Below are 72,089 nucleotides of genomic sequence, written 5' to 3'. Positions count from 1 at the left end.
TCCATTCAGGACTTACCCCTCCGGGTGGAATCCGGCAAACTTTCCCCCCGTTTCATTGGCCCTTTCCCCATTTCTAGAGTTCCCAGTCCCACTGCTGTCTGCCTACTGTTGCGCCATACCCTCAGTGTTCAGCCTACTTTTCATGTTCTCAGGATTAAGCCCTTGCCTCACAGTCCTCTGTCTTCTGTTTCTAGGCCCAACCCTCCCCCCTGTCATCGATGGCCAGCCGAGACGCCTCCTGAGGGTTCGACCACGTGGCAGGGGTTTCCAGTACCTGGTTGACTGGGATGGTTATGACCCGGAGGAGAGGTGCTGGTTTCCTACTAAAGACATCCTGGACCCGGCACTCATCGCCGATTTCCACCACCGACACCCCGGTCAACCAGGTATGTTCCCAGGTAGGATGCCACGTGATGTCCCTAGAAGGGGGGGGGGGGGGGTACTGTCACGCACTGATCTTTCACCTGTCCTTGTGATTGTCTCCACCCCCTCCAGGTGTCGCTTATTTTCCCTGGTGTATTTATTCCTGTTTCCTGTCTCTCTGTGCCAGTTTGTCTTGTCTTGTCAAGTCAACCAGTGTGTTTTTCCCGTGCTCATGCTTTTTCTTATCTCTCTTTTTCTAGTCTCCCTGGTATTGAACCTTGCCTGACTCTGTACCCGCCAGCCTGACTATTCTGCCTGCCTTGACCTCAAGCCTGCCAGCCGCTCTGTACCTCCTGGACTCTGACCTTGTTATGATCTTTTTACCTGTCCACGACCATTCTCTTGCCTGCCCCTTGGATATTAATACAAATAAGGTTTTATATATAAGATAGTTAAATAAAGAGGAAAATTATTGATTATTATATTATTTGTGCCCTGGTCCTATAAAAGCATGTTGTCACTTCCCACGAACTGGGTTGTGACAAACTTACACTCATTCTTATATTTAATAAATGTATCGCATAGTGTGTGTGGCAGGCTTACAATGACGGCAGAAACAACATTTGAGAGTGTGCTGAATCTGGTGCTAGAGGAGGTACGCAGCTGGAAGTTGAATGTTTGAAAGGGTTTAAACTTTCAAAAGTTTGGGAACCACTGATCTAGGCTATAGATTAAGGGTTAGGAATAAGGTTAGGGTTAAGTTTAGGAGTTAGGTTAACGGGTTAAGGTTAAAGTTAAAGTTAGGGAGAGGATTAGATTAAAGGGTTAGGGGAAGGGTTAGCTAACCTGCTAAGTAGTTGCAAAGTAGCTAAAAAATTAGTAAGATGTTGAAAAATAGCTAATTAGCTAAAATGCTAAAGTTGTCCCTGATGAGATTGAAACTCACAACCTTTGGGTTGCTAGGCATTCATGTTATATGCCCACTCTACCTGGATTATGTTAGAGTGGCTTCCATTAAAGAACCCCCTGTGTGTTCTGTTAGACAGGTAACTCTCAATCCACGATTTAGCAGGGAATGTAAAGCCATAGCACCTCTGTTTTTCCAGCAGCAGATAATGATCGATAATGTTAAAAGCTGCACTGAAGTCTAACAGCTCCCTCAATCTTCTTATTATAAATTTCTTTCAGCCAATCATCAGTCATTTGTGTAAGTGCTGTACATGTTGAGTGCCCTTCCCTATAAGCATGCTGAAAGTCAGATGTTAATTTGGTTACTGGAAAAGAGTATTGTATCTGGTCAAACACAATTGGTAGCAGGCTGGTTGGTTGACTGTTTGAGCCAGTAAAGGGTGCTTTGCTTTTATTGCATATCGGAATTACTTTTGCTTCTCTCCAGGCCTGAGGACACACTTTGCTGTAGGCTTAGATTGAAGAGATAGAAAATAGGAGTGGAAATCTAGTCATTTTCAGACCCAATAATTTTTTCACATCATCCACATTTGCTTTACATGATAAAAAATTACAATGCTCGTCTTTCATAATTTGGTCAGTTATGAATAGATGTGTAGATTCAGAGTTGTTGTTGTCATGTCTAAGGTTACTAATCTTTCCAATTAAAAAATAATTAACGTTTTTTTTGTGAATCTGATTCAATAAAGCACAGAATTGAGTTTGCCTTTTTGGCCAACAAATCATTTAAGGTGCTACAAAACGTTTTACTATCATTCATTTTGTTTCATAGTGTCACGATCGTCGTTGTAATCATACTCAGACCAAAGCGTAGCGTGGAATCGGTTCGACATCTTTTTATTATAAGAGAGAACCGAACAAAAAAAAACAATAAAGAATAAACGATACGTGAAGCTCAAGCAGTGCTCACAGGCAACTACACAGAAACAACATCCCACAAAACACAGTGGGGAAATGGCTGCCTAAATATGATCCCCAATCAGAGACAACGATAAACAGCTGTCTCTGATTGGGAATCATACCAGGCCAACATAGAAATCAACACACTAGATCACCCACCCTAGTCACACCCCGACCTACCCAAAATAGAGAATAAAAGGCTCTCTATGGTCAGAGCGTGACACGTGGTACAGTTTCTTCTTCTTTTTGTTTTGTTTAGTCACATGATTTCTCAATTTACAGTACGTTTGATGATCCGCTGTGCAGCCAGACTTATTTGCCATTCCTTTTTGACTCGTCCCACTCAACCATAACATTTTTTCAATTCCTCATCAATCCACAGGGATTTAACAGTTTTTACACTCAATTTCTTAATGGGTGAATGCTTATTAGTAACTGGAATAAGCAATTTCATAAATGTGTCAAGTGCAGTGTCTGGTTTGTCCTCATTACACACAACAGACCACCAAATATTCTTTACATCTTCAACATAGGAATCCCTACAAAACCTAATCTATGATCTCTTATGCACCATTTTAGGCCCAGCCTTAGGAACTATGGTTTTCCTAGATATGGCTACTATAGTATGATCACTACATCCGATGGATTTGGATACCGCTTTACAGCAGATTTCTGCAGCATTAGTGAAGATGTGATCAATACATGTGGATGATTTCAATCCTGTGCTGTTTGTAAATACCCTGGTAGGTTGAATGATAACCTGAACCAGATTGGAGGCGCTGGTTATAGTTTTAAGCTTTTTTTTCATGAAAGCCTGTCAATATTTAGGTCAGCCAGAAAATATACCTCTCTGTTGCTATCACATACGTACATTATCAAGCATTTCACAAATATTATCCAAATACTGACTGTTAACACTTGGTGGTCTATAGCAACTTCCCACAAGTATAGGCTTTAGGTGAGGCAGGTGAACCTGTAGCCATATTACTTCAACCGCATTTGACATGAGATCCTCACAAAGCTTACAGGAATATGACTCTAAATATTAACAGCAATACCTCATCTAGTGGCAATTCTGTCTCTTCTGTAGATGTTATAAACATATATTGCTACCACTGTACAGTATCATCAAAATAATTATCTAAGTGATATTCAGAGATAGCCTGTATATGAATGCTTTCTGTTTCTAGCAAGTTATCGATTTCATAAACCTGGTTTCTTAGGCTACATATGTTAATGTGGGCTATTTTTTGCACTTTTCTATTGGGAGGCTTATACGTGACAGTGATATTTATAATTGAGCCGATAGTGCAGGGTGAGTTGTTCACAGTTCACTTCCTACTAGGGCAATCCTTCTCAGTGCTAAAAGTATAATGACTGTACGCTTGTTTACTCCATGTGTAACTCTGTGTTTTTATTTGTGTTGCACTGCTTTGCTTTATCTTGGCCGGGTCACAGTTGTAAATGAGTACTTGTTCTCAACTAGCCTCCCTGGTTAAATAAAGGTGAAAAAAGTAAATAATAATAAAATAACTCAGGTTCATAGACACATGATTACTGAGGACGGTAGGTTAACATAGGCAGTTAGAGGAACATAAATTAGGTTACTTACATTATGACTAAGTACAAATTAAGTACAATTTAGTACAATACATTATAATATAACGCAGTACAATGTATTGTAGTACAATACATTATACAGTACCTACACTGAAATCATGTACGCTGCACTAGCTCCAATGTAAATACATACAGTAGGTATTAGGACATCCTTATGTGAAGTGTGTCCATTATTTATAAAAGCACCTCTTACAAGCAACTAAATGATGAATATAACAATTAAATTAGTGATAGAATAGTCCTACTACACATCAGAGGCAATGTGGAGGAAAACTGATTTGTATGCAGTCAGATGATTTCACCTTTGAGTCATTACTTTGCCAAACACAGAAGTGAAGAAGTGTGTGCGTGTGTGTGTGTGCCCGTGTGCGCGTGTGCATGTGTGTGTGTATATGCCCGTTGCTAGTCAAAAAACACTACAGCCACAAGCAGCTCATCGAATTTAGACATGTCATATCTGACCTCTTCTGGACAGTTGATGGTACTGCCTCCATTTATTCTGTATCATTTTACCACAGAAAGCCCTTGGAAAGGTATTTGCCTGTAAACAAAAATGGTTGGAACAGTCATTTTTACATGTTTAAAGAGTATATGTTTATATGTATGGCACTCTGTGCCATACAAATTGGGCTTTTCACACAATCCAACATGGGGTGTTTAGTGAGCAGGCAGGAGCAGACTGAGAGAGCTTATTGTCTTTGTGTTGTTGTTTGTCATGTTTCCCAACAGGATGACTCAGTAATTCTGCTCTTCAAGGGATCTGCTTTCCGGAGTTAGAACGAGGTAGGAAGGAAAACTAGAACAACAAAGTTGTGTTGTACAGAGGAGCTCACAGCAGGCAGTGTCAGACATTCTCACTCTTGACAGCAACAGAACAAGGCTAAAATCTGATGCAGCATGTCCTAAAGTTTCACGGCAGTTCAAGTTTTCTTTTCACTCGTGTTGGAAAAACAGACTCAGAAAATGTTTTCAACTTTCAATGAGTGAGTAGATTTAATGGTCCCTGTCCTGTGTCCCTGTACTGTGTCCCTGTCCCTGTCCTGTGTCCCTGCTACTTTTCCCTGTCCTCTGTTCCTGCCACCGTCCCTGTCCTGTGTCCTCTGTCCTCTGTCCCTGTCCTCTTTCCATGTCCTCTGTCTCTGTGCTTTTCTTTTCCTCTGCCACTGTCCCTGCTACTGTCCCTGACCCCTGTCTCTGACCCTGTCCTTGTCTCTGTCTCTATCCCTGTCTCCTCCATATCACACAAAACTGACACATCAAGGATCAGTCCCAGTGTGGTGCTGAAGTAGCCTGACCTCCACATCTAAAGAGGGAATTTCAAACCCCATGCAGTGCTATTGTGTCAAATATAGATTAGATAGGAGCTCATTTCCGTCAGGGAAAGACTCCCTTTAATTGATGTTTGCCTACTGAAACGATTCCTCGCCTTCTGGTTTCCATTTCTCTCTCAAAGCCAACATCTCAAGAATGTCACTTGAGTAATTTATTTTCTTCATATGATTCCTCTTTTCAATGCCAAACCCACCTCTGGTGTGTGGCCAAAGAGCTCTATGTTCATGTCATCCAACAAATGTAAATGCCTGGAGTTTGCTAAATGGCATTGGCACCTGGATTGGAACCAGTGCTATGGTCAGACGACATGAAAATAGAGCTCTTTGGCAACGCACACCGGTGGTGGGTTTGATATGGAAAATAGAAATGATATGCAGAAAATAACCCCCATACCTACTATAAAATGCACTACTGGTCAAAGTTTTAGAACACCTACTCATTCAAGGGTTTTTCTTTATTTGTACTATTTTCTACATTGTATAATAATAGTGAAGATATCAAAACTATGAAATAACACATATGGAATCATGTAGTAACCAAAAACGTGTTAAACAAATCAAAATAACAGATGATCTCCGCATGAGTGGTTGCCACCGTGAAGCACGGAGGAGGAGGTGTTATGGTGTGTTGTTTTTTGCTGGTGACACTGCCTGTGATGTATTTACAATTCAAAGCCCACTTAACCAGCATGGCTACCACAGCATTTTGCAGCGATACGCCATCCCATCTGGTTTGGGCTTAGTGGGACCATGATTTGTTTTTCAACAGGACAATGACCCAACAGAAGCACAGTATTTGTATTATTTATTTCATACAGTATTTTATTTATTTATCAAGGGTGCCAATAATTTTTGTTCTTACTGTATATTTTACATGGTAGAGGAATTTAACATATGTGTCACATTATTGAATATGATTGGTTTCCCACATTATCAAAATAGCTGGTAGTCTCTAGGTCACATGTATGCTTCAAGTATCCAGTTTCCAATGTACCCGCTATAATGTAATATACAGTTGAAGTCGGACGTTTACATACACCTTAGCCAAATACATTTAAACTCCGTTTTTCACAATTCCTGACTTTAATCCTAGTAAAAAAATACTTTCTTCCAAACATAACGATGGTAATTATGGCCAAACAGTTATATTTTTGTTTCATCAGACCAAGCAAAGAGGCACTGAGTTTGAAGGTAGGCCTTGAAATACATTCACAGGTACACCTCTAATTAACTCGCTACATATTCGTCGCCAGACCCACTGGCTCCAGGTCATCTACAAGTCCATGCTAGGTAAAGCTCCGCCTTATCTCAGTTCACTGGTCACGATGGCAACACCCATCCGTAGCTCCAGTAGGTGTATCTCATTGATCATCCCTAAAGCCAACACCTCATTCGGCCGCCTTTCATTCCAGTACTCTGCTGCCTGTGACTGGAACGAATTGCAAAAATCGCTGAAGTTGGAGACTTTTATCTCCCTCACCAACTTCAAACATCAGCTATCTGAGCAGCTAACCGATCGCTGCAGCTGTACATAGTCTATTGGTAAATAGCCCACCCATTTTCACCTACCTCATCCCCGTACTGTTTTTATTTATTTACTTTTCGGCTCTTTTGCACACCAATATCTCTACCTGTACATGACCATCTGATCATTTATCACTCCAGTGTTAATCTGCAAAATTGTAATTATTCGCCTACCTCATGCCTTTTGCACACATTGTATATAGACTCCCCCCCCTTTTTTTTTCTTTCTACTGTGTTATTGACTTGTTAATTGTTTACTCCATGTGTAACTCTGTGTTGTCTGTTCACACTGCTATGCTTTATCTTGGCCAGGTCGCAGTTGCAAATGAGAACTTGTTCTCAACTAGCCTACCTGGTTAAATAAAGGTGAAATAAAATATAAAAAATAAAATAAAAAAGCCTATCAGAAGCTTCTAAAGCCAAGCCATCATTTTCTGGAATTTTCCAAGCTGCTTAAAGGCACAGTCAACTTAGTGTATGTAAACTTCTGACCCACTGCAATTGATATAAGTGAAATAATCTGTCTGTAAACAATTGTTGGAACATTTCCTTGTGTCATGCACAAAGTAGATGTCCTAACTGACTTGCCAAAACTATAGTTTGTTTAACAAAAAATGTGTGGAGTGGTTGAAAAACAAGATTTAACGTCTCCAAACTAAGTGTATGTAAACTTCCGACTTCAACTGTATACCTGTACATTGGAACTTTTACTCACCAGAGCTCTCACAATAAAACAGCATTACTTTATCATGTGACTATGAATGAAAATGTGGATGTGAATGCTGGTTCCTTAGCCACTCCAATTAGATCTACCATTACACACCACCCAGTGCAATGCTGCGGAGGGGTTCTGAGAGAAGTGGTTTATGTCTTAAGTTTCCAGAGAGACTTACTAGAGGGACTTACTCTCCAGGGTATTACGGGTGAGCAGCGGCCTTTTCTCTCTCTTGCTCTCTCGCCATTCAGCTCACAGTTCTGTCTAACCATTGACAGGACAGCACCCATGACTCAACTAACCGGGCTAGTACATGGATTTGGACTGTACTGTTTGTTAACACTGCCTCTAATATTTTCACATGGTAAGTGTGTACCGGAAAGTGTGTAGAACGTTTAGAGAGTGTGTGTGTGTGTGAGCAAAAGAGAGAGAGAGAGAGATACAGAAACACAGATAGAAAGACAGACAGAACACTAGCATGTGTCTGTGAGCAACATTGAGAACATAAGACAGGCTGCGTTGATCTTAGTATTGATGTTACAATTTCTTTAAAAGTATGCTCTATGACTGAAAATGAAAAGTCATATTTTATATGTAAATAATGTTATATGTAACAATACCGCTTTTTTTTTGATTGTGAATACAGTATTTACACAGAGCTACATCCTATTTCTAATTTCAACAGTGTTTCTGTTGCTTACCTTTCTCACTGCCATCCTCAGGCTTGTTGAGTTAAAAAACATTCCTCTTAACCTTATTTCTTTCTATAATTTCTAACGTTTTATCCCAGCCTTAATGTTAATGATGAGAAGAAGTGGGAAGCCCAGTCCCGTTTGGAGTCATAAAACATTCAACACAGGAGTGAGGCAACATGAAGTCCATGATTTGGAATATTCTCACTAGGGGATTGATAGTGTTATCCTTGCTGAACTCAGGGTCATTTTCTTGCAGCATGTTATTACAATGTTGTGCTAATGTTCCTTATGTGTTGTGGAAGGCGAGGCGCTCCAGTGCTATGGCTGTAACATCCTCCAGGGCCAGAAGTACGTGGACGTGGGCTGCTCCAGCCCAGAGGTCATCACTTGCTCCCACTCCCACAAAGGCTTCAAGCACCGCTTCTGCATTAGGACTGAGAGCAGTGAGTACACTCCTCCTCACCCTCTCCCCCTTGACCTCTCTCTCACTTATATGGTCTACCCCACGGCCATTCACTATCACGTCTTCATTTAGAATACACCCTACACCCAGACCTGGGTTAAAATAGTAGAAGAATTAGATTCTATAGCTCTCCTCTGTCATGAAATCTTAGTTTTTTAACGTTTTTATTTCACCTTTATTTAACCAGGTAGGCCAGTCGAGAGCAAGTTCTCATTTACAACTGCGACATGGCCAAGATAGAGCAAAGCAGTGCGACACAAACAACACAGAGTTACACATGGGATAAACAAACGTACAGTCAATAACACAATAGAAAAGTCTATATACAGTGTGTGCAGATTAGGGAGGTAAGGCAATAAATAGGCCATAGTGGCAAAATAATTACAATCTGGGTCAAGGAATCGTAATCTGGGTAAAGGAATCTTAATCTGAATCAAGCTGTCTTAATCGGTGTCAAATAATCTTAATCTGGGTCAAGGAATCTTATTCTGGGTCAAGAAATCTTAATCTGGGTCAATGACAATAACATAGACCATGATAACAAGATTGCAGTGACACAGAAATCCCCCATCTGATTGAGATTTTTCCAGGGAGACCTGGGGTCATGGATAAGTAAGGGGCTGTGATATGATAAATCCTGGACTGTGTTAAGCAGGAAGCATTGCTGGAGAGATTAGAGGGGATTGCTCCCTGAGTCCCAGGTCTAATCCTGCACAGTAACTCTCTCATCCCTGTCCTGGCAGCTGCTCTCTCATAATATGTTTATAGCATCCCTCCCATCTCCTTCTACCTATCCACTATCTATCCTCCTCAGTGCCCAGTCCTCAGTTCAGTGTGTCCCCTGCTTGTCTCAAATACCTGTCTTTTTTCAGTTACAGAATCTCTCACTGTCTGTACAACTTTATTATGTGTATGTGTGTGCATGTGCATGCGTGTTATCACTGCAGGTGCCCTGGGCATCGTGCTGACCAGTGGTTGTGCCACGTCTCGACACTGCCAACAACAGGAGCTACCTGGGGTGCTGATCCATTGCTGCGGCTCAGACCTCTGCAACAACACCCCCGACTGGAGCAGAACAACATTACACTGGCTGTGCTCGGGGGCTACACTGCTGCTCATACTCTGGCTGCAATTGTGAGAGAGAGTCGCTGAGCAGAATCACACTGACTAGGGCCCACTTCTGCCCTACTGGTCAATCCTGTGGCTGTGTCCTGGATCAGTGCAGGGGAACTAGGACGCCTGGGGGTACTTGGCTATCCACAGGGTGTACTTGAGAAAACTCATTAGACAGTAGGCCTACTGGTCAAATGTACTTCAGAGGTACTCCAGAGCAGAGCAACATTTGGTTGGTGGTACGGTAACCAAAACGGTTGGAAACCATTGTCCTAGAGAAAAGCCATTGGAGGAGAATGATCAATGAGAGGATGGCCCCTGCACAGATAAATAGTGGATGACGATAGAATGTTGAACGATCGGCAAGCCTGTGAATATTGTTATTCCCCTTACAAGGCTAACATGAGATTATGAAGGTAGCTAGCCAAATAAGGGTTTTTGTGGTGAATAGGTGTCAGTAATGATGTGGATCATATGTTGGGGGGGAGGGGTCATGGGGTAGGGGTGGGGTGGGGTAGACAGAATGGAATGGAGATTGGGAGATGTCTTGGAGAAAAATGTAATGTTGAAAGGGCTAAATATTATGTTTCTCTTGGCAAGAAGTACATGATTCGTTAGATGATGTTGTTAATTTTTATTGTTTAAGACGTTTAAGCCAGTTAGGTATGCTGTGTCTCCACTACTCTGTGTCTCCACTAGAGGGCAGCATCTTCTAATTATTTGACATACACTACATGACCAAAAGTATGTGGACACCTGCTTGTGCAAAATCATAGGCATTACTATGGAGTTTTTGTCCCCCTTTGCTGCCATAACAGCCTCCACTCTTCTGGGAAGGCTTTCCACAAGATGTTGTAACATTGCTGCAGGGAATTGCTTCCATTCAGCCACAAGAGCATTAGTGAGGTAAAGCACTGATGTTGGGCGATTAGGCCTGGCTTGCAGTCGGCATTCTAATTCATCTCTAAGGTGTTTGATGTGGTTGAGGTCAGGGCTTTGTGCAGGCTAGTCAAGTTCTTTCACACCGATCTTCACAACCCATTTCTGTATGGACCTTGCTTTGTGGATAGGGGCATAGTCATGCTGAAACAGGAAACAGGAAATGGCCTTCCACAAACTGTTGCCACAAAGTTGGAAGCACAGAATCGTCTAGAATGTCATTGTATGCTGTAGCGTTAAGAGCCCCAGACCATTATTCCTCCTCCATCAAACTTTACAGTTGGCACTATGCATTCAAGCAGGTAGAGTTCTCCTGGCATCTACCAAACCCAGATTTGTCTGTCGGACTGCCAGATGGTGAAGAGTTATTCATCACTCCAGAGAACGTGTTTCCACTGATCCACTGAGTCCAATGGCGGCAAGCTTTACACCACACCACTCTGATCGTATGCTTGTGTGCGGCTGCTCGGCTATGGAAACCCATTTCACGAAGCTCCCGAAAAACAGTGGGACAGCTTTAAATTATGAAAAGTATTTTGAAAGCCTGAGCTGTACAGTATGTATTAAACATAGTATCAGTTCCTGATATTCCGTAGCAGATGGGATGCATCAGTGAAATTAGGAGGATGCATTGTTGAAATTCTAGGTTAATGCATTGTTTAAAACAAATTGACAACTTAGGTTAACAAGAAGACAACCTCTTGAGTTCCTTGATATGGATTTGATGTTTAAATGTTAAAAAGTTAAATTTTCCTCTTCAGAAAGGTCTTCTAAATGCATACAAATGTCTAAAATGAGCTTGTCTTTGTCTTTTCTCTCTTTTGTTTTAGTTTTTTCTTTTGTCTGGCAAATCAGGTTTCAATGGGAAAAACAGAGAGAGAGAGGGGTGAGTGAGAGAGAGACGTGGGGGGAGGAGAAAAAGGGAGAGAGGTGGGAGAGCCTCTTCTACACAGTATAGGAAAAAGCTTTGCACTCTCATCCATTTCCTCACACGCTGCCTGTCTCATCTTGAATCCATCCATTCTTTCCTGATGCCATCAAAACCATAGGCCAAAAAAATGGAGGAAACAGAGGACTTAACATGCCTTCATTAATAAGGAAAAGTGAAAAAAAAAAAATAATAATATCCCAACTGTACATACTAACCTAATGAGTAGAGTCGTGGCTGGCGGAGAGCAGCTCAATTATGAATGTTGACACATATCACTCTGAGTCAGCTTGTGTGTGGAGTCCCGTTCCTACGTGGTTTCCGCATGAATGATGGTCAGGCAGGTCTGCGAGACGGTGAAGAGATGCAACCCTATTCCCTATACCAGGGTCCCCAATTTCATTGAGCCGTGGGCAGATTTTTCCTTGAGCGCAAGAATAGTGCAAGATTAGAATATATAAGAATAGTATATAAGAATAGTATAGAATAGTATTTGACAAAAACATAATTATTTCAAACCTTGATTCAATTTGGATGCGATCACATAGGCCTATGCCTCTCTATTAATGCATGGGAATAACTTTGAGCTGATTTATTGATGATTTTGGAGTCTTTTATGTCCAACAACAAAATGTGGTAATTTTTTTCTCAGAAAGCTGGGTATTAAATAAAATGGAATTTGGCCCACTGGCCGCATATTAGGAAACCATGCCCTATAGAAGGCACTACCTTCGGGCCCTGGTTAGAAGTAGTGCACTATACTGCATAGGGAACAATGTGCCATTTCAGACGCAGCCAGGCAGGGTGTTCATTCATGGTTTATTTGAGTTACATGAGAGGCATGAAAGAACCGTGTGAGAAGAAGGGAGGTAGTGGCGAGCACAGAGCCAAACCTGTTGGCAGCAGACAGGCAGGCAGGCCCCAGAGCATTCTGGGAGCCCGAGCAGCCATATTATAAATCACAGCAAGATGTGGAAAAGGTATCAATGTGGAGGGTCATAAAAATGATGCAGGTGTGTTATTGTGAACTTCACGTCTCTATTTCCCAGGGATCTGTAACAGGTTTTATGTTGGGCCAGCAGTTCAAGCCCAGGCACTATGTGATTACAGTAATGCCCAAACCCTAATTGTTTTTCTTCCTTTTATTGGAGCCCTATTCCAAGACTGTGGCACCACTCAAATAACTTACAGCTTAATACTGTATCAAGGTTAGGTTGTGTGGGCTGGGAAAGAGTGGACATGAGGTGAGGGGATTATCGTGGGCCTCTTTTACAGGTTTTACCGTAATGCTGTGTAGGACTTGGTAAATGCACTGGATCAACCTCACTGTTGGTAAAGCGGGGGTAGTGCCATTACAGTGTAGTTCAATACTACAGCAATGACAGTCTATCATATGGATGAAAGGTACATTGTATTGTCCTGTGAAGATACAATGAGAACTCAGTGTAATTGTTTTACATTAACCCATATTTACTATAGTTGCAAGTTGTAGGATATTCAAGTCTACCCGATTTTTAGCCTAAATGACAACAAAGGGCTGAATATGAAAAAGCTGATTATGGCAAACTGCACCTTGACAAACACACTGTACTTTCCCCTACTTTGGTCTGTCACGACACACACAAAACAAATGAACTAATCTAGACAAGATCGAATTGACTAGTCAGAAATAACAGTAGAGAGAAAAGGAGGTAGGGATTGGATGGAGCGATTACTGTACCAATCAGGCTATCTAGATGTTGATGTAGATTACAGGAGTGTCTGGTTTCACACTGTTGGGAGGGAGAGGCCTTTCATGTAGCCGGGCTGGGCCTGAGATAATCAAAGCCCCAGGCTTCAGACACATGAGTCAAACAGGCAGGAACCACAGGAGCTGTCACTCCTAATCAAGCTGAAGTCAAGGCTCCGCACACGCATGCACACGCGCCGACACACACGCGTACACACACACACACACACACACACACACACACACACACACACACACACACACACACACACACACACACACACACACACACACACACACACGCTGTTCTGAAGGCAAAATAATTCACAGCTTCAGGAGGGCAGTTTCATAATGTGTGAAACAGTGTCTGAAAAAAGCAATGAGCATAGAAACCCGGAATAATGTCTTGCCTCATGGACGGAGAGGCTTGACCATCTGCAATGACGCTTAGGAACAGGCACAGCTTTTATGTCAACTTAAATAAGGGCACCAACAGGCATGGAGGCCATCACACAAATAAACAAACACAAACTTGGCCAGCATCATATGTATACCTCACCAGGGGTGCAACTTTGTTTTTTATTTATAATTGTTTCTTTTTAAAAATGTAGTCGGATAAACACTCCAAACATCCTACCCGACTGCTCGGGGGCGTCCGCATGGTCCTAAAGCACACCCTTACCTAGTTTTGTATCACATTCCAATGATAACACTGGTGGGACAAAAATGTAATTTCAGAATGTGGTGAGGGGGTCCCTAGTGAAAGTTGCGCCCCTGTACCCCACCACCACTTCTTGTGGTGTGCATGCCTTCCCTTGAGCAACCAATGTACTCTGGAGGCCACTTTTGCCAGCAGCATACCACCCTGCATGCCACTGCTGGCTTACTTCTGAAGCTAAGCAGTGTTGGTCCTGGTCCGTTCCTGGATGGGAGACCAGATGCTGCTGGAAGTGGTGTTGGATGGCCAGTAGGAGACACTCTTTCCTCTGGTCTGACACTGCCCTGTGTAGGGTGCTGTCTTTTGGATGGGACGTTAAACGGGTGTCCTGACTCTCTGAGGTCATTAAAGATCCCATGGCACTTATTGTAAGAGTAGGGGTGTTAACCCCGGTGTCCTGGCTAAATTCCCATCTGGCTCTCAAACCATCATGGTCACCTAATAATCCCCAGTTTACAATTGGCTCATTAATCCCCCTCCTCTCCCCTGTAACCATTCCCCAGGTCGTTGCTGCAAATGAGAACATGTTCTCAGTCAATTTAACTGGTCAAATAATGAATAAATAAAAAATCAATTAATTAATTTGCCAATGTCAATAACGCATTTCTTGCATAAAGGGAACTCTTATATTCTCGGATCCTACCCTTACTTAGCTACATATGACAAGGATTTTGATTTCATTCAGCAGACTAATTGGTACGTACAGTCCATTCATGAAGGATTTGTGGAACAAAGTCCGTTCAGTATTGAACTGCCTGTCACTACAGTAGGGACTGGCGTCCTGATCAGTGGTGGTGACTAGATGGAGTACAGCTACGACCGGAACAAAGTCCACTCAGTATTGAACTGCCTGTCACTACAGTAGGGACTGGCGTCCTGATCAGTGGTGGTGACTAGATGGAGTACAGCTACGACCGGAACAAAGTCCACTCAGTATTGAACTGCCTGTCACTACAGTAGGGATTAGCGTCTTTTTATTTATTTATTTATTTTATTTCACCTTTATTTAACCAGGTAAGCAAGTTGAGAACAAGTTCTCATTTACAATTGCGACCTGGCCAAGATAAAGCAAAGCAGTTCGACACATACAACGACACAGAGTTACACATGGAGTAAAACAAACATACAGTCAATAATACAGTAAAAAAACAAGTCTATATACAATGTGAGCAAATTAGGTGAGAAGGGAGGTAAAGGCAAAAAAGGCCATGGTGGCAAAGTAAATACAATATAGCAAGTAAAACACTGGAATGGTAGTTTTGCAATGGAAGAATGTGCAAAGTAGAAATAAAAATAATGGGGTGCAAAGGAGCAAAATAAATAAATTAATTAAATACAGTTGGGAAAGAGGTAGTTGTTTGGGCTAAATTATAGGTGGGCTATGTACAGGTGCAGTAATCTGTAAGATGCTCTGACAGTTGGTGCTTAAAGCTAGTGAGGGAGATAAGTGTTTCCAATTTAAGAGATTTTTGTAGTTCGTTCCAGTCATTGGCAGCAGAGAACTGGAAGGAGAGGCGGCCAAAGAAAGAATTGGTTTTGGGGGTGACGAGAGAGATATACCTGCTGGAGCGTGTGCTACAGGTGGGAGATGCTATGGTGACCAGCGAGCTGAGATAAGGGGGGACTTTACCTAGCAGGGTCTTGTAGATGACATGGAGCCAGTGGGTTTGGCGACGAGTATGAAGCGATCAGTGGTGGTGACTTGATGGAGTACAGCTACGACCGGAACAAGGTCCACTCAGTATTGAACTGCCTGTCACTACAGTAGGGATTGGCGTCTTGATCAGTGGTGGTGACTAGATGGAGTACAGCTACGACTGGTAGTGACTTTTCGTAGCAGGTTAGGAGAGCATTTTAGCTAACCCTAACCATGACCCTTTTCCAAACCTAATTCTTCTAACCTGCTATGTTAATTCTCCCAACTGGAAGTAAAAAGTCCCTTCTAGTCTTAGCTGTATGTCAGCAGAGTATGATCCCAGCAGGGCTGATTACCTCCGTGATGTAACATATTTATTGAGATAAAAGTACTACACATGCCAATTTAAGTAATTGATTACAGACATGCCACTTTAAGTAATTGATTACAGACATGCCAATTCAAGTCATTGATTACAGACATGCCAATTTAAGTAATTGATTACAGACATGCCAATTCAAGTCATTGATTACAGACATGCCAATTCAAGTCATTGATTACAGACATGCCAATTCAAGTCATTGATTACAGACATGCCAATTCAAGTCATTGATTACAGACATGCCAATTCAAGTCATTGATTACAGACATGCCAATTCAAGTCATTGATTACAGACATGCCAATTTAAGTCATTGATTACAGACATGCCAATTCAAGTCAGTTGATTACAGACATGCCAATTCAAGTCATTGATTACAGACATGCCAATTCAAGTCATTGATTACAGACATGCCAATTTAAGTCATTGATTACAGACATGCCAATTCAAGTCATTGATTACAGACATGCCAATTCAAGTCATTGATTACAGACATGCCAATTCAAGTCATTGATTACAGACATGCCAATTCAAGTCATTAATTACAGACATGCCAATTCAAGTCATTGATTACAGACATGACAATTTAAGTCATTGTTTACGGACATGCCAATTTAAGTCATTGAGTACAGACATGCCAATTTAAGTCATTGATTACAGACATGCCAATTTAAGTCATTGATTACAGACATGCCAATTTAAGTCATTGATTACAGACATGCCAATTCAAGTCATTGATTACAGACATGACAATTTAAGTCATTGTTTACGGACATGCCAATTTAAGTTATTGAGTACAGACAGGCCAATTCAAGTCATTGATTACAGACATGCCAATTCAAGTCATTGATTACAGACATGACAATTTAAGTCATTGTTTACGGACATGCCAATTCAAGTCATTGTTTCATGATGGTTGGCATCAATGGACTTATTTTTCTTGATCTTCTTGTGATTATGGCAGCACCTTAACTCTTGTTGGTTGAGCGCTGTGTACTCCCCTCTTAAATGTAAAAACTTCAACAGTTGACAATGCTTCTCTACTTTTAGCAAAATTATAGTAAAAAAATAAAAGTAATTATGTGTTTAGCATTGATAGTTAGGAAAACTTATGAAAGCAGAAAGCTGCTTGTTAACCCTGCTGGTCACTTACATTTTTCACACTGAGACGATCCGAGCACAATAGTTGTTGTAACCGTGCCAGAACGGATCATGTGAAAACAAATGATCAGAGTCAGCACAACCCTGCTCGGTTAAGCACTGTATTGTGAAAATTGCATTAGTGTGAATTTGCAGAATTAAACATCAGAAGCTTAAGAGTTCAAGTGTATTTGATATGGCCATGAAACTGTTGGGATCAGAGGAAAGGCAAGCATCCCATCGATTTTCAGTAATCTGAGTATTTGATCAGCCTAGTAGCTGACCTCAGGAATGGTGGGTTTTCCTATCCCTATTAGTCTAGTGGTTTAAAGTGACTACAACTGCAAGCAATGAACCAAAAGCTGTTTTCTGTTTTCAGAATGTACCACTGCTCCACTATATTTTAGATAATTCCAACTACCGTGTGTTGAGGGAACCTACAGGTGTAAGATTTTAATTGGATTACTCTTTTGTTGCGGAGAATTTTCGTGCACAACAGGAAATGCAGATGAACCTTGTGATTAAGATCAATTCACTTAAAACCCAAATTAACACATGGTTATATTAACAGTACTGCACTTTTCATGTAGCCTACTTTTGGCCAAGCTAATAGCCTAACCACCGATCAAACAACATTATGGAATAAACATTCAAATCCTGTTGCTGTAGGATTATTTCGCTGTGACAATAGTGGTCAAATGAAGATCCTACATCTGTAATCCACATCTGGTTTTTCTCTCAGGTTTATTCTAGATTGTTTGAATCTTACAACAACAAAAAAAATCAGTAAAGGAAAACAGACTGAGTGCTACTCCTGGTTGTTTCCTCTGACTGAAAAAGATCCATTCATCCAAACCACCAGGGAAACTCCAGCTGAGGCGTTGTCTATTTCCATCTCAGAATAATGCTTCTTTCTATACATTCAGGAAACAGAGAACAGCAGGAATATGATAGGTATGCAAATCCTCAGTTTAAAACAGACACATCCAAGAGAGGGGAAGAAGGAGGGATTACATTTTCAAAATGTAAATATAAAAGACTGTGTGGAAAAACAATACTTTTAAACTGATTTCAAATGCGAAATTGCAATTATGACAGTTCGCACTCCTATATTTGATTACACTCCAAAGTGCTAGAGGCGAAAGAAACGCACATCTATTTAGGCGAGGTGCTGGCTAGCGGAGTAGAAGACTTACAAAATAAAGGAGAGCCGCACACTAGGAGCTCAGATGCAAAAATAGAATACCCTAATGTCCAACGTTTCAACAGACAAGCTGTCTTCATCAGGATATAATGACGAACACTGCAGGGTAACTCGTTAATATAGTTTCAAAAGACACTCACAGGTGTCTGTACTCATGGCCGGGTGTGGCCTGATCACATTGGTTAATTCTCATATATTAAAATAGCATACCAAAAAAATAAATGGATAGCATGCGATCATAGATACAATTTGGCTACACAAGCCTACAAAAATTTGCAATAGCAGAATCACAATAATCACAAGAATGGCTTCAGATCAAAGTCTACGTTGAGATCGAAGGGAGCAAGGGTCTTTAAGTGAAAAATCCAGGCAGCCTCTCGTTTTAACAATGAATTATCGAGGCCACCCTCTCTCCTAGGGAGGGTGACATGTCCGATGCCAATATAACGTAGAGACGGAATCGAGTAGTTTGCTTCCAAAAGGTGGGCCGCATCTAGGGTAAGTCCAGTTTTTGCATCAAATGGTGCTACGATGCTCCGATATTCGTACTTTCACTTCGCGCTCCAAAGTGCACCTACTTAAGCACTTACAAATTCGTAACATATTGTGCAAATTGGAATTCTTAACATATCATATGAAACAGACTACGTAGTGCACAATTATTTGGAGCAAGCATTTCAGTGTAAAATGTACACCAATTGTATTTGGCGCATGTGTAATAAAATGTAAATATTATTTGATTGTGCACAATTTTTGGGGACCCGTTTTGGCTCGTGAACACCAAATTCAAAACTACTGGCTGAAATTATACAAAACCTTCGGAACATCACATTAAAGCAGCTCACAGATCACTGCACTTGTACATAGCCCATCTGTAAATAGCCCATCCAACTACCTCATCCCCATACTGTTATTTATTTTGTTCCTTTGCACCCCAGTATCTCTACTTGCACACTCATCTTCTGCACATCTATCAGTGTTTAATTGCTCTATTTTAATTATTTCGACCACTATGGCCTATTTATTGCCTTACCTCCCTCATTTGCACACACTGTATATAGACATTTCCTATTATATTATTGACTGTATGTTTGTTTATTCCATATGTAATTCTGTGTTGTTGTTTGTCGTACTGCTTTGCTTTATCTTGTCCAGGTTGCAGTTGTAAATGAGAACTTGTTCTCAACTAGCCTACCTGGTTAAATAAAGGTGAATAAAAATAAAAAAAGACTCAATTTTGGCTCTTAAAGCATTTAACTCCCTAGGGATTAATGCCTGGCTAGTCTTCCATCACAGTGTGCCGTTCATCATCACAGGGAAACATTCATCGGATTATGGCAGGCAGGCAGGGAGAGGGAATGAAACATCCCTTCATTCAGCTAGCTTTAATTATGTACAGTGCCACAGACAGAGTTGACACAGTCAGCAGCATATAGCTCCTCAACTAACGAATTTCACAGTAATGGATTAGAGGAGTCACAGTGGGGTTAATTTTGTTCAGAAAGCCATACGGGGTCGGTTCTGACATAACTGGCGGTGTGATGACATATGTGTGAAATGACTGTAGTATGGCTGTGGTGGATTAGAATGGGGATATCTGAAGCAACCACTTCAAGACTCGACTGTACAGTAGGACTACATTTGAAGTGTAGCAACTGAACATGCACCCATTGATCGGTAGCCGGTGGCTAAAGTTAACTGAAGTTTGTAGTGGCTGTTTAGAGAGAACCAAACCATGTATTTCTCCCTCACCAACTTCAAACATCAGCTATCTGAGCAGCTAACTGATCGCTGCAGCTGTACATAATCTATTGGTAAATAGCCCACCTATTTTCACCTACCTCATCCCCACAGTTTTTATTTATTTACTTTTCTGCTCTTTTGCACACAAATATCTCTACCTGTACATGATCATCTGATCATTTATCACTCCAGTGTTAATCTGCAATATTGTAATTATTCGCCTACGTCCTCATGCCTTTTGCACACATTGTATATAGACTCCCCTTTTTTTTCTCTACTGTGTTATTGACTTGTTAATTGTTTACTCCATGTGTAACTCTGTGTTGTCTGTTCACTCTGCTATGCTTTATCTTGGCCAGGTCGCAGTTGCAAATGAGAACCTGTTCTCAACTAGCCTACCTGGTTAAATAAAGGTGAAATAAAAAAATAAAAAAATAATAGTTTCTTCTGGCCCATAGATTACTTTCAGGGAGAGGAACCATCTATCAAGCTGTAACATCCTGAACTTTCCCTTTAACATGTCCCCCTGCTATGTGAAGTTTAACATAAATAAACACACCTCCTTGTTAATGGTGAGAGGTTAGCATGTTTTGGGGCCATGATCTTTGTGCATCTGTACCTTTATCCCTTATCATTATTTACCATTCATTCATGATTATCCGTAATCATGGTAGCATCCACATTAATGTAGAAGTGTACAGAAACATTATATTCCCCATTTACAATAAAAGTGACTCGAAAGATCCATTATTTAGCATTCATTTCTATTGGGCACATTATAATCTGAAACCAAATCAAATTGCAAATGCATCCAAGAAGTTTGCAGAGTCACAAGCTTCATGTATTCATTCGTTGCTAGGAATATGGGTTCAAATACTAAACTTTTTACAAAAAGGTAAGTGAATTTGTCCAAACAGTTATGATACCTTCAAACAGGGGAACTAAATACATGAAATGCATTCATTTCTAAATGGTAAAACTGATTTGCATGAAAATACCCTCAAAAGGTGAAATTCTGTTCTGTCACCTAATAAAATATTTGATCTCAAATCCAAATTGCTGAAGTATCGAGCCAAATTAAAAGTTGTGGCTTCACTTTCCAAATAACGGTAGTGGTATGTGTATTTCATTAACACAGTGAGGGGAAGCTGTTTAAAATGTTTCTTCTCTACTTTACATCCCACTGTAGAAAATTAGATTAATCTTGTTTCTAAAATCCTGCTGGACATAACTAATGTCTTAACCAAAAATGAAAAACCCAAGTTCAACTAAAATCAAACCAAATGTTTTGGACCAGAAGGTCTAAGTTAGGTCAGACAGTTACCTGGCCAAGACCTTGTTATCTCCAGTGCATTCGGAAATTATTCAGACCCCTTGACTTTTTCCACATTACGGCCTTATTCTAAAATTGATTAAATCGTTTTTCCCCTCATCAATTTACAAACAATACCCCATAATGACAAAGCAAGCACAGGTTTAGAATTATTTTCTAATTTATAAAAAAAACCTGAAATATCACGTTTATATACTTTGTTTAAGCATCTTTGTCAGCGTTTACAGCCTCAAGTCTTCTTGGGTATGACGCTATAAGCTTGGCATACCTGTACACCTGAGTTCTTCTCTGCAGATCCTCTCAAGCTCTGTCAGGTTGGATGGGGAGCGTCACTGCACAGATATTTTCAGGTCTCTCCAGAGATGTTCGATCGGGTTCAAGTCCGTGCTCTGGCTGGGCCAGACATTTAGAGACTTGTCCCGACGCCACTGCTGTGTTGTCTTGGTTATGTGCTTAGGGTCATTATCCTGTTTGAAGGTGAACCTTGGTCCCAGTCTGAGTGCTCTGGATGAGGCCATAACAAAGTAAGCTCAAGATGTTTCCAATCATTACTTCTGCTGTCTCCCTATTCACTTTGTGGTAGAGGCAATACAGCAGGTGTTCTGAGCTTTAAGGGGTGAGTAGTATGACTTTGTCCGTTTATTGAATGGTTCATTTGTATAAAATATGGAAATCAGTAATCATTTCATTCAGTTTAGACTGTTGTGCTAGTGTTTTCCTTGTGAATGGTTTGCTGGTGTACTGTATTTGTAGTATATCTACATAGTCTCGTATAGAGTTTGACATATTTGTGAGTTTGCTAAGTTCTATCAGGAATCGAGGTAATACCCAGATGCAGACACGTTGAATAAACAATGGTTTAATAGTCCAAGGGGCAAGAGACAGGTCAAGGCAGGCAGGGGTCAATAATCCAGATAAGGGGCAAGGGTACCGGTCGGCGGGCAGGCTCAGGGTCAGGGGCAGGTAGAGTGGTCAGGCAGGCGGGTACATAGACAGGACAGGCGAGGGTCAAAACCAGAAGGGCGAGAAAAAGAGAAGCTGGGAAAAAACAGGAGCTGAAAGGACTAACGCTGGTCAGCTTGACAAACAAGATGAACTGGCAACAGACTAACAGAGAACACAGGTATAAGTATACAGGGGATCATGGGGAAGATGGACGACACATGGAGGGGGGTGGAGACAATCACAAAGACAGGTGAAACAGATCAGAGTTCTGTTCATTATGGTGTCCTTCTGTTAACCTTGACATTTGACATCTTGAGAATGTCTTGGCTTGAACAACTCTATTCGAGTCAGAGGATGACTATCTGATGGCTGTGTGTGTGTGTGTGTGTGTGTGTGTGTGTGTGTGTGTGGACTTGTTTTCCTGTATTGTCGACAAGAATGTCCTGACAAGATATGACACAAGAGAAAGTATTTAAAAAGTCAGGACATTTAAAAATGCTATTTTAGGTTTAATTAAGGTATAGATTTAGTGTTTGGGGTTAGGGATAGGGTAAAGGTTAGGGTTAGGGGTTTGGGAAAATAGGATTTTGAATGGGAATACATTGTTACTACCCAAAAAAGTCCTGACACATAACAAGAACATGTCTGTGTATGTGTGTGTGTGTGTGTGCGTAGGCTATTTGTGTGTGTGCACGCGTGTGTGTATGTCCCTAAGCATTAACGAGCAGATGTAGTTTTTGAGATGCATCAGCCATTGCTCATGGTACTGCATAACCGCTGGGTGTTTGTTGTCTCTCAGGCTACTACATCTGTAAGTAAACAATACAGTCCCCAGTTACAGCTTTCCCTGGGAGTTCATGCTGGGTGTACCGTCTGGATTATCCTCGAGACGACAGCTGGAAGGATGGCCCCTCTAAACGTCTTCTGGAGGAACAATAAGTATCAGTGTAAAGAAAGGTATGCCAGGTGTAACATTGTTGCATCAAGCAAGGAACAATTATGACTTGTTCCTTCTCCAAGCTGTCTACTATGACAGAAATGAACAATTATGACTTGTTCCTTCTCCAAGCTGTCTACTATGACAGAAATGAACAATTATGACTTGTTCCTTCTCCAAGCTGTCTACTATGACAGAAATGAACAATTATGACTTGTTCCTTCTCCAAGCGGTCCAATATGACAGTGGAGCAGGTCTAGGGTTGAAGGAGGGAGGGGAGCGGGTCTAGGAAGTGAGGGAGGGAGTGGAGCAGGTCTAGAAAGTGAGGGAGGGAGTGGAGCAGGTCTATGGGTGATGGATGGAGGGAGTAGAGCAGGTCTAGGGCTGAAGGAGCGAGGGAGGGAGTGGAGCAGGTCTAGGATCGAGGGAGGGAGTGGAGCAGGTATAGGATTGAGGGTGGGAAGGGAGCAGGTCTAGGATCGAGGGAGGGAGGGGAGTAGGTCGAGGGAGGGATGGAGGGGAGTAGGTCTAGGGAGGTAGGGGAGCAGGTTTAGGATCGAGGGGGAAGGGAGCAGGTCTATGGTCGAGGGAGGGAGGGAGGGAGGGGGATAGGTCGAGGGAGGGAGGGGAGTATGTCTAGGGTCGAGGGAGGTAGGGGAGCAGGTCTAGGCAGGTAGGGGAGCAGTTCTAGGATTGAGGGAGGGAAGGGAGCAGATCTAGGATCGAGGGAGGGAAGGGAGTATGTCTAGGGTCGAGGGAGATAGGGGAGCAGGTCTAGACAGGTAGGGGAGCAGGTCTAGGGTTGAGGGAGGTAGGGGAGCAGGTCTAGGGAGGTAGGGGAGCAGGTCTAGGGAGGTAGGGGAGCAGGTCTAGGGAGGTAGGGGAGCAGGTGTGGGAGGTAGGGGAGCAGGTCTATGGTCGAGGGAGGGAGGTAGGGAGCAGGTCTAGGGTCGAGGGAGGGAGGTAGGGAGCAGGTCTAGGGTCGAGGGAGGGAGGGGGAGTAGGTCTAGGGAGGTAGAGGAGCAGTTCTAGGGTTGAGGGAGGGAGGGAGGGAGGGAGGAGAGTAGGTCTAGGGAGGTAGAGGAGCAGGTCTAGGGTCGAGGGAGGGAGGGGGGGGAGTAGGTCTAGGGTCGAGGGAGGGAGGGGGAGTAGGTCTAGGGTCGAGGGAGGGAGGGGGAGTAGGTCTAGGGTCGAGGGAGGGAGGGGGGAGTAGGTCTAGGGTCGAGGGAGGGAGGGGGGGGAGTGGGTCTAGGGAGGTAGAGGAGCAGGTCTAGGGTCGAGGGAGGGGAGTAGGTCTAGGGAGGTAGGGAGCAGATCTAGGGTCGAGGGAGGGAGGGGGAGTAGGTCTAGGGTCGAGGGAGGGGAGTAGGTCTAGGGAGGTAGGGGAGCAGGTCTAGGGTCGAGGGAGGGGAGTAGGTCTAGGGAGGTAGGGGAGCAGGTCTAGGGTCGAGGGAGGGGAGTAGGTCTAGGGAGGTAGGGGAGCAGGTCTAGGGTCGAGGGAGGGGAGTAGGTCTAGGGAGGTAGGGGAGCAGGTCTAGGGTCGAGGGAGGGGAGTAGGTCTAGGGAGGTAGAGGAGCAGGTCTAGGGTCGGGACGGAGGGGGGAGTAGGTCTAGGGTCGAGGGAGGGGAGTAGGTCTAGGGAGGTAGGGGAGCAGGTCTAGGGTTGAGGGAGGGAGGGAGGGAGGAGAGTAGGTCTAGGGAAGTAGGGGAGCAGGTCTAGGGAAGTAGGGGAGCAGGTCTAGGGAGGGAGAGGTGCAGGTCTGGGGGGAAAGATAATTTAATGATGTGTGTGCACTGGGAGGGTTTTCCTTGAAGTGGGAGACAGGGGAAGGAAGTGTGGAGATTTATGGCAGTCTTTTTGTACAACATGTGTAGTATTTGTATATACAGTATTAAGAATGTGAGAAGGAACAGGATGATATTTCTTGGTCTATTCATTAAGACGAGATCAAACATATCAGATAATGAATGTAATTATGTTAAATCTGGAACATACCGATATGCTTGACAGGAAATGCATTGCACACTTATTTGTTATTTTTTTGCCAGGACTCTGGTCAAAAGTAGCACACCATATGCGGAATAGGGTGCCATTTTGGACACAGTGTAAGTGTTAGGGAGTTGATCTGTTTTTTGCTAAAACATACTCCACTCAACACGGACTCCAACAGCTAATAGATTGGCTGGCTAGGTGTCTCTGTGGAGAGAGTTAAATACAACAGGAAAAGTCATCATTCTGCTGGAGCATTTTTCCCTGAGAGGAGGGTGTCCGAACCGTCAAGCTCAGATCTCACTATCTCAGCCCTCAGCCTGTTATTTTACCAAATGTTTTTCCTCGTTCGTATTCGCTGGAAACACTTCACCAAGTATACGCTGTCCCCAAGTGTGTTGAACATTGAGCATTTTAAAAACATATAATCACTAAAATAATATACTAGACAACGGTATTTAAAACAACAATGCACAATTGTTTCCTTTTTCAAAGTTAAATATCATTGTAAAATATGTTATATATACCAGGCCTATGTGAATGTAATAGCCTACTCAATATTGTGTGTAGAGGAAAATAAAGTTATTGTACTATGATTAAGCTATGGCCAATATACCGCCGCTAATGGGTATTCTTAGCACCACGCAACGCAGAGTACCTGGACATAGCCCTTTACAGTTGTATATTGGCAAAATACCACAAACCCCTGAGGTGCGTTATTGCTATTATAAACTGGTTACCAGCCTAATTACAGCAGTAAAAATAAACGTTTGGTCATACCAGTGGTACACGGTCTTCTATACAACAGCTTTCTGAAAATCAGCATTTAGGACTCAAGGATGGGGGCACAATAATAGGTCTACACAATAGGCTGTCGCTGATTCTTTAAGCCATACTGGGAATCCCCCTTGGAGGGTCCCCATCATAGGTTGTGGTAAGCACACGAGCAATGGTGGTGGGACAAAACACAGTAAGCGGAAGGTATTGTGAATCTGAATTCACGTCCGGATTTCACGAAGTCGGCGGTGACGTCGCTGGATTTCGACCAAGGCTAGAACTGTCACTTTCACTAGAGCATACGTTTGGCTTCTTGATCTGTGATAGGCCGGTATTGCTGTTGGGAAGATCCGCTGGTATGAGCTAACATGGAAACCAAACCATTCCTTTCTTTTGGTAAGTTTCATCCGATATAAAAATGTGACATTACAATTTGTAATTGCCACTGGTCCTTCCATTGCGAAGACCTCTGGAACACTGTTGTTGTGGTATGTTTGAAAACATCAGTCATCATGACATAGAGAAAGTAGCCTAATAGGCAAGTCTATTATCGTTCCAAGGAGAAACTTTTACGCGGGATACTTTGTAACCAATTTGTAATACATTATGGTATGAACAGTTGATGATTACAACATAGAGGACACATTGAAACGTTTAAGTAATACATGCTCGGCAGGGAGACATTTCAATCCGGTACGTGCAATAATAACGCGTGAATATGAAGATTTGGCAAACTGATTATTGCTCAAGCCAACAATGATCATTCAGCATTTCGTTTTTTCAGGCTACCTTTATTTAGATAATCCATTCAGAAAAACGTACCCTGTTATAATGCATTCTCAATTATACAAAATAAAAAAATCTCAATAGCTTGATATATACATATATATCTAGTTTTTATTTCAGAATATTTAGGAAGGTTATTAACTGTAATTGTGATACATCTTTTTGACAGAACGCTCTGGTGATAAGTTGTTTGTTGTTGCTGTTGTTGAGAGTTGTTCACTCCCCTGCTATAATTTTAGAAACAGTATACACTAGGCTATACTATTTCCTTCGAAATATGAACTAATTCTACAAGTACAATATTGTTTCATCACCACTATTCTCTTTTATGTCTATTAATTCAGCTGTTTGTGTGTGTCAGATGTTTTTATTGAACCCTCTTCCCCGTTGACTGGACTGAGCCTATCTTTCACAGTGTTGCCTACATGGAAGACCATTCCTAGATGGACTCCATGTTATAGCTATTTAACTTTTGCAGGCTGCGAGAGTACTAGCTAGATTTCCACAAATAAGCCTCACACCTAGTCCATATCCTCCCAAGTCCATGGTCGTTGCTAAATACGCCCTTCAACCTGGAAGGGGGTATTTAGTCAGTCAAGACCCCACCATTTAAAGAGAACAATTATGTTTTACAGCATGGCAGGTCTGTGTCTAAGGTGAGGTTTGGTCCATTGTGAAGGTCTGCAGCTGTCCCTTTTATTTTGTTGAGGTTTAAAGGGGAACTTAATTGCTTTAGGTCAATGTTTCACAGACAACCCCAAGTCCCAGGCCAGTCCGTGTACAAAAACAATGCCAGCACCAGCAGCATGCTCCTCATTGCACTGTAACCTACAGTATACTCAAGAGGCAAACTACAGATGATGGATGTTTTGCTGGTAATTTCAAAATAAGAGCTTGAATAAGATATCTGAGTTCTGTTTTATTATGGGTGTATTTTGTCATGAAGTTTACCGGTAAACTGCACAATGTATGTGATGGACATGATATTGCAAGTGGTTTGCAAGTGGCAGTATTGGGGACTCACATTGGAACTCACCTTCCTGAATATTAATTGCTATATTTTGATTATTTTGCTCATTGCTCACTGCATTTTGCTAATTTATTGTCAACCTATAAACAAGAGACGGTTGAACAGCTAGTTGAGGTGGTATGTGTCTGACATCAGTGCAGTGAGTATTCCTCTGTCAGTGACTGACTGCACGGACTAGATGGTTTTTTCCATCTCTGGTAAAAGTGAGTGAGGACCAGCCAGGCTCAGCCGACAGATATTAACCTGGTTGTTCTTCTGAAATGGCCTCAGGATGAAAGCACTACTGTGGTGATTGGGTATGCTCCGAGATCCCTTGTCAAGATATTCGATCATGAGCTCAGAGCTCAATATTTCTTCTGGTGCACCTGAGGTTCAACCTGTGATGGAATCTGGCTCAGGGAATACGCACTGTACAACAATCAACTGTGTGTGTGTGTGTGTGTGTGTGTGTGTGTGTGTGTGTGTGTGTGTGTGTGTGTGCGTGTGTGTGTGCAATTGCTTGTGTTCCTGTTTTAGAATTATTGTTATTGTTCCGTATTTACCAAAGAGAGTCAAATTGATATACTCTCATGAGGCAGATTTGTTATCCGATGGTATAAGCTGCTTTGCTACAGTATGTATTAACTGTAAATGAGCTGTATTACTGTAAATGAGCTAACAGCTTCTCCCTAATATTGTACTAGAAGGCAACAGAAGGGGAATTGTTTTGGCCATGAAATTCATTAATGAGAGGATCAGGAGAGAGGGAAGTCTGGACACTGTGTATTAAATGATTCCCTGTCTCAGTCTATGTCAAAGGAACATTGTGTCTTTAAAAAAATGAAATCTCACTCATTTGATTACGTTGTTTGGCAAAAAACATTTTCTTTAGAAGAGAACATTGTCTCTGAGAGACTTGTGTCTTACATAAGGCATGGCCGAAACCTCGGATCTGTTTGGCCTTTTATATCATAATGAATAAGATTATACAGTATGTACAGCGTGGAACTAGATCAACACTCCTTCCATTAGATCCCTTGTGTATACGGGTCAGGCCCTGAGAAAGGCAGAGAGGGCGGGGCTATTCAGAGCAGAGCTGACTCGAAGAATGAGTTGAGGAATAAACCCTGACCATGAAGTTGAACCTGGGGTCAAAACGTCCCCTGCCTGGATCACATGCTATGGGGTATAGGCACGTGCACACACCATTTTTTCCACTGTCTTCTCTCTCATGCTGCATCAGCTCAGATTTCACAGCTTGGATATAGTGCCTCCAATGTCATTCTAGAGAATTTGTCAGTACACTCTTAGAAACAAAGGTGCTATCTAGAACCGAAATGGTATCTTTGGCTGTCCCCATAGAATAACCCTTTGAAGAACACTTTTTGGTTCCAAGTAGAGTCAGTTTGGTTCCAGGAAGAACTTTATTGGATCCCATGTAAAACCGTTTCCCCAGAGGGTTCTACATGGAACCCAAAATAGTTCTACCTGGAACCAAAAAGGGTTTAACCTGGAACCAAATAGGGTTATCCTATGGGTACAGCCGAAGAACCGTTTGGGAATCCTTTTGCCTAAAAGTGTAGATAGTATAGCATGAGGTTTAAAGCTGGTGAATGACCTATTACATTCAAAGAGCTGCATTGTCAGCATCACCAGTATGCACTCCGTCTTTACTGTGCCAAAGATACTTTTTTATTTTCTATAAGATAATTGTTTAGGTATGGGTAATGCTCATTGTTGCGTCGTTCTAATTAGGCCTTCAGACCAGAATATGGGTGCAAAGAGTTAACATAGTTTCTTGCAATTTTTCGGACGAGGTCATCCAAAAATCCTTAATCTAAAGTCTGCTTGCCAACACTTCTAAGTAAAGTTCAATACATCTGCACTCTCAAAAAGCCTACCTACAACACATGCAACACAATAGGTCACCTAATGAGTGGCATCTTGTGAAATGGAAGTGTCGGAGAGTCCTGCTTCCACTCTTCTCTAATGTAGCCATCGGCTCAACAAAAGACACTTGAAGGTGACTTCTTATCAAATGGTCACACAACGACAATAGATGACACTGCTGTAGGTCTGTCCCTCCAGCCATACTCTGTTTATGATGTTCTTGATGTATTGGACTTGATTACCTTGGAACCCAAATACAAGTCCAGGAAGGCTGATTCTGTTCCAAGAAAGCTACAATACAAGCAGAGGTCTCGTAAACCTGGCCCTTTAAAGGAAGGAAGTGTCACTGAAATCAATAAAATCAAACAGAGTGTTTTCCTTGGAGTGTTTTCCTTGGAGTGTTTTCCTTGGAGTGTTTTCCTTGGAGTGTTTTCCTTGGAGTGTTGTCCTTGGACTGTTTCCCTTGGAGTGTTGTCCTTGGTGGAAAAAGAACCCAATTGTCAGACTTAAGTAAACGGAAAGATACCTTTTAATAGAAAATGACTCAAGTAAAAGTGAAAGTCACCAAGTAAATTACTACTTGAGTAAAAATCTAAAAGTATTTGGTTTTAAATATACTTAAATATTAAGAGTAAAAGTATGAATAATTTAAAGCAAACCAGATGGCACAATTTTCTTATTATTTTTTTTTTTTTACAGATAGCCAGGGGCACACTCCAACAGTCAGACATCATTTACAAATGATGCATTTGTGTTTAATGAGTCTGCCATATCAGAGGCAGTAGGAATGACCAGGGAGGTTCTGTTGATAAGTGTGTGAATTGGACCATTTTCTGTCCTGCTAAGCATTCAAAATGTAACAAGTACTTTTGGGTGTCAGGGAATTTTGTTTTCTAGTAAAGTAAAAGTAGTCAAAAATATAAATAGTAATGTAAAGTACAGATACCCCAACAAACGACTTAAGTTGTGCTTCAAAGTATTTTACACCACTGAGTGTTTTACTTGGTGTGTTTTCCTTGTCGTATAGAGGCCATTTCAGTAGAACGTCTTTGAAGTGCTTCCAATCCCTAGATCCCTATAAAAAAAGGTTAGCTTTTTTACCTTTTTGTTTTGTTTCACTGAACCCACGGGTCTTTGTTCTTGTTTTATTCTCAATGTATGGACTAAAGTATGTTACTTGAAATGTATGTAAATATAATTGGCTTATGCATGATTGAACTACCTTCCACTTGATAAAGGTACTAGATTGGTGGACTCATCAGCTGTTGTGAGATTTCTGTTTTCATTGTGCATGTGAGCTCTGCTGTGTTCTAAAGATAATTCCTCATCCAGTGGGTTTACCAGTCCTTTCCCATGTGATATGCCCGTACAGGCTTCCTCAAGAGCCAGTGCTCGGTAGCCCCACCTCCTCAGCGATGGTGCCCGGGGGAGATGGGCGGCTCGCCCACAGCATGCTTGTGCTTCACAGGCATTTGCCCACTTCACCAGCACAGGAGACCCACAGGTAAAGGAAAACACCTGTGATAAACCCCTAGCAGGAACACACCTGTGATAAACCCCCTAGCAGGAACACACCTGTGATAAACCCCCGAGCAGGAACACACCTGTGATAAACCCCCTAGCAGGAACACACCTGTGATAAACCCCCTAGCAGGAACACACCTGTGATAAACTCCCGAGCAGGAACACACCTGTGATAAACCCCCTAGCAGGAACACACCTGTGATAAACCCCCGAGCAGGAACACACCTGTGATAAACCCCCGAGCAGGAACACACCTGTGATAAACCCCCGAGCAGGAACACACCTGTGATAAACCCCAGAGCAGGAACACACCTGTGATAAACCCCCTAGCAGTAACACACCTGTGATAAACCCCCTAGCAGTAACACACCTGTTATAAACTCCCGAGCAGGAACACACCTGTGCATCACTTAAGCAATTTCTGTTTGTCTCACCTGTATCAACCAGTTACAGTTTTATATACATGTACTGTATATGATATAATGTAAAATAATGTCTGCATTGGGCATTTTTTGGTTTCTTATTGTACATGGTTAATAATAACAACAGTATGTTAACATGATTGGAAAATGATTGAAAAAAATAATCATTCAATTACTTTACATGGAACTGACAATTGAGTCACTGTTAAAACAAAATCAATACAATTTTCCAGAAAAACAACACAAAAAACATGACTGGCAGGGTATTCTAGTGAAGCATGGTGGTATCAACTACCTTATGTTTTTAGGACACCTTATTTTTAATATTCATCCTCTTGGTGGACATTTTCTTTTGTCTTTGCCTGAAAACTGTGTCAACTACAAATAATATTTTCCTATGTCAACATCCCAATGGGCACACACTAGTTGAATCAACGTTTTTCCACGCATTTTATATGAAATTACGTTGAACCAACGTGGAATAGATGTTGAATTGACATCTGTTCCCAGTGGGATGTTACAACACAGCCTGAGCTGAGTTCTCTTCCACAGCCCTCAGAGTTCCCATCTGGTGTGTAATTACCTATCATATGCAACTGGTAGAATTTTGATTCAGTAAAAACATATTCATCAACAAAACACTTATCTGACATCTAAATAACAGATAAAACTAGTCATGTGCCTTGATTAAAGTTTCATCGAATCATTGGTTTGTTGAACTGCGTTTAAACGGGTTGTACAGAACTGAAGCGCTTCTATTGCCTTGTTAAAGTTCCTGAGGTGTTCATTTGCTATGGAAAGTCCCAATGATAACATGCGATCTGCGGTTCAGAATAGACAAGAGGATGATGGGAACCTCCAGAGGGCATGCAGATGACTTTAACACTTCTCTGTGTTGTGGTGGGTTGACATGTCTCACACACAGCCTGGAGAGGATTCTGTCTCCGAGGACTGAGAATAGGGCAGCATTCCAAACTTGGAAGTACTTTTGTCACCTGAAACCAAACAAAGCCACGGGGAGGGGAGACTACATTACATGCACATGTATAAAAACTACACATGAGAAAGGTCTGCACAAACCAGAAGGTTTAATGTCATGTTTCAGTACTGGGTAAAGCAGATTGGGCGAATGGAAGAGATTATCCTGTGGAATATCTGGGCTGACCTACAGTGCATTCGGAAACTATTCAGACGCCTTGACTTTTTCCACATTTTGTTACGTTACAGCTTTATTCTAAAATGGATTAAATAAACAATTTTCCTTATCAATCTACACATAATACCCTATCATGACAAAATAAAAACAGGTTGTTTGAAATTGACAGAGCATGTCAGAGCAAAACCCAAGCCATGAGGTTGAAAAAATTGTCAGCAGAGCTCCGAGATAGGATTGTGTCGAAGCAAAGATCTGGGGAATGTTACCCAAAAATGTCTGTGGCATTGAAGGTCCCCAAGAACAAAGTGGCCTCCATCATTCTTAAATGGAAGAAGTTTGGAACCATCAAGAATCTTCCTATAGCTGACCGCACGGCCAAACTGAGCAATCGGGGGAGGTGACCAATAACCCGATGGTCACTCTGACAGAGGTCCAGAGATCCTCTGGGGAAATGGGAGAACCTTCTAGAAGGTCAACCACCTCTGCAGCACTCCACCAATCAGGCCTTTATGGTAGAGTGGCCATAAGGAAGCCACCCCTCAGTATAAGGCACATGACAGCCCGTTTGGAGTTTGCCAAAAGTCACCTAAAGGACTCTGACCATGAGAAACAAGATTCTCTGGTCTGATGAAACCAAGATTGACCTCTTTGGCCTGAATGCTAAGTGCCACGTCTGGAGGAAACCTGGCACCATCCCTATGGTGTCAGAATCATGCTGTGGGGATGTTTTTCAGCGGCAGGGACTGGGAGACTAGTCAGGATCGAGGGAAAGATGAACGAAGCAAATTACAGAGAGATCCTTGATGAAGCCAGAGCTCGGACTTGAACCTGTTCGAACATCTCTGGAGAGACCTGACAATAGCTGTGCAGCAACGCTCCCATCCAATTTGACAGAGTTTGAGAGGATCTGCAGAAAAAAATTGAGAAACTCCCCAAATACAGGTGTGCCAAGCATGTAGCATCATACCCAAGAAGACTCAAGGTTGTAATCGCTGCCAAAAGTGCTTCAACAAAGTACTGAGTGAAGTGTCTGAATACATTTGCAAAAAAAAATGTTTTTTTTTTTTTTTTTTTGCTTCTTCATTATGAGGTATTGTGTGTAGATTGATGAGGCAAAAAACTATTTAATACATTTTAGAATAAGGCTGTAACGTAACAACATTTGGAAAAAGTGAAGGTGTCTTCCCGAATGCACTGTATGATTGGATGGGAGAGGAAGCCAATGGAAGAGTGTTTCTTCCCAGCACTGAGCTTTTCCAGATGATGAGTTTCGCTGCCTGGGCTATAGTGAAAGCAGACTGGCAGCGCGGGGATAGCGTTCTACATGCCTTCACATGTAGTAAGCTACACATGCCTTCACATGTAGTAAGCTACACATGCCTTCACATGTAGTAAGCTACACATGCCTTCACATGTAGTAAGCTACAAATCAAATCAAATCAAATGTATTTATATAGCCCTTCAGCTGATATCTCAAAGTGCTGTACAGAAACCCAGCCTAAAACCCCAAACAGCAAACAATGCAGGTGTAAAAGCACGGTGGCTAGGAAAAACTCCCTAGAAAGGCCAAAACCTAGGAAGAAACCTAGAGAGGAACCAGGCTATGTGGGGTGGCCAGTCCTCTTCTGGCTGTGCCGGGTAGAGATTATAACAGAACATGACCAAGATGTTCAAATGTTCATAAATGACCAGCATGGTCGAATAATAATAAGGCAGAACAGTTGAAACTGGAGCAGCAGCACAGTCAGGTGGACTGGGGACAGCAAGGAGTCATCATGTCAGGTAGTCCTGGGGCACGGTCCTAGGGCTCAGGTCCTCCGAGAGAGAGAAAGAAAGAGAGAATTAGAGAGAGCATATGTACACATGCCTTCTTAGAGAAATACATCTTTACAGGAGAGGGAGACAAGTAATTTTGTGAGACAGTGTTTCCCCTATATGCATTTAGCAGAGGTTCACCGTCGCTGCTAAATCGTGGTCGTCACTGCAAAAAGTTACATAAATAATAATCATCAATATTATGATTTGTTTATATATAATTTTTTGGATGGTAAATAGTTTTCAGTGTAAACTTAAAAGACTAAAAGCAGATATAAAGTATGTAGAAAAGATAGTGGACCTATATATTTTTTAACAAGAGAATCGTTGAGAACTAACAATCTCCAAAATAACAACTATACAGTCAGGGAGAATCTAAAATTCAAAAAAATGGCATGGCATTGGGCTCCCATTGATTTTGGCAAAAAGTGTACAATTGCAGGAAATTAGCTTTAAAACAGAAGCATTTAGTCTCTGCGGCCAAGAGGGCCTCTGCAACTGCAGCATTGCCACCCCCCACCCCCACACTAATGTTTCCAAGGGGAAACACTGAGGCAAGTGTATGTGGTAAAAGCGGCATATAACAATAGATGTTCTATTGGATTATGTGGGTACAACAACAATTACAGTACAATGTCCCTCTTTAGACTGCTATGGTGATGTCAGGATTCATGTTGTAGTGTCTGTCTGTGCTGCTTACAGCAGAGGGTGGTTGGAGAGATGCACGTGCAGTGGAGATGCCTCTACTGTATCTATCCCAGGTCTTTATCAGACTCATGTTCATTAGGTCACACAACGTATTTGTATTTTTTTACTGTTTTGCAACATATTGGATAAGTTCATGTAGTCCCTCCCTATTTTCAGTCCCAGGAGTCATTAGGGACGAATCATGTCACAGTTAAGCTCAATCTCTCCACAGACAATATATCTCTTTCAAAACCATTCACTGGCTGCCATCTCTCCCTTTTAGTACATTATTCAAGAAATAGGTTATTTATCCACATTTTGGATAAACATATTTCTGCCATGCCCATTTATTCAACTCCTTTTGGGTCCATTAATGTTTTTTTTTAGGAACATATCATTAAAGCCCCCGTGCATTCTTTGTGATTGTAATAAATCACTGTTTGTGTTTGTATATGTTTGTTTAATGAAAATAACTCCAAAATATATTTTGTGTAGTTTATTTCCCTGAGCCTCCTTTGGCCTTTTAAATGCCCAGTCTTATCATGTGGTCATTAGGAAACCAATTTGAAGATATTTACATACACAGCCCTGATTGGTTGATAGGAGGGCCCACCCCTTACCCAGAAGAACAGTCATTGGTCTAATATAATCAGATCACATTGTGATGGCATGATGTGGGCCAACATGTCCAGCCCACCTAAACAGGCTGAAATTCCAGGCATTTTTTTTACCAACAGCTCTTACACAAAAAGAGCATTATGATAATTTTCACCATTTCAGAATGTTCTTTCGATCCCGTAGTGTGGATTTTAATATTTTTTCTGCCAAATCATGATTTTTAACTGCACTGCCTCTTTAATGACTTGCTTTCATAATTTGAGGTATTATGTTGTATGGTATATATTTCAAAACCTTGTCCTCCCGGTTCCCACGACTTAATCAGAATAACTGCTTAAAAACTGATAGTTTAGACTACAGTATAGAGACTAAGGGAGTTGAAGAGGTGATGGTTGCTGATGCTTTTCAAAGTAGGTTATTTCTTCTGCACGTTGATAACTTTCATAGTATGGGTGTAACTACAGCATGTGACTCAATGTCCATATAATGGAGGCAGGTGATAAGGACACCCTCCCACATCACACCCACAGTGGCCTAGTGAAAATACATTTGGACTGAGCGGAGGTTAGTAACGATGACAGTAATGCGGACATTTAGTACATTTCCTTCACAACTCCCTTAAAGTGTTGTTGGTTGCCACAGGCTTATGTTGTGGACCCCAGGGGATCCTAATAAAATACTAAAATCTTCTTGACATCACATGAGATAGATGTTCAGATACTGTACTGAGCTATACACAGAGAGAGAGGATGGAATCCTTTCTATAGCGATTTCCTTATTGAGCACACGCGTCAGGGAAATCAACTTTAAAATAGGGATGGGAATTGCTAGGGACCTCACCATACGATATTATCACAGTACTTAGGTACCGATACAATATCTATTGCGATTCTCACAATTCTATATGTATTGCGTTTAGATGTTCCAAACATATTTCTCACCATATGTCTGCTGCAGAGGGAAGTAGAGAGAGCCATTCAGAAAACATAATGGAAATAAAATTGCTGAAAACAAATTGTCTCCCCATTTGAAAAGAAGATGGAGGACAAGCTATGAAAGAAAAATACTGGAGTTTTGGTGCAGCTACAGCAAACTACCTCACAAATAATATTGCGATATTCTCAAAACAACACGATATATCGTCAAAAATAATATGTAACCATATCGATTTTCCCCTCATCACTACTTTAAAAGTCAAGTCCAGTGGGATGTTGGCGTATTATGTTTTGTTTGAATCCCAGCCTAGACTATACTACACAAAGAAGACAGCACTCTACTTCCTTCCCTCCTTCCCTCCATCCCATCATCCCTCCTAGAATAGCCCATAGCCCCAGGTCCTGGATGCACATTGAAATGAAGTCATAAATTCCCCAACACAGTGTTAACATTAAAATAACAAGACTTGGCATAAATAACTAAATAAATCAGATCTGTGGACTCAGTGACTACATCATATTTACTGGTGATCCAGAATGCATAGTTGCCATGGGATCCATCTGCCCACATCATACTGAATCTCTAATGATAGAGGAACGTAGTATTAGACTGTCACAGCATTGAATCTGTATTGTAGTGCAATTTCTCTCAAATACGGGTCATTAGATATGTTGCAGTTGTTGCAATTCTATGAAGGTTTTGGTTGCACTTGCAGTTGGTCCCACCATTGCCTTCCCACCCTGACTCTCTCCTACCCAGGTTTACGTGTGTGTGCATGTCCTGGCAGCCTAGCGGTTAGAGCGCTGGGCCAGTAACCAAAAGGTGTTTGTTTCAAATATCCTAGCCAACCAATGTGATTTTTAAAAAATGTGCCCTTGAGCAAGGCACTTAACCATCATTTGCTTCAGGGGTGCTGTACTACTATGGCTGACCCTGTAAAACAACACATTTCACTGCACCTATCGTACTACTATGGCTGAGCCTGTAAAACAACACATTTCACTGCACCTATCAGGTGTATGTAATGACTTATTTTTCTTTACCTGTGCCTACATAGAGTAGTGCTGATTGCAGGCCTATGCTGGACAGACCTGAGTTTAAATAGTATTATTATTTTAAATTGGTTGAGCGTTTGATTGAGCCTACCTGTAAGTGCCAGATGTGCAGTCTTTGCACTTCTGGGACATGTCCATTGGTTTCATTTATTCACGCATGTGCAGTTGAAGTATTTGAGGACACCAATGCTATTTGCAGCCAGCTGTGATGCTGGCAGAGAGCCAGGGCAGTGCCATAGGGGAATGAAAATCCAGTTGCTGCACTGCCAGGCATTCACAGGGTCTCACAATTCCAGCTCCCACATCTCCCACACTGAATAACTGGGGAATGTAGTGAGGGTGGGGAAACCCAGCCCAAACCTGTCTGTCACACATGGGCACCATGCCAAGCTGGACAACTCAAACCAACCACAGAATTGTCACAGAAGGACACTCCCAGTTACATAACACTCAGTCTTACTAAAAAGGACCAGGGACACTCTAGCTTGTAAACTCTCTTAACACAGTGATTTATGTGACCAAAGTTCATGTTGACACAAATTACATTTATGCTGTTTGTCTACCCATGTTTTATTGTTTTTGTAAAGCTCATGTGTTTTTTATGTCGGTGTGTATAGCATTTGTGCCATGAATTTAACAAATGTAACAGAGCCTATTAAATTAACTTTGAATTGAGGTGTTGACATTTCTATTTGATGGATTGGAATTTCAATAGGTTTGGACTGGTTGGTTTTTGCAGTACAAATGGTGGTTTTATTAACTACAGGCTAAATTGATACTCTGAGTATGTATAATAAATGTGTCAATTTATTGTTTTTAGATTACACACACATATAGATTTGCCTTTCACTAAATCCTGATTAAGAATGTTTAAAATCAGGGATGGGCAACTGGCAGCCCACAACCCTCTTTTGAAGGCCCTCGGATAAATAAAATAAAATAAAAACATTTTAAAAAATTGAGGGGGGGGTTCTCAGTCGTGGTCTCAATTTGCTGTTCCGGGTTCAAATAATAGTCACAGTTTTTCCTCTTGTTATGTCAGTCACTGATAGTAGGTCAATTAGCCAATTCTTTGTTTAGAGCCAGTTACAGTATCTATCTACCCTGTTATCATTGTCAAATTACCGGCAGGGGGCCTCCCATTGATTTTGTTGGTCAGTATCACTCAGATATCCCATTTGAAAGCTCTCGGATAAATACAATGAAATAAACCAATTAATATTATTAAAACATTTATGGGGGAAAATAATTTTTGTCAATCTCGCTCAGAAATCATTTAAAAAACTGCAAACATTTTACACCACACAGATAATATAATGTTGAAAGTGTATCCCTGTCCTTACCTGTCCGCTTGTCCGCTTTTCTCAGAAGGTGTCTCATTCCACATAGTTCAGTCTTTCTGTGGCAGGTAATACTATCCTGTACAGGAGGCTAGTTGAAGTGGGCAGTCTCCTATTCTGTTGTTGGATATATGGAGGGAAATCCTTCAGAAGGCTTTAGAATGATTTAACACAACCAGCTCAGGACACACTTTACGCTAATTTCCCCCTTGCGTATCAGCAATGTAAGGCTTTGAATATACATTTCAGACCAGATTTAAAATACAGAAACCATTTGAGCCCTGTGTTTTCATGGGCGCTCTGGATAAGAGCGTCTGCTAAATGACTTAAATGTAAATGTAAATTCATGTTTGTTATACAATATAATGATTAATTAAATGTTGGTTCAACAGCATGTCCACCCGAAGAGGGCTGCTTTGAATTTAGCGACACTGATGACAATATGTTTGAGATGTGTGTGTGTGTGTGTCAGGTGTACATCAACCTTGTTCCTGGCCTCCCTCTCTCTCACAGATCCCTCTGGTCAGCTGACCTCACCATCGCTCCGCTCACACCACGCCCATAGGGGAATGGGTGCTCACCGATTGCACCCATCTCTGCTCATCCCATCGTCTGTGAGCTCCTCAGGACCTCCACACTCACCCATCTGCACCCTGAGCTCGCCCATCACCAGCTTGGCTTTGCCCTTTTCTGTCAGCAGCCGTCCAGCGGGACACCACTCTACCTCCTCCAGCATGGGCTTCAGCCCGCAGGTAAGGCCTCCAACGCAACCTACAACCCCCAGACACCACACTCAATCACCTGCTCCTTGGACTTGATTTTCCTTCCTTAGTTGGGGTCTTAAGAAGACCTGACTAGGTGTATGGCTGGCCTGCTAGGTTTCCATTATAGATTCAGCGAAACCAAATGTTGCCAAATGAAACTCTTTACAAGCTTGCCTGTAAGGATTCAGGATGGCAACATGTGCGTTGTGTAAAAGAACGGCCAAATGTGAGGATAACCTTTTCACAAACCACAAGCTGAGGCCTGGGTGCTTTTATGTGAAACTGAGAAATGCCAGGGTTGCCCATTTTATATTTGAAAAGGTCTCACGAGGTTTTGTGGCATGCAAATTCATATGATATAGTAATGGGCTTGACAACTGAATGAAAAGGCTTTTTGTTTCTAGACGGTTATTTTCTATTTTTCATCCGTGCAATCAACTAAACCCAGAGTTATTCCTTTTGAAGAATAGTTGAACAGAACATAGAGCTACATTTAGATATCTTTTTCCACTTAAGCTGATGTACTGTACTGTTGCATAACACAGAGCTCTGTGCTATACTGTACTAGTGCATACAGTAGCATTAGGTTGTTAGCACAATACACTGTTCTGATGGCCTTCTCTGCCTGTGCAAATAGGAAGTTTATCATCAGCTTGTACTTCACTGTTACTTATTAAAGGCCTGGAAGCTTTTCAACAGTAAAACATTTCTTATGATACTTATTTATATAGAAGACTCTTCTTCTTGAAATTGTTATGGAAAATGCCAATGTTTGTCATTTAACTTTAATTATGAATTAAGTCTTAAATCTGATGTCATGTTTTATACTGAAATTTGTCATGTCCTGACCTTAGTTCCTTTGTTTTGTCTTTGTTTTAGTATGGTCAGGGCGTGAGTTGGGGTGGGCAGTCTATGTTCTTTTTTTCTATGATTTGGGATTTCTGTGTTTGGCCTGGTATGGTTCTCAATCGTTGTCCCTGATTGAGAACCATACTTAGGTAGCCTGTTTTCACCCATGATTTGTGGGTGATTATTTTTCCGTTTCAGTGTTTGCACCATACGGGACTGTTTCGGTTTTCATTTGGATTCTCTTGTTCTTTTGTATTTTGTATTCCTTTTCCATTAAATCACATTATGGATACATACCACGTTGCATTTTGGTCCTCCGATCCTTCCTACTACTCCTCCTCAGAGGAGGAAGAAGAAACCCGTTACAAAATTGTATAGTCTACTTGTGTTATTATTGTAATTTTGGTCTCCAGAACCTGGGTTATGTTTTGCAGGCTGTATATGGGTTATATTTTGCAGGCTGTATATGGGTTTAGTTTTGCAGGCTGTATATGGGTTATGTTTTGCAGGCTGTATATGGGTTATGTTTTGCAGGCTGTATATGGGTTATGTTTTGCAGGCTGTATATGGGTTATGTTTTGCAGGCTGTATATGGGTTATGTTTTGCAGGCTGTATATGGGTTATGTTATGCAGGCTGTATATGGGTTATGTTTTGCAGGCTGTATATTGGGTTATGTTATGCAGGCTGTATATGGGTTATGTTTTGCAGGCTGTATATGGGTTATGTTTTGCAGGCTGTATATGGGTTATGTTATTGTGGTCTAACTCAGTCACTGTTAAAATAAACTTCTAAGGTCAAAGTTGGATGACATCACTCTGACCATGCCGGAATGGGGAACAATATATGTAATGTACTGCATGTACTGTAGGGGAGACCAGGGTTGGTTGTCTCAGGGGTTGGTTGTCACATGGAATGTGGTGTTGGTTGTTACAATCAAATCCATTTATAAAAAAAAAATGTGTGGTTGGTTGTGGGTAATTTCAAGGTAACAGAATTACATCATGGGTCCCTGATCTCTGCTAAACATAAATGCATTATTATTGATGTCATTCTCTTCATGGTGATGTATGCTGAATAGGTACACAAGGTACAAAAATGTAGAATCCTCCTTTTCATGTTTGGATGTTATTCTACACACTGGCTATTATTCTAATGAGCTCTGCCCCCAAACAAGACCAAATTTGGTTGGTATGGACTGGACCAAATCTGTACCAATCATAGATGTCTATGTTTCACAGGTTTGGACATCACAGTAAAGCATCATAGATCATGGTAAGGTAGAGTAGAGTTCAGAACAGTATAGTAAAGTACAATACAGTAAATTACATTGCACTCTACTCTACTGTACTGTACTGAACTCTACTCTACTGTAATGTACTGAACTCTAGTGTACTGTACTGTACTCTACTCTAGTCTACTGTACTGTACTTTAGTCTACTCTACTGTACTGAACTATATTCTACTGTACTGTACTTTACTGAACTCTAGTTGACCGAACTGTACTGTCCTCTAAGGTAAAGTACTGTTCTTTACTGTATTGAACTGTACTCTACTGTACTGAACTCTACTGTACTATACTGTACTGTACTGTACTCTACAGAACTCTGCTCTACTGTACTGTACTGAACTATACTTTTAAGTACAGTACTGCTCTTTACTGTATTGAACTCTACTCTACTGTATTTAACTGAACTCTGCTGTACTGAACTCTATTCTACTCTACTGTACAGTACTGAACTCTACTGTACTCTAAGGTACAGTACTGTTTACTGTATTGAACTCTACTGTACTATACTCTACTGTACTGTACTTTAGAGAACTCTGCTCTACTGTACTGTATTTATCTGAACTCTACTGAGCTACACTGTACTGTACAGTACTGTACTTAACTCTAGTGTACTGTACTGAACTATACTTTAAAGTGCAATACTGCTCTTTACTGTATTGAACTCTACTCTACTGTATTTAACTGAACTCTGCTGTACTGAACTCTATTCTACTCTACTGTACAGTACTGAACTCTACTGTACAGTATTTAACTCTACTCTACTGTATTTAACTGAACTCTACTGTACAGTACTGAACTCTACTGTATTTAACTGAACTCTACTGTACAGTACTGTACTTAACACTAGCTTACTGTACTGAACTCTACTCTAAGGTACAGTACTGTTCTTAACTGTATTGAACTCTAGTCTACTCTAATCTTGTGGGGCGGCAGGTAGCCTAGTGGTTAGAGCATTGGGCAATTAACCGAAAGGTTGCTGGATTGATTCACTAAACTGACAAGGAAAAATGTGTCGTTCTGCTGCTGAACAAGGCAGTTAATCCACTGTTCCCAGGTAGGCCGTCATTGTAAATAAGATTTTGTTCTTAATCTGACTTGCCTAGTTAAATAAAGGTAACTCTACTGAACTAAACTTCACTGTATTGTACTCTACTCTACTCTACTCTACAGTTCTGTACTCTACTGTACTGAACTGTTCTCATCTACTGTACTGTACTTTACTCTACGGTACTGTACTGTACTGTACGGTACGGTACTGTACTTTACTTTACTCTACTGTACTCTACTCTACGGTACTGTACTTTACTCTACTGTACTCTACAGTACTGCAATCTACTCTACAGTTCTGTACTTTAGTCTACTGTACTCTACTCAACTGTACTCTATGGTACTGTACTTTACTCTACTCTACGGTACTGTACTTTACTTTACTCTTCTGTACTCTACTCTACTGTACTGTACTTTACTCTACTGTACTCTACAGTACTGCAATCTACTCTACAGTTATGTACTTTAGTCTACTGTACTGTACTATACTGTACTTTACTCTAGTCTTCTTTATTGTACTGTAAATAAAAGGTTAAATACAAAATAAAATACTCTAGTCTTCTGTACTGTACATTACTGAACTCTACAGTACTGTACTGAACTCTAGTCTACTGAACTCTACTGTACTGTACTCTACTGTACTCTACAATACAGTGCTTTACTCTAGTCTAGTCTACTGTACTGTACTGAACTATGCTATAATCTACTCTACTGTACTCTAGTCTACTCGTACTGTACGACACTCTACTGTACTGAATTGTACTCTACTCTACCCTACTCCGCTGTACTCTACTGAACTGTACTCTACTCGAGTCTACTCTACTCTACTGAACTAACCATACTCTACTTTTCTAAGACCCCTTTTCTATCTGTTTGACCAGAAATCAAAGCCTTTGCTTATTCCTAATTTGCAGGATGGAAAATGGTTGAATCATTTATATATGCTTTAACTTTTAAAAAAGAAATACAGTTTAGTCGGAAGTCTACATACACCGTAGCCAAATACATTTAAACTCAGTTTTTCACAATTCTTGACATTTAATCCTAGTAAAAATTCCCTGTTTTAGATAAGTTAGGATCACCACTTTATTTTAATAATGTGAAATGTCTGAATAATAGAGAACGATTTATTTCAGCTTCTATTTCTTTAATCACATTCCCAGTGGGTCAGAAGTTTACATACACTCAATTAGTATTTGGTAGCATTGCCTTTTAAATTGTTTAACTTGGGTCAAATGTTTCGGGTAGCCGTCCACAAGCTTCCAACAATAAGTTGGGTGAAATTTGGCCCATTCCTCCTGACAGAGCTGGTGTAATTGAGTCAGGTTTGTGGGCCTCCTTGCTCGCACACAATTTTTCAGTTCTGCCCACACATTTTCTATAGGATTGAGGTCAGAGCTTTGATGGCCACTCCAATACCTTGACTTTGTTATCCTTGAGCCATTTTGCCATAACTTTGGAAGTATGCTTGGGGTCATTGTCCATTTGGAAGACCCATTTGCGACAAAGCTTTAACTTCCTGACTGATGTGTTGAGATGTTGCTACAATATATACACATAGTTTTCCCCCTTCATGATGCCATCTATTTTGTGAAGTGCACCAGTCCCTCCTGCAGGAAAGCCCCTGCACAGCATGATGCTGCCCTCCCCGGGCTTCACGGTTGGGATGGTGTTCTTCGGCTTGCAAGCGTCCCCATTTAACCTCCAAACACAACGATGGTCATTATGGCCAAATAGTTATATTTTTGTTTCATCAGACCAGAGGACATTTTCTTACTTTTCTCCAAAAAGTGCGATCTTTGCAGTTGCAAACCGTAGTCTGGCTTTTTTATGCCATTTTTGGAGCAGTGGCTTCTTCCTTGCTGAGCGGCCTTTCAGGTTATGTCGATATAGGACTCGTTTTACTGTGGATATAGATACTTTTGTACCTGTTTCCTCCAGCATCTTCATAAGGTCCTTTGCTGTTGTTCTGGGATTGATTTGCACTTTTCACACCAAAGTACTTTCATCTCTAGGAGACAGAATGCGTCTCCTTCCTGAGCGGTATGACGGCTGTTTGGTCCCATGGTGTTTATACTTGCATACTATTGTTTGTACAGATGAACATGGTACCTGCTCCCAAGGATGAACCAAACATGTGGAGGTCTACAATTTTTTTCTGAGGTCTTGGCTGATTTCTTTTGATTTTTCCATGATGTCAAGCAAAGAGGCACTGCATTTGAAGGTAGGCCTTGAAATCAATCCACAGGTACACCTCCAATTGACTCAAATTATGTCAGAAGCTTCTAAAGCCATGACATAATTTTCAGGAATTTTCCAAGCTGTTTGAAGGCACAGTCAACTTAGTGTATGTAAACTTCTGACCCACTGGAATTGTTATACAGTGAATTATAAGTGAAATAATCTGTCTGTAAACAATTGTTGGAAAAATGATTTGTTTCATGCGCAAAGTAGATGTCCTAACCAACTTGCCAAAACTATAGTTTCTTAACAAAAAATTTGTGGAGTGGTTCTAAAATGAGTTTTAATGACTCCAACCTAAGTGTATGTAAAGTTCCGACTTTAACCTCTTAGCTTCCATTTAACACCAATTTGTATGTGCACATATATTAGTGCTCATGGAGTCTTTTACATGAAAACGCCCTTGTCACACTCCAACCCATTGTAACCATATTATTTGGGGACATTGCCACTGTACAATAAATCCCCTGCTCTTTTGTGCTTTGTGCTGTAAAGAGCTCCCTTTGTTGCCTTCCTCTCACGCACATATTTTTTCTGTCACACCCACACATGCACAAATGCATGTGCAAACACACGCATACACACACCAATTTACTCAACATGTAATTTGTTATTGTCACGGTGTTAAATGTAGATTATTTGGGGGGAATATGGTAGCCTAGTGGTTAGAGTGTTGGGCCAGTAACCGAAAGGTTGCTGGGTCGAATTCCTGAGCTGACAAGGTAAAAAATCTGTTGTTCAGGTGCAGAACAAGGCAGTTAACCCACTGTTCCCTGGTAGGCTGTCATTGTAAATAAGTATTTGTTCTTAACTGACTTACCTAGTTAAATAAAGGTTATACAATCAAAGAAAGGCCATTTCTAAGACTATATGCTGTATTGTTTGATTTCCTGTTAGAAAAGGAAGCTACTAGCAAACATTGTGACAACCAATCCCATGCTGTGTGACAACCAACTCTGTGATGCGACTGGTGGACAGTGTGTTTAATGGCTTATAATGTAGGATGTACGATATGAGGATAAAAAGGGGTCCCCATTTCAAACCAAAACCTTGGTCTTTCTCCTAATAATGAAAATAGTATTGTAAGATATAATGGTGCTGAGAAATACATACAAGAGTAAAAAGTGTGCCAACCAACCCCAGTCTACTCTGAGTGTTTTATTTACTGTTATATTTACGGTTATCATCACATAATATCATATAGGCCTAATTGTATACATTTATGTGACATATAAAGGACTCATTTAGATCCTCAACCATGGGGCTTTCCAACGGTATTGTCTACTCACTGCCACTAATATAACAGACCCTGTGGTTAATTCAAATTGGACCTGGTATGCATGGAAACAATGGACTTATTTTTTTGGGACATATATACAGTGTGTCCAATTTGGCTTCTGAATTGAGAGGGTGTGTATATTAAACCTGCAGATTTGGTCTTGTTGGCTTCATTGTCAGCTAGTAAAGCGAGCTCTGTGGGTCGTCTGGTCTGTAATCTCATACAGACTCATTATCCCCGTCAGAGGCTTTGACCCCTGACACCTATGATTTGAGTCTGCCACATGGGTTGAATGCTCTTTATTAGCCACCTAAATGGGCTTAGCAGACGTCTATCAGAGAGGAAACTGGCGACAGTTGAAAGCAGCAACAGCTTGACCACGTGGTGTATGTCCAGATCTAAGTTAGAACACTATATATTGGCCCATGGTGAACCCTCCACTCCCAATTTACATTTACATTTAAGTCATTTAGCAGACGCTCTTATCCAGAGCGACTTACAAATTGGTGCATTCACCTTATGACATCCAGTGGAACAGCCACTTTACAATAGTGCATCTAAATCTTTTAAGGGGGTGAGGTGTAGAACACTTATAGTGGCCCAAACCCTCCTCTCCCAATGTGTGAAGGTGAAGTTATATAGTGGCCCATGGTGAACCCTCCTCTCCCAATGTGTGAAGGTGAAGTTAGAACACTATATAGTGGCCCATGGTGAACTCTTCTCCCAATCTGGTGAACCCTCCTCTCCCAATGTGTGAAGGTGAAGTTAGAACACTATATAGTGGCCCATGGTGAACTCTCCTCTCCCAATGTGTGAAGGTGAAGTTAGAACACTATATAGTGGCCCATGGTGAACCCTCCTCTCCCAATGTGTGAAGGTGAAGTTAGAACACTATATAGTGGCCCATGGTGAACCCTCCTCTCCCAATGTGTGAAGGTGAAGTTAGAACACTATATAGTGGCCCATGGTGAACCCTCCTCTCCCAATGTGTGAAGGTGAAGTTAGAAACTTTCAGAGGAAGAATGAGTAGTTGTGTCATATAAACCACGAGCAGGGCTGTTGATCTGTCTTGTGATGATGCATACAGTCTAGTGTGTACAGGACAGTGAATTTAGAAAGACCCTGCGGTCCCAGTCGCAGCCTTTTGGTGCGTCTGAACCCTGATAAAAGGTAGTGAGTGCACTGAATAGGGAATAGAGTGCCATTTCAGAGGCTGTCTCAGTCTACCTCCAGCACTACACCAGAGGAGTTGGTTAACTAGCTTCTCCATGGCAGCCAGATGGAGAGTGACCGACATGTACAGATCTCTGACTTGGCCCCAGAAGACAACCTCGTCCCTGTGGTCCATATGAAATAAACAACAGACAAGGTTTCAGTTTCTTTAACACTGAGCATCTGCCGATGACCTTCTATCTACGTTTTCATTAGATTTCCAGTGTATACACGCACAAACAAAGCACTTCAATTTTCTATGGGATTGAGGTCAGGGCTTTGTGATGGCCACTCCAATACCTTGACTTTGTTGTCCTTGAGCCATTTTGCCACAACTTTGGAAGTATGCTTTGTCCCCATGTGCAGTTGCAAACCGCAGTCAGGCTTTTTTATGGCGGTTTTGGAGCAGTGGCTTCTTCCTTGCTGAGCGGCCTTTCAGGTTATATCGATATAGGACTCGTTTTACTGTCGTTATAGATACTTTTGTACCTGCATCCTCCAGCATCTTCACAAGGTTCTTCCACGCACAAACAAAGCACTTCAATATGTCCAACCTCTCCCCCAAAACCCAAGACATTCGAAAACAAATGTCCATATTTGGCATCTAAGGTCTAAGAGGAGGCCTGAATAAACCCTCATTACAAAGATTTGAGTTGGGTTTATGTATGTGGTTGTTCTTTCTACCTGTTAGGGTTGGACTCATATTCTCCATATTATTCTCCAGTCTAAAATTAGGATGTTGGCAACGTGGGGATGCAATGTGAATCACCACAACACAGTTTTGTCTAAAGGGTGTCTGTCGATCACTGTGATACAAGACCTCAAGACTGTGTGTGTGTGTGTGTGTGTGTGCGCGAAGAATGAGAGAGATGAGCGTCTTTGTCTCCACTTTGACAGTCTAATCCTCTTGTCTGTCTGTTCTCTTTGTTGCTTGTTTCCAGCTCAGCTTCCCAGTGATCCCCAGTAGCAGCATCATTATCAGCACAGAGGACATCAAACCCCCACTGGGCCAAAACAGAGTGCTAAAGGTTCCTGCTCAGCCCACATGCACCTGTCTCTCCTTTAACAAACACATCTGTGCCATCTGTGGAGACCGCGCCTCAGGTCAGCACCCCAAACGTCCCCACAACAGCCCCACAATGTCTCCCTGATCCCCAATACAGGGCCCTACAGGCTGGGGGGTCCCTCATCTCAAAATGCGGATCATTGTCATTCTACTGTACAAGCATGAAGGGAAGAACTAAACCGTTGTATGTATTGTTCTGGCAGGTAAACACTATGGAGTATATAGCTGTGAAGGTTGCAAGGGCTTCTTCAAGAGAACAGTGAGGAAAGAGCTGACGTATACCTGTCGAGACAACAAGGACTGTCTGATTGACAAGCGCCAACGCAACCGATGTCAGTACTGCCGCTACCAGAAGTGTCTGGCCATGGGCATGAAGAGAGAAGGTATGCTCCAGGAAATGACCTGAAAGAGTGAGCACAGACAGACACTCATGTGAAACCAACATCAGAGTGCTGCTTTGCTTCCTCCACTGTCCCCGTCCCCTCGCAAACACACGCGACTGACTTCCTCCACAATGTACCAACCAAAAGGGTATCCTACGAAGCAGGTTTGAGGAGATTGCGAGGTAGCATTGATCAACTCTGAGTTCAACTCGGGATAGCCAGTCATGTACTGTACATATTTGTCAGGTAGATGTCTATGGCAATGAATCCTTAAGAACTAACTTGATCCAGGGAAGGCTAACTCAGGGCTAACTCCATTTATCCTGAATGAAGTGTCTGAAACACAGGTTGAGGACCAATGAAATCAGATTCCCTCTCTCTCTCAAAGATTACGACATCATCCCCTTCATTTGATGAAGAAGACTGATATAAATATTTTATTAATCAAATGCTTTAAAAAAATGTTATTAATCAAATGCTTTTTTGTGTGTTATTTTTTTTTTTAAAGTGACTTGCCCATGGATTGATGTTTCAGCATTGTCTCAATGAAGAGTTCGACATTTGACTAGCCACGTGCGACATGCACGCGCAGTTACAAGCCTGCTAGAACTTGCAGCAGGTGGATGAGCAATATCCACCGTCATAGTACGGATGAAAACTGAGCTGGACTGTGAAGCTAACGGAAGCTAATTAGCTTTAGAAAACCCTGAGTAGATTTAGCTTGCTCCATAGGATACTCCTCTGCTGTGCTCCCGAATAGGAACCCACCACACACACACACACACACACACACACACACACACACACACACACACACACACACACACACACACACACACACACACACACACACACACACAGCATACTTTATAGGGTACACCATCTATCAGAACAGTGTCTATGGTACACCATCTGTCACCACGGTGTCTAGGGTACACCTTCTGTCACCACGGTGTCTAGGGTACACCTTCTGTTACCACGGTGTCTAGGGTACACCGTGTTGTCACCACAGTGTCTAGGATACACCGTGTTGTCACCACAGTGTCTAGGGTACACCTTCTGTCACCACAGTGTCTATGGTACACCTTCTGTCACCACAGTGTCTAGGATACACCGTGTTGTCACCACAGTGTCTAGGGTACACCTTCTGTCACCACAGTGTCTAGGGTACACCTTCTGTCACCACAGTGTCTAGGGTACACCTTCTGTCACCACAGTGTCTATGGTACACCTTCTGTCACCACAGTGTCTAGGATACACCATATGTCACCACAGTGTCTAGGGTACACCTTCTGTCACCACAGTGTCTAGGGTACACCTTCTGTCACCACAGTGTCTAGGGTACACCTTCTGTCACCACAGTGTCTATGGTACACCTTCTGTCACCACAGTGTCTAGGATACACCATCTGTCACCACAGTGTCTAGGGTACACCTTCTGTCACCACAGTGTCTAGGGTACACCTTCTGTCACCACAGTGTCTAGGGTACACCTTCTGTCACCACAGTGTCTAGGGTACACCTTCTGTCACCACAGTGTCTAGGGTACACCTTCTGTCACCACAGTGTCTAGGATACACCGTCTGTCACTACAATGTCTAGGGTACACCTTCTGTTACCACGGTGTCTAGGGTACACCGTCTGTCTCACAGTGTCTAGGATACACCGTGTTGTCACCACAGTGTCTAGGGTACACCTTCTGTCACCACAGTGTCTAGGGTACACCTTCTGTCACCACAGTGTCTAGGGTACACCTTCTGTCACCACAGTGTCTAGGGTACACCTTCTGTCACCACAGTGTCTATGGTACACCTTCTGTCACCACAGTGTCTAGGATACACCATCTGTCACCACAGTGTCTAGGTACACCTTCTGTCACCACAGTGTCTAGGGTACACCTTCTGTCACCACAGTGTCTAGGGTACACCTTCTGTCACCACAGTGTCTAGGGTACACCTTCTGTCACCACAGTGTCTATGGTACACCTTCTGTCACCACAGTGTCTAGGATACACCATCTGTCACCACAGTGTCTAGGGTACACCTTCTGTCACCACAGTGTCTAGGGTACACCTTCTGTCACCACAGTGTCTAGGGTACACCTTCTGTCACCACAGTGTCTAGGGTACACCTTCTGTCACCACAGTGTCTAGGGTACACCTTCTGTCACCACAGTGTCTAGGATACACCGTCTGTCACTACAATGTCTAGGGTACACCTTCTGTTACCACGGTGTCTAGGGTACACCGTCTGTCTCACAGTGTCTAGGATACACCGTGTTGTCACCACAGTGTCTAGGGTACACCTTCTGTCACCACAGTGTCTAGGGTACACCTTCTGTCACCACAGTGTCTAGGGTACACCTTCTGTCACCACAGTGTCTAGGGTACACCTTCTGTCACCACAGTGTCTAGGGTACACCTTCTGTCACCACAGTGTCTATGGTACACCTTCTGTCACCACAGTGTCTAGGGTACACCATCTGTCACCACAGTGTCTAGGGTACACCTTCTGTCACCACAGTGTCTAGGGTACACCTTCTGTCACCACAGTGTCTAGGGTACACCTTCTGTCACCACAGTGTCTATGGTACACCTTCTGTCACCACAGTGTCTAGGATACACCATCTGTCACCACAGTGTCTAGGGTACACCTTCTGTCACCACAGTGTCTAGGGTACACCTTCTGTCACCACAGTGTCTAGGGTACACCTTCTGTCACCACAGTGTCTAGGGTACACCTTCTGTCACCACATTGTCTAGGATACGCCATCTGTCACCACAGTGTCTAGGGTACACCTTCTGTCACCACAGTGTCTAGGGTACACCTTCTGTCACCACAATGTCTAGGGTATACCGTCTGTCACCACAGTGTCTAGGATACACCGTCTGTCACCACAGTGTCTAGGATACACCGTCTGTCACCACAATGTCTAGGGTACACCGTCTGTCACCACAGTGTCTAGGGTACACCGTCTGTCACCACAGTGTCTAGGGTACACCGTCTGTCACCACAGTGTCTAGGGTACACCGTCTGTCACCACAATGTCTAGGGTACACCGTCTGTCACCACAGTGTCTAGGGTACACCGTCTGTCACCACAGTGTCTAGGGTACACCGTCTGTCACCACAGTGTCTAGGGTACACCGTCTTTCACCACAGTGTCTAGGATACACCGTCTGTCACCACAATGTCTAGGGTACACCGTCTGTCACCACAGTGTCTAGGGTACACCGTCTGTCACCACAGTGTCTAGGGTACACCGTCTGTCACCACAGTGTCTAGGGTACACCGTCTGTCACCACAGTGTCTAGGGTACACCGTCTGTCACCACAGTGTCTAGGATATACCGTCTGTCACCACGGTGTCTAGGGTTCAGTGTCTGTCAGCAGAGTTCCTGTATCTACCCTCAGGGCATGGCTCGTGAAGAAATGAGCTCTCGTTGTGGAATACGGACGCTTTCCCTGCTTATTGTACTGTTTATCATGTTTGATGTTTAATTGGATCTTAGCCAATAGTTTCATATACTGAGACACCACTGATTAACACTTTGGTCCCACTGTAAACAAAATATAACTTTTAAAGCTTACTGAACCCTTCATAAACTCTTCATGAGGCCATTCATATCAAATGTCATGCTATAAAAGGAGATCTTCACCTTGGTGGAGTAGGCTAAGAGCATTCCCCACTTCTCTGAGCTGGCCCTGGACAGTGTTGTATGAGGCTGGCTATAACAGAAGCTACATTCAATGCTTTCACCCCAGCTGTGCAGGACGAGCGCCAGAGAGCCAAGGAGAGGCGCGAGAGTGAGGCGGACTCGTTAGGTTGTGCTAACGAAGACATGCCTGTGGAGAGGATAGAGGAGGCGGAGCTCGCTGTGGAGCTAAAGACCAAGACATGCATCAAGGGGAGCCTGGGCGTGCCCACCAACTCAGTGAGTTCACTGCACACTATATAACTTATTACTGATCCCTTACTATACTCTATGACTATATAGTAGCATACACTGTATATCACATACTGGCAAAACAACCTCATTCCCCCATCTTATGCTAACTGCCTAGGGGGAGGTATAGCTGAGACACAAGCTGAATGTTCTTCAAATTTGCTTTAGAAACCACCACAGAAAAGTCCCCTTGGTAGAGGCCATATTTAACTCAAGCTCATTGTATCCCTCTAGCTCAGGTCTCTGAACTCTTGACCCCCTGACTTCCACTCTGTCTCCCCAGCCCAACGACCCTGTGACCAATATATGCCAGGCAACAGACAAGCAGCTCTTTAACTTGGTGGAGTGGGCCAAGATGATCCCCCATTTCTCAGAGCTGGTCCTGGACGACCAGGTCATCCTCCTAAGAGCAGGTATCGTCTGATCTCATCTGCTGTGGTCAATCCTGTAAGGGGAAATCAAAACTGAGCAGCTCTGACGACAACTAGGATTTACTCGCCTTTTACTTGATGTCCCACCATTTACCAAGGCCATATTCATTAGGCTCCAAACAGACCTGAACAAGGAGGGGATGTTTGAACTTATCCAATAAGAAATGCTCATTTACATTTACATTACATTGGAAAATGTTTTGTAACGTTTCCCATTGCATGCCTTAATGAATATGACCCAGTTAGATGTTTCCCTCTCTACCCCTCAGGGTGGAATGAGCTCCTCATAGCTTCTTTCTCCCATCGCTCCATCACTGTGAACGACAGCATTCTGCTGGCAAACGGACTCCAACTGCATCGCAACAGCGCCCACAGTGCAGGGGTGGGGTCCATCTTTGACAGGTAAACACTAACAGCCTGGCTCACAGATCCTCATCATCACAGTTAGTCCTTTCATTGGTACCATTGGATACTTGTATAATCTACCTTATAGTGGATTGAGTACTATCATATAATTACAGTTAAAGTAAGATTTAAAGTGTTACTGTTAACAAACTCAATTTTCCTCAAATTCCTGATAAATATTCCATGGGTTTTTCAAGCTCATTACATGCTCATTGCTCATTGCCTTATTATCGCAAAATCTGGCCTAATTTTGCTTGCATGCTCTCGAATCCAAACCTTTTGAGAAGGTTTGATGTAGGATCATGAATATTTCCCTCAGATTTCATCTGACATGCAACATTTTGTGCATTTGTGATGCTTGCAGAGTGATGAATTAATCTATGAATATTTTGTCTCTGAAGAGTTGTTGGGGCAATGAATTCTAAACAGCGATACATCCAAGGCTATCAGAGGAATGTTGTCAGTATATTAAAGTAGCTTGTTTTACCTGCACAGAGTGCTGACTGAGCTTGTGTCGAAAATGCGAGACATGCAGATGGACAAGTCTGAGTTAGGGTGCCTTCGAGCCATCGTTCTCTTCAACCCAGGTAGGTCTACTGTACATCACACACTCCATCCTGGATAGCAACTCATCAAGCTGTACTGTACATGAATGGGACAAAGACTGTTATTTCAGGCCTATTCTTAGTCGAGGTTGTTTTGTGTTGTTTACATACAGTAGTAATACTGATATAGTACTGTATATACCTGTTCAATGCATATTCATTTGTAAATGTGAAGGGGAGGAATTTGAAGACAGTATGATAGTGTTACAGAGCACTATATAAAATATATAAAGCACTATATAAAGCACTATATAAAATATATAAAGCACCATATGAAATGAGGTGAATAGAGCAGGGTTATATTTAATGTTAATTCACCACACCAACATCCTAGTATAAAACAGGCTCTCTCTAATACAAGTCCAGTAGCCCTGGGTGGGTGGGTGGGTGGGTGGGTGTGGTGGGTGGGTGGGTGCGTGTTTGTGTGTGTGTGTGTGCATGCGCGTTTATATGAAGTAAATGCCTGGTCTCTGTTTAACACATTTTAATCAGGTTGTTAAGAGGAATAGATTTTGATGGCCTACTTTCCAAATATAGTGTGTGATGTAAAGCCTGAACCACTTTAATGTTTTGCTTTCCTCCTAAACTATCAACAATAGAGTGCATTCAGAAAGTATTCAGATCCCTTGACTTTTTCCACATTTTGTTACTTTACAGCCTTATTCTAAAATGGATTTAACAAATGTTTTTCCTCTTCAATCTACACAGAATACCCCATAATGACAAACTGAAAGCAGGTTTTTAGACATTTTTGCAAATGTATTAAAAATAAAAAACAGAAATACCATATTTACATAAGTATTCAGACACTTTGATATGAGACTCGAAATTGAACTCGGGTGCTTCCTGTTTCCATTGATCATCCTTGAGATGTTTCTACAACTTGATTGAAGTCCATCTTTGGTAAATTCAATTGATTGGACATGATTTGGAAAGGCACACACCTGTCAATATAAGGTCCCACAGTTGCCAGTGCATGTCAGAGCTAAAAAACAAAGTGATGAGGTTGAAGGAATTGTCCGTAGAGCTCCGAGACAGGATTGTGTCGAGGCACACATCTGGGAAAGGGTACCAAAACATTTCAGCAGCATTGGCGGTCCCAAAGAACACAATGACCTCCATCATTCTTAAATGGAAGAAGTTTGGAACCACCAACACTCTTCTTAGAGCTGGCTGCACGGCCAAACTGATTAATCGGGGGAGAAGGGCCTTGGTCAGGGAGGTGACCAAGAACTCGATGGTCGCTCTGACAGAGCTCCAGAGTTCCTCTGTGGAGATGGGAGAACCTTCCAGAAGGACAACCATCTTTGCAGCATTCTACCAATCAGGCCTTTATGGTAGAGTGGCCAGATAGAAGCCACTCCTCAGTAAAAGGCACATGACAGCCCGCTTGTGAGTTTGCCAAAAGGTACCTAAAGGACTCTCAGACCATGAGAAACAAGATTCTCTGGTATGATGAAACCAAGATTGAACTCTTTGGCCTGAATGCCAAGCGTCACGTCTGTAGGAAACCTGGCACCATCCCTACGGGGAAGCATGGTGGTGACAGCATCATGCTGTGGGGATGTTTTTCCAGCTGCAGGGACTGGGAGACTAGTTAGGATCGTAAAAAAGATGAATGGAGCAAAGTACAGAGATACTTGATGAAAATCTGCTCCAGGGTGCTCAGGACCTCAGGGCGAAGGTTCACCTTCCAACAGGACAACTACCCTAAGTACACAGCCAAGACAACTCAGGAGTGGCTTCGGGACAAGTCTTTGAATGTCCTTGAGTGGCTCAGCCAGAGCCCGGACTTGAAATCGATCGATCATCTCTGGAGAGACCTGAAAATAGCTGTGCAGCGACGCTCCCCATCCAACCTGACAGAGCTTAAGAGGATCTGCAGAGAAGAATGGGAGAAACTTCCCAAATACAGGTGTGCCAAGCTACCCAAGAATACTCAAGGCTGTAATCGCTGCCAAAGGTGCTTCAAAAAAGTAAAGGGTCTGAATACTTATGTAAGTGTGATAATTAAGTTTATTATTTCTTATAAATTTACACTCATTTAAAAAATATTATAGGGTATTGTGTGTAGATTGGTGAGGTAATCCATTTTAGAATAAGGCTGTAACGTAACAATGTGGAAAAAGTCAAGGGGTCTGAATACTTTCTGAATGCACTGTATAGGCCATCATTAGTATGTGTGTGAAAGGCAACCATTTTCTAAGATACTGTATTCAGTTCAGTACGTAAGACTTGATATCAATGACTTACACCTCAAATGGTTTGGATTAATATAAACAGAAGCCTATAGTGACTCCCCATCCCGCATGAGGGAGCGTAATCATCGACTGACACTAATTAGCATAACACAACGGACATAAATATTCCTAGAAAATCTTCCTATTCATGAAAATCACAAGTGAAATATATTGAGACACAGCTTAGCCTTTTGTTAATCACCCTGTCATCTCAGATTTTCAAAATATGCTTTACAGCCAAAGCACACAAGCATTTGTGTAAGTTTATCGATAGCCTAGCATAGCATTTTGTCCAGCTAGCAGCAGGTAACTTGGTCACGGAAATCAGAAAAGCAATCAAATTAAATCGTTTACCTTTCATGAGCTTCGGATGTTTTCACTCACGAGACTCCCAGTTAGATAGCCAATGTTCCTTTTTTCCCAAAATATTATTTTTGTAGGCGAAATAGCTCCGTTTGTTCTTCACAGTCACGAAAACAACTAAAAATATTCCAAATTAGCTCCATAATATCGACAGAAACATGGCAAACGTTGTTTTTAATCAATCCTCAAGGTGTTTTTCAAATATCTATTCGATAATATATCCACCGGGACAATTGGTTTTTCAGTAGGACCGATTGGAATAATGGCTACCTCTGTATTTTACCGAGAATCACTCTGGGAGCCATCAGGTGACCAGTTGCGCAATGTAGCCGCTTACGGGTATTCTTCAACATAAATGCGTAAAACTACGTCACAATGCTGTAGACACCTTGGGGAATACGGAGAAAAAGTAATCTGGATGATAGCCCACTCACTGCTCAATAGTGAAGCATTGGAACGCAGCGCTTTCAAAACATGAGGCACTTCCAGATTGGATTTTTCTCAGGCTTTCGCCTGCAATATCAGTTCTGTTATACTCACAGACAATATTTTTACAGTTTTGGAAACTTTAGAGTGTTTTCTATCCTAAGCTGTCAATTATATGCATATTCTAGCATCTTGTCCTGACAAAATATCCCAAAATGCCCCCTAGTCACTCAGTTTAGCTGCTGTGATGCATTCATTTATAGGCCATTGTCAAATGAAAATCTTCAGTTTAAATCTTTTTGCTGGTTTCTCTGTACATAAGACTGTTCATAAGTCTGATAATATTTGCCTCCAAAGTCCACGTCATTGACCTCAAACGCTACACGCTCAGTGTGCTTATTTTCAACCAAACTTTAAAGCTAACATCAGTTTGGAAAAAAGACTGAACATTTCAATGTACAAAGGGGCAACACAATGCCAGAGAACGCAAGAATCCATTCAAATGTAATGTACTAACACACAAGGCATCTCCCCACAAGATGTGAAAAGCGAGCGTTTGAGGGTCTATTCTGTCCCTCTTGGGTTGGACCAGTAGAATGTTAAGTAGTTTACTACTGCCCTCTCCTGGGCAGACATTTCTATTACACAATAGTTTTAATGTGTGTTGTGTGTTGGTCTAAAAGTGATGGAACACAGAGTTGGTGTCCTTGTCACCAGTAACACGTTCTGTTTTGTTTCCATATGTGTAGACTCAAAAGGCTTGTCAAACCCAGGGGAGGTTGAGGCTCTCAGAGAAGGGGTGTATGCTTCACTGGAGGCATACTGTAAACACAAATACCCCGGCCAACCAGGAAGGTATTGGTCATTGTTTGGTCATCACCAAATATTTGATGAACCTACTTCTTAGTGACATAATGTCATTTCATCCAGATGTATAATAGTTTTGTTATCATCATAGTCACTCTTTACATGTTCTTGTCTTATACAGATTTGCCAAACTGTTACTTCGATTGCCAGCCCTACGTTCCATTGGCCTCAGGTTTCTGGAGCACCGGTTCTTCTTCAAACTGATAGGGGATACACCCGTTGACACATTCCTCACGGAAATGTTGGAAGCTCCACGCCAAATGACGAAACAGCACTGCAGTTGAAGACTGTCTGTCCAATACTTGCATCAAAACAGAGAGAACTGGTAATTTGCCTGATTGACAGACTGTAAGTTTGAACACAAGAACTTGTGGACAGCAAACCTATGGCTTTGTTTAATGTACAGTAGATGTATTTATCATAGTTTTGTGTCAAAGTGAAATGTCTTGAAGGGCCAGAGTCTGCAACAACCCAAAGCATGAGACCTTTTTCACAATGAATGATAATGTCTTCTCGCTTCAGATTCAACACTGAACATTGTCATAACAGATCAAGACTCCGTGCCACAAACCAGCGACCTCATCATCCTCCTGCCTTAGACAGGTCTACCTCTTGTAGTCATTCTCATATTCTGTGATAATAACAACATGGTCCGGCCAAACTCGTTGTCTAGGATGATCTCCTGCTATACATGTAACCCCCACCTCAGGCTCTCGTAGTTGGTCTTCTCCTCCTTAATGAAAATGTTCTCATGTGACTATATACGGCAGACGAGGGTAATGAATTTAAACTGGAACCCCTTGACAGGGATAATGGTTCAGGTAACTTCAGCTCAAGACCAAGGGTATTTTTTCTACTCCCAGCACTTAACTTTGTCAAGCAGAGAATGGCTCCAGTCAGTAGCTCACTGTGAGGACAGAGGAGGCTAATAGGAGGAGCTATAGGAGGACGGGCTCTTTGTAGTGGCTGGAATGGAATAAATGGAACGGTATCAAACACATCAACCATATAGAAACCTCATGTTTGACCTCATGTTCCATTTACATTCTATTACAATGAGCCCATCCTCCTATAGCTCATCTCACCAGCCTCCACTGTATGACTAGCATGCAACTAGTGGGGAGGATCAATAAGGTCTTCACTAATGATAATTCACATATCAACATGTAGTGCTCATTTCTGTATTGCTATGGGGTTTTTATGGTGCTGCTGTTTGCTTTGTGTTGGTATTTCCAAAGAGTAGCAGTGATAAACATCTTCCAATGTATAGAATGATGCGTCGGTGTGTAGGTCAGTGTTTCCCAACACCAGTCCACCAGTACCCCCAACAGCAAACATTTTTGTTGTAGGCCCAGACAAACTCACCTGATTCAACTCATTGATGGCCTGATGATTAGTTGACAAGTAGAATCAGGTGTACTTGTTTGGGGCAACAACAAGGTTTACTGGTGGGGGTAGTGGAGGAATGGAGTAGGGAACCCCTGGTGTAGGGGACTGTCTGTAAGTGACTCTCTGTAGTATCTGATAGATATAATGCACACATAAGGTCTCTGACGCCAACTGGTGCATCACACAAAAGTAATGCAACTGTCCAAGTACATTAGGACATGAGAAGAGAGCAGTGTTGTAATTACTCATTGCTACAATGTGTTACAATGTTACTTACAGCAGTAACCCTATCCATAACTCCTGAACCTAACCAATCCTATCGTACGTTATTCAAGTGTAATACTGGGTAAGTGCAATACATGTTACACTGTAATGCCAGGAATAATTAGACCCACATTTCCCAGCCCATGCATGACAGAAGACAGACAAGAGAATAATGATTGAGGAGATCAAAAGATGGCAGAGAATTTTAAAGAATTGTTTCAGTCAGAAGTACAATATTCAGGTTGAGCAGCCAGGAATATTTTTGGAACCTCATATGTATTTTAATTGTATTTATTTGAACCTTTATTTGATTAGGGAGTCACGCTGAGACCAAGAGCCCTGAATAACAGAAATGACAGAAATTCAAGCAGAAAGAAAATACATTTATAACAAACAGTTCATTTAGAAATGAAATAACCACCAATCAATGAACAATAGCAGCAAACATAGCCTGCATCTCGTTCAACCACCTTTTCTTTAAGCAGATCTATTAGTTCGTATTTTAGCGGCATCATTGCTTACTGAGCCACTCAGGACTAGTGTATTTTAGCGGCATCATTGCTTACTGAGCCACTCAGGACTAGTGTATTTTAGCGGCATCATTGCTTACTGAGCCACTCAGGACTAGTGTATTTTAGCGGCATCATTGCTTACTGAGCCACTCAGGACTAGTGTATTTTAGCGGCATCATTGCTTACTGAGCCACTCAGGACTAGTGTATTTTAGCGGCATCATTGCTTACTGAGCCACTCAGGACTAGTGTATTTTAGCGGCATCATTGCTTACTGAGCCACTCAGGACTAGTGTATTTTAGCGGCATCATTGCTTACTGAGCCACTCAGGACTATGTTTTTAGCGGCATCATTGCTTACTGAGCCACTCAGGACTAGTGTATTTTAGCGGCATCATTGCTTACTGAGCCACTCAGGACTAGTGTATTTTAGCGGCATCATTGCTTACTGAGCCACTCAGGACTAGTGTATTTTAGCGGCATCATTGCTTACTGAGCCACTCAGGACTAGTGTATTTTAGCGGCATCATTGCTTACTGAGCCACTCAGGACTAGTGTATTTTAGCGGCATCATTGCTTACTGAGCCACTCAGGACTAGTGTATTTTAGGATGAACAATAATCTTGTTTTTTGTTTTTCCTCATTTAAAACATGGCAACATGTCGTTTAAAGGGGAAATCTACATTCATCTTTGGTATTTAAAAATAATTATATATAGATACTGAAGAATATGGGTTATAAATGTCTCATGAGCTACGTTCAACTGTCTTACTCCACCAAACTGTTGTTTACTGGGAAGTAAACCAAGAACAAATGTAGTACACTGTCCTTATTTGACGTGTTCTGTTTAGAGAGCATGTTGTCTTACCTGAGCAGAAAACTCTCTGTAGCCCTGGCTCCATTTACACATGCTGCTCCAGGCCAGACCATGCTCCATGCCAGACCATGCTCCATGCCAGACCATGCTCCAGGCCAGACCATGCTCCATGCCAGACCATGCTCCAGGCCAGACCATGCTCCAGGCCAGACCATGCTCTAGGCCAGTTATAGCTGATGTCACATTTTGCAATGCACCCATGCACCAATTCAACCCAATGAACCCATGATGTCGATTCCCCAATGATGTATAGTTTTAAATCATGTGTTTGCCATGTCTTGTACAACTTGTTCGTTTTGATAATGTAATACAAATATTAATAGTGTTAGCTATAAAGGTGGCAAGGTGTGTACACTGTTCTGATGGCCTTCTCTGCCTGTGCAAATAGGAAGTTTATCATCAGCTTGTACTTCACTGTTACTTATTAAAGGCCTGGAAGCTTTTCAACAGTAAAACATTTCTTATGATACTTATTTAAACAGAGGACCCAATCATATGTAGGGTACAGCCTCTGTCAGCACAGTGTCTAGGGTACACTGCTTAAATAAGTATCATAAGAAACGTTTTACTATCGAAAAGCTATATGCCAACTATCTGTAATATGCTACGCGTATGTGTGATGCAGAGGGCAATATGTAGACTGTTATGTTACATGCATACCTCTAGAGGGAGACATTGCTTTTTTGCAAATTGGCATTGACAAAACTTGTACAGGAGGAGCATAGTGATTTGGGGGATATCACAGCCAAGACAGCCAAAGACGTGGCACATTTTTAATAAGGCATATCCTGCTTTTCCGAAAGCTCAAAGCACTAATAACTCTACCCCTAATTATTACTGATTGAATGTGACATTAATATTTCTGCAAAACTCCTTAAAAATGTTTTTGCTGATCATAAGTTACTGGTGTTGGCAGTCCAATAAGCAGTTATGCCAGTTCTGGTAGTCTGGATTGAATTTAGAGGTAATGTTAAACATGGCTCAGTCTCACTCAGGTTGAAGTGATGTGTGTTGACATGACTAATCATATCCATGGGAGTATTTGTCTCCGTTGCCCAAAGAAAAAGGTGATTAGTGTTATTTTTAAGTTGATAAGGCTATTATGAAATGGTGTTTGGGGAAGAGGCAAAGCATCTTTGCAGAACAATGTTGTCAAAGAAACCTAACTGTGACTTTGGTCAGCTCACTTAATATGACTGAGAATGTTTAGCCGGAGTACATCTCAAAGTCAAGAATTTTGTTTGAGAGGATGACTAAAGACATTTGCTCACATTTCTAGTACAGTAGGTTGTGTAGTTCTTCTGTTTTAACCCTAACCACAACCATACAGAGGAAATACCGAAATGTAACCCCTGAGGATGCTGTGTCCTAGAAGTTAAGAGTTAGAGTTCATTTCATAATTTTGGTGAGTGAATGACAGCACTGACGTTGCCACAATTTCGGACAATTTGAATGACGTTTGCAGCAGCTTCCTGAAACGATGCATAAGAAAGATTGACAGGTTGTGTTGACAGGACGTTTTTCAAAATGTCAACCTGGCTGGTCCTATTTCTGGAGTTTATGCTGGGCATATTGTCTCATGCCTCATCGGCCGCCATCTCTCTGGTCTCGTTGATGTCCTCATAGAGAGTTGGGCTGCGATGTCTCTTTGAATTAAGAGGAGCTATAGGGAGCCCCTAACTAATGTGCCAGTCTTTGTCAAGTTTCCTCAGTCCTCACAGCTGTTTTCCCCCTCAGAGCTTCTTCACTAACAAAACATCATAGCCCAGGGCAAAGAGACGAATGTCTGATGTATCTCTGCCGGGATCCCCGGCTCTCTTGACATCCAGTCCCTCCTACAATTATCTGCTAATTGACAGGCCCTATCAGCCTGCTGGTGGCCACAGCTGACAAGTGTGAGAAGGCTGAGGTGAGGTGGTGGGGAAATGCCAGTCATTGCAGGATTATCAGCGCAAAGGCCAACGACATAGCAGTAATCTGACCTGGCTGTAGCTAGCTGGTGGGACTCACTCTCTTTCTGGTGCAGCAGATCTCTCACGCACACACACACACACTTGTTGTTTCTTCTTTCTCTACCTCCACTGTCTGATCATTTCATACTCCACAATGACATTTTGTGATTAATTAAGATAGGTGTGAGATTGGCTGAAGACCGATACCCCCTCCCCTTATTGCCCCCATAACATGTCTGGGAAATACAGGGTCACCCTATGCCCCACAATACCCACTGTACACACACACACACACACTTCGGGTCCCATGGCTGTTGACTGTCCAGCCAGTGTGCCTGTCCTGTCTGAATCCTTCTCAGCATTGTTAAGTTCAGCCTCAGTGTTCACGCGCTCTATGAACTAAAAAGAGACGTCTGGCTAAGCCCAGACTGACCATGCTGCTCTTGCCTTCCTTTCCCCTGCCTCTGTACAGGTAAGGAGAGTGTTGGGGAAACAGACGTCATATCAAGATACATTAGGTTATGATGACATTATTATATTGACCAACAGTTTCTATTTGACTGTACAATTCAAAACAAGTAGTTTCTTGTAGCACTTGAACTCTTGTTGAAATGGACACTGAGAATATGCCTTGATACTGAGATGATTACAGCTTACAGATGATTCCAAACCATTTTTGTCTATAAATCAGCTTTAGATGATCATCTTGCGTAAGTCTTGATTCAACTTTTTCCTTTTAACAATCTCACTAGCTCTTGATATTGTGCTTTCTCCTTTTTCCTTTAAGACATAATCTTTAAAACCACTGAAATAGATAACCCTTATAGTCAGCAGCCTGGTGTTCCAGCTAAGATTTTACTGTCAACATAGTAGAAACCGGCCCGTTAACTTCTGAAACCTTCTCTGGCAAAGCTCACTGTCCCCACCACCGCCATCAAAAAGTCATTTCCCCATACAAGTCCCACACACGGCATAACAATGGGAGCAGAGGATTAGAACAGCGCTCTGTCTCAGAGCAAAGGGGGGAAAAAATCTCTTCCAATCACTGGAGAAGAGTCTGACTAGTTGGCCACATTTCTTCCTTTGGATTTTTCCCATGAAGCGGTTTTGTTTTTATGCTATTATCTCTCTTTGCCATCAGACAGTGTGGCATTGTGATCAGATCATTGGATTGTTCATCTGCTGAATGGTTAAATCTGCTCTCTGATGTGGAGGAATCTTCAAAGTGGAGAAACCCACAGGGGGACGTTGCTAGTTGATAATTAATGTAGTCAACTGCATTGCCAATTTTAGATTTGCAAGATGAGAAACTGAAACATTTCTGCTTTGAATCTAGCAACAAGCACTACCAAATGTCTTACCTCATCTTCAAAATGCTTCCTTGGAAAACTGTTCCCACAAAATATGAATTCTAGATCTTTTTTTTGAAAACCAAAAGAGATTTAGCTCTTTATTAACTCTTATGTGGTTCCAGTAGAAATGATTCTCTATGGTTTTGTTTTATTGGATTTTTATTCGTACCCCAATCCTTTACATTTCCACTCAGTAAGGGACTGTATGTTATTTATAATGAGGCACACCTGGAGTGAAATATAGTTTTATTTGACTTTCATTGAACACTTGAAAAAAAACAAGTGATCCTCCCCTAAACCCAAAACAATCATTAAAACATAAAGTGGATAGCAATGAACATGCCTACATTTACCCTCACTCCTAGGACAGACCACATATGGCGTTTCAGAAACAGGTCTTTGTTTTGTAAGCATTTAGTGACAAAGTAGCCAGAAGGTGTTGGATTCGCAGAACACCGCAGACAAGGGTAGGGGTGAAAAGATTTCCAATTTAATAAAAGCACTGCATGAATATATCTTTTTTGCGGTTGTAGACAAAATGTGTCTTTTTATAAACGCATTTCATGCAATTCTACGTCATTTCACATGACTGGAGACAAGCAGCATCTTTTTTAATCCCACAACAGAGCATGACAACGAATGAGCGCATGCTGCAGCACCAGAGACCTTGTGATTTCTGTACAGGCTTTTGTTAAAAAAGAGGATAGTCTAAGTTTGGAACAGTGATAAAGTTGTCTATCAACTGTAAAAAAATGGAGCTCAACAGAACCAGTTACACCTGGAGTATCTGATCATCAATGAATTAGAGAAAAAGCCATTTGTTGTTTAACACAACAGGCACATATCATCGGGTAGGCCTACTGTTTATGCACTTGTAACCTTTTTGCCTTAGGGAACCTATCATTTTCTAATTTATTCTATTTTATTCCATGATGTTGTTGTTACAAAAGATTTGTGTTGACTCTGATCAGGGCATGGGAATATGAGTGCATCTGCTAGGCTAAATTAACAAACTAGGCATGCATAGCTCAGTGCATGAGCCAAACTCGTGTTTTAAAAGTAAATTCAAAGGCACTGTAGAATGAGTGCATAGCCTTTATGGACTTTTATTCGTACCCCAATCCTTTACATTTCCTCTTAGTATTGACATAAATTTTGATTTGTTTAGCAAAAATGTGATTTTTATCTGGTCTTCATGGATGTTATTGAAAAAGAAACAGGACATCAGTAAGGCCATACACGATCAAACACTGTCCATATTATAGCTTCACATTTTTTATCATAGCCAGGTAGGATATAATATGAGGCAAACATTACAATGTACGTCTGACATTTTGTCTCGCAAAGACATCTTCTGAGGTCCTATCACTAACCCTCAGGGAGGCTGATGTAATGACCCCTGACCCCTTGTGACACATAGAAGAGGCCTTTAGCAGCAATATCACTGTGCCAGATGCTGCAGTCGCTCCCTCTCAAACAGACACATTTCACAAGTGGCTCTGATGGGGGGATGCCCATGGTGATGTCTCTAAGAGGGACAAACATCAGATCCCAGTGCCTGATGCCATAGTGGGGCCCTCGGACACCAGCCATGATAATGTGAGATGTGTTCTCACACAGTCTTAGGCTGGGCCTTTGGTGACAAATGTTTTTCATATGTCATGATGATACAGGGAAGGAATGTACCAAGCCGTAAGACAAATCCAACTATTTCACATCTTTGTAAGACCTTGTTTTTATACTTCATATCTGCAGAAATGATCCATTCTATAGATTTCACCTGAGGTCTTGGTTGGATTTCCTGTTTTTATCTGCCACTGTGCTGTGATAGTAGCCGTAGTTTAGACACACAGACCAGCCAGGACTTTGACAGCAGCACTGGGCTTGGCGCCCGTCTCAGATAGAGGACAAACCATTTCTAATGAATACCATGACTACACACGGAGGCAAAGGAAACACAGGGAGCCAGTCTTCACATGGACCAAGGCCGATAGCACCTACACCCAGATCCACACCCAGACAGATAACATCGAGTGTGGTGAAGGGCCTACAGCTGGCAAAAGGCCATTGAGCCAAAGATTGTTGAAACAGTGACCACAGCACACAGATCAATACACATACTATACAACGGACAGGTAATGTCAGTCAGTGCTGATGCTCAAATAAAACAAGTCCAGCTTTTAGAAATGCCCCTTACATATTGCATTTCTAAAAATAAACTAATTGTTGGCCTCAATTTAACCTTGTCTAAGGTTTTTAGATGCTTCCAAAATAGACAGCCTGTCTGATATTCCTGTCTTCATTAAACAAGCTTGCAGTGGAGGTTTGAAACAAGTTTGCTAACCAACTAATAAAAAGTACCTCCCACTTGTTGGGCTGATAATTCAAAGGCCAAAAATCTCACCCCAAATGTATTTTCTGCTCTAACAATACCAGCAGGACCCCCCTGTGCGTTCACGGATAAAATATCCCCGTCATTCAGTCATTACCAAGCCGCACAGTAGGATAACATTATAAAAACGTCATGGTCACCCTAATTAGCAGGGAGAGCAGCCCTTTTGATTGGTTTGTGCATGAAGCCTGCAATGGTTTCCATATGGAACCCGCTTCATTTTTTAATAAACAGCATGGCATTACCCAGGGCCGAGGTGATCCCCATTTCTCTACAACCTCAAGTATTTTTCTAATGGGCTCTACATGTCCAGGATTTCCTTCCATTTGAAGGCATGCAGCATGCAGCGCTGCAGTGTTTCCACTGTAATTCTTTCAGTGTGGCCTGCCTGCCCAGACCTCTCGGTGTAGTGGTGTTAGGGGGATGCCAACCACGATGGGGCCCAGGGCCCACGGCCACATCCTCCCCCTCCACACCGCGCCGTAGTTTCCATTACCCCAGTGGAAGGAAGAATAAAGGGCTGATGTGTGGATGTGTGGTCCAAAGGCCTGGACAGTCTGGGCCAGGTTTAGGCTGAGCTGGGCTGCGAGCTGAGCAGCTCTGCCTGACGACAGCTTGTCAGAAACAGAGGCTCAGCAGGATAGTGCTCATTCTACAACTACAGTCAGAACCTACGGGTTCTTACAGTAGAAACTACTCTCTGTGGAATTTCAACATAAATTCTGACCAAACGTTCTACATGTGAATTTACAAGCCCTTCCCGTGAGCCTCTGGATCATTGGATCATTCCTACTCGGTGTAGGTGTAAATCCAGTTGTTCCAGTAGCTGTGACAGCTGAAATAAGTTTATAGTAGGTGTCTTTCTTTTGTTTCTTTGTTTGACGAGAGCAAGACACACTTGGTTCTGTCATGTTTTCAGATGTCAGTCTAGCCACCCTCCACCAGTGAGACAGTACATAGCCTGAGGGGCTGAGTATCATGGGTGCCATGGCACAGGGAGAAGGGGGAGGAGGGTCTGCAGTGGGTACACCGGGAGAGGGGGGGGGGGGGGGGGCAGAGCAACACCATGTCAGAGCGTTAGCAGACGATGCCCATTTCAGACACATTAATTCAAACAGTCAGACCAGCCATGAAACCATTTCCACCCACCATATCCACCCTACTGTCATCAATACTGTTGTGAATACAGTTATTATACTGTAGTTTTTACAGTTTACTTTAGAATATACTATAGTAATTACTGTAGTGTTTTTGCTGACTGTAGTGTTTTTGATGACATTACTGTAGTATTTACTGTAGTGTTTTTGTTGTCTATATTAAACTGTAATATTTACTATAGTATTCTACAGTATACTACAACATTCTATAGTAAGTACTACACATTAACAAGGTATATAACAGTGTGTAATATAGTTTTCTACAGTATACTACAGAATGCTACAATAAGACCTGTAACATTCTTTAGTAACTATAGTATTTTTTCATGTGGGTCTCCTTATCTCCATCTCTCCCTCTCTTCTCTCTGAAGTTACAGCCTTACCTGAGATATAGACATCATGTGTGTGGGTAGCCTATCAACAATGGTGGTCACAGGGGAAACACGGAGATAAGGTGTGTGTAGGCACGGCAACACTGTGCAGAGTGTATCTACACCATACATCAAAGAGGAGACTACAGCTATGCTAAGCTCTGTATGATGGATATTAAGATACAGTTGAAGTCGGAAGTTCACATACACCTTAGCTAATATACATTTAAACTCAGTTTTTCACAATTCCTGACATTTAATCCTAGTAAAAATTCCCTCTCTTAGGTCAGTTAGGATCATCACTTTATTTTAAGAATGTGAAATGTCAGAATAATAGTAGAGAGCATGATTTATTTAAGCTTTTATTTCTTTCATCACATTCCCAGTGGGTCAGAAGTTTACATACACTCAATTAGTATTTGGTAGCATTGCCTTTAAATGGTTTAATTTGGGTCAAACATTTTGGGTAACCTTCCACAAGCTTCCCACAATAAGTTGGGTGAAATTTGGCCCACCCCTCCTGACAGAGCTGGTGTAACTGAGTCAGATTTGTAGGCCTCCTTGCTCGCACATGCTTTTTCAGTTCTGCCCACACATTTTCTATGGGATTGAGGTCAGGGCTTTGTGATGGCCACTCCAATACCTTGACTTTGTTGTCCTTAAGCCATTTTGCCACAACTTTAGAAGTATGTTTGGGGTCATTGTCCATTTGGAAGACCCATTTGCAACATGTTTTAACTCCCTGACTGATGTCTTGAGATGTTGCTTCAATATGTCCACATAATTGTTCTCCCTCATGATGCTATCTATTTTGTGAAGTGCACCAGTTCCTCCTGCAGCAAAGCACCCTCACAACATGATGCTGCCACCACCACTTTATGGTCGAGATGGTGTTTTTCGGCTTGCAAGCCTCCCCCTTTCCCTCCAACATAACAATGGTCATTATGGCCAAACAGTTCTATTTTTGTTTCATCAGACAAGAGGACTTTTCTCCAAAAAGTACAGTCTTTGTCCCCATGTGCAGTTGCAAACCGTAGTCTGGCTTTTTTATGGCGGTTTTGGAGCAGTGGCTTCTTCCTTTCTGAGTGGCCTTTCAGGTTATGTCGATATAGAGCTCGTTTTACTGTGGATATAGATACTTTTGTACCTGTTTCCTGCAGCATCTTCACAAGGTCCTTTGCTGTTGTTCTGGGATTGATTTGCACTTTTCACACCAAAGTACATTTATCTTTAGGAGACAGAACGCATCTCCTTCCGGAGGGGTTTGATGTCTGCGTGGTCCCATGGTGTTTATACTTGCATATTATTGCTTGTACAGATGAATGTGGAACCTTCAGGCATTTGGAAATTGATCCCAAGGATGTACCAGACTTGTGGAGGTCTACAATTATTTTTCTGAGGTCTTGGCTGATTTTCTTTTGATTTTCCCATGATGTCAAGCAAAGAGGCACTGCGTTTGAAGGTAGGCCTTGAAATACATCCACAGGTATATCTCCAATTGATCAAATTATGTCAATTAGCCTATCAGAAGCTTCTAAAGCCATGACATTTTCTGGAATTTTCCAAGCTGTTTAAAGGCACAGTCAATTTAGTGTATGTAAACTTCTGACCCACTGGAATTGTGATACAGTAAATTACAAGTGAAATTATCTGTCTATAAACAATCGTTGGAAAAATTATTTGTGTCCTAACCGACTTGCCAAAATTATAGTTTGTTAACAAGAAATTTGTGGAGTGGTTGGAAAAGGAGTTTTAATGACTCCAACCTAAGTGTATGTAAATTTCCGACTTCAACTGTACTTCTTTCTTATTGTCAAGGAGGAATGGAACAATAGCGACTCATAGCTTAACAGAACATATTCAATCAAAGAACATGAATAAGCGCTATGGACATGTAGACATCTAGAAATATTCACCTCTGTGGAAATGATTTGTCCTCTCAAGGCCAGGGATTCAAGTACAGTATGCTTTAGAATCTATGTCCTTTGAACTCTGGCAGACACATGGGTAACTTATTATTTACCATCATTCAATGCAGTCTTCTCTTCAGTCTGAATGTCTATGTTCACGTCATAGACAGATTTTGTAGAATAACATTTTCTGGAGTCATGAGGGCTTTGGTTGAGTATAAAGGTTGAGTCACAAAGTGACAATGAGCAGCGCTGCTAAGATGGCTTCTCTCTCTCAGACACTGAGCAGCTCCCCTTTGGCATGGCCTGTTTCTTGTGCTGGTCTCGCTTCTGTTGTTCTACCCCAAGTCTGGCTCCTAACCTATTACACTAACTGTCTGTTAGATTAACCAGCTTGGCCGATGGCGCCAACACGGCTACCATTTTACCATTATCATCTACATACCGCAGCATGTTGGATTTGGCCAGGAGGAACCAATGTTATGGACCGTATCTTTCCAAATTGACGGCTAAACCTAATGCACAGAAAATTGCCTCCTCGATGGTGTTGTTTATTTCCATGCCCATGATACGTTTTCATTGAAGACCCTCTCATTTTCCTTTGTGAAGCAGCAGCTTAGGAACAGTGATCAAAATGGTAAACGACAGCATGCTAGTATTAATGAACACGTCATTGCCATGGTAGCAATGATATGAAATAAATAAATGACCAGGCCTAGTGTAATTGCCCATTAGAGACTGGAACATTGCAAGAATATGAGATCTGCCCAACAAAGGCCCATTCTGTAGCTTTTAAAACGGAGAGCAATCATTACATACAGTATGGAAATTCTGATGGCTTCATGTGAAGATATGAATAGTAGGCCCATAATAGTTGTGGCTTTGCTTGAATGATCCCTTTTGAACCGATGGTTATAGCATTGCCTTCAAATGGCTTTAGCTGTCCCGCCACTGTCAGACATAACGAAGACAAAAAAGAATACCACCTAGTTTCAGTGTTTGGGTCAAGTTAATGTGTTTCACAGGTGTAGACTTGGGGTATTAGGTAATGGTCGGTGGCCAGCGTTCTCTGTGTGCCACCTGAAGAACACTGCTCTCACTCACGGCTGGGTGCTCTGAGTAGAAGGATGTTCCTTGGATCTGAAATACAGAAAACTGGCACGATATGAATCA

The 72,089-nt window shown here is 42.0% G+C and overlaps 1 protein-coding gene across 3 annotated transcripts; it reads left to right on the top strand.

The window, feature by feature from the left end:
* Positions 1–26,278: 26,278 nt before the first annotated feature.
* On the top strand, positions 26,279–61,233 carry LOC115111305 (retinoic acid receptor RXR-alpha-B). Of its 3 annotated transcripts, none has more exons than XR_003860793.2 (12): positions 26,279–26,488; positions 31,150–31,281; positions 39,844–40,082; positions 48,954–49,116; positions 49,282–49,461; positions 53,223–53,392; positions 53,688–53,817; positions 54,105–54,237; positions 54,736–54,827; positions 58,624–58,729; positions 58,863–59,089; positions 59,264–61,233. XR_003860793.2 is itself a non-coding variant. In XM_029637221.2 (12 exons), exons 1-11 carry the CDS (start codon positions 26,461–26,463, stop codon positions 59,023–59,025), a joined length of 1,536 nt encoding a protein of 511 aa, XP_029493081.1. In that variant the 5' UTR covers positions 26,279–26,460; the 3' UTR covers positions 59,026–59,066; positions 59,264–61,233. The 3 variants fall into 3 exon arrangements, 2 of the variants coding, with proteins under 2 accessions (XP_029493081.1, XP_029493080.1); XM_029637221.2 differs by having other exon boundaries at positions 58,863–59,066; XM_029637220.2 differs by having other exon boundaries at positions 58,863–61,233.
* Positions 61,234–72,089: the final 10,856 nt, after the last annotated feature.

This window comes from Oncorhynchus nerka, linkage group LG27 (genome assembly GCF_034236695.1).
Source record: "Oncorhynchus nerka isolate Pitt River linkage group LG27, Oner_Uvic_2.0, whole genome shotgun sequence".
NCBI classification, from domain to species: Eukaryota; Metazoa; Chordata; class Actinopteri; order Salmoniformes; family Salmonidae; genus Oncorhynchus; species Oncorhynchus nerka.
Note: the sequence above shows the minus strand (reverse complement) of the source record. Positions and strands in the feature narration are given on the sequence as shown.

Bases quoted from the DNA above. Each gene is read 5' to 3' on its own strand.
- LOC115111305 (XM_029637221.2), top strand. From the start codon at position 26,461: ATGGAAACCAAACCATTCCTTTCTTTTG. The intron at 54,828-58,623 runs GTAGGTCTACTG...CCATATGTGTAG, and splicing joins CATCGTTCTCTTCAACCCAG to ACTCAAAAGGCTTGTCAAAC. The intron at 58,730-58,862 runs GTATTGGTCATT...TGTCTTATACAG, and splicing joins TACCCCGGCCAACCAGGAAG to ATTTGCCAAACTGTTACTTC.